Genomic DNA, 72089 nt, shown 5'->3' with positions numbered 1-72089 from the left:
TCCAGAGGGGATTGTGACAAGTTTGGGAGTTTCAAGGGTTTTGTTCCACTTATGGGTCAGTCTGGACTCTCTTATTCCAAGGGCTCAGGTGCTTCAAAAAATGAGTCTGTGGTTATAAGAGTCACTTGACTAGGAGACAGACAAGAACATGCCTTTCCTCAGCTCCGTGAGCTTGAGAAGAGAAGCTGCGTCTTATTCACCTTGAATACCCAGGGCCTCGCGAGAACACAATAATAATTAGTGAGATAAACACATGACACATCTTTAATTCACAGTAAAAATCAAATGAATTCCAGATGGGCAATAAAAGATATAAATGTAAAAACGAAACAGAAAAATGCTAGAAGAAAATACAGGTGAAGATTTGTATGAATTTGAAGTAACACCGTAGGCAGAAACTACAAACAAAGCTTGATAGTTGTGATCAGGTAAAACAATCAGTTTTTGTAAGAACACAATACAAAATTTAAAAGGAAACTGTAAATTGGGAATGAGATTTGGAACTTTCACAGTATAGGGTAATACTGGTTATGCATAAAGAACACTTAAAAATCAGTAAAAGATGATGAATATTCCAACGGGAAAAGATGGGAGAAGGACGCAAATAAGCACTTCACTAAATAAGAAATGTAAGTGCTCAATAAATATGAAAACATATTAAATCTTAGTAGTGAACAAATTGCATGTCTGAGAACAAAGAGGTAGTATTTGTAGCTATGAATTGGACATAGGTTCTGAGAATATCATAATGTCCAACGTTGACAGGGTGTCACTCTCATGTATTACAGGTGGGGGTGTGCGTGGGTAAACTATTGTGCATTATGTACTCAGTATCTTAAAGTCATATCTGCCTTTTGATCCAGCAATTAAAAGCATAATTTATAACATTAAAAAATTAGAGGGGGCTTCCCTGGTGGCGCAGTGGCTGAGAGTCCGCCTGCCGATGCAGGGGACACGGGTCCCAAAAAAAAAAAAAAAAAAAAAAAAAAAAAAATTAGATACATGCTAAATGCCCAAAACAGGGGATTTGTTTAAAAATTATTATATAGTAGAATGTATTGGAATCTTCAAATTGTGATATATTAGAATGATATAATGCAACCTTATGCCACTAATACAAATGATAATATAGATGTGTAATTATTGATATGGAAATATGATCTATTACCACATGAAATAAAAACTTCCTATATATTTATATGATGATATATGAGTTGAAAAAGTCACAAAGATAATACTTCAAATACACGTGTATATTGAAGCTAGCTGTCTCTGGATAATAGAGTGACAAGTAGTTCTTTAATTATTAAAGAAAATGAATATGCATACACTCTAACTTTTTCTAGACTGAATATATATAACGTCCTTAGAAAAGAAATAGTAAGGGTTAAAAACCCAAGATAATAACACAAAGTTAGTTCATGGATATTATTAAAACCACATTGGATCTCTTTCAGAATTATCCTTACTTTTAAAAGGCCAAATGTTAGACTCAGAATGTAGGAAGCTGCAGTTTGGTTTCCCAGAAACTGACTCTGAGTCAAGGATCAAGTGCAAATTTTTGATTTGGGCAACATTAGTAGGGCAGTGGGGAAATGAGAGAAGGAGGAAAAGAAAGCTAATAATGTTTCCTTTGGCAAGGAAGTTACTATTGCAACTAGAGTTTAAGCTTACAAGGAACTCAAGGGAACTGTGAGGAACCTGTACTTGAGAATTACATCGTGTAAGAGGAAAGGCAGCTGGGATATTTATCCACCAACTACTATCAGTCACCTGCTGAGAGCTGTTCCAGGGGTATGTAAATTCACAGAATTTCTGGCCGTCTTTACTGGCAGGCAAAGAGATGCAGGTCCTAGCGGTTGGGAATGATCCGACATGTAGAAACAGTCAGCGCTGAGATCACATGGTGTGGCAGCAAGAGTTGGAGTTGGAAATTCGTCTGTTAAACGGTGAAGACATGTTGGGTCATGAAAAGAAAGACATTTATTTGCATCAAGTCATGTAATTAATGGCTGAGCCGGCCTCAAACATCAAGTCTTCTGACTTCCATCCAGGACTTTTTTGGTGCATGATGACCAGGTCCATCTTTGTCATGGTCACTTCTAAGCATGACTGGTACCGAAGCTCTCTCCATTAAAGATAGGATGCAAGATTCTTGTGCTCTTATTCCAACTGCCAACTACCACCCCCACTAAGAGTCCCCAGGTTCGTGGTTTGTAAATGGATTTAAGCCATGCAACCCTTATTTCTAATGAGAGTTTGTGAGGATGATGAAGACACAAAATGAGTGAATATTTTGCTGCTCAGATGGAAGCAGGTGAAGGGATCCTCATTATATTAGAACCCTAAGGAGGGATTACAAGAAGCACCATTCGAAAATGCTCATTTCCCCTGTATTCTGGCTAGAGAAAAAGGGAATCATTATTCCAAGGAGTCTCAGGTCAACAGTGGTTTTACAGAAGAAACTCATGCAGGAGAAGAAATAACTGTTAAATGCATGTGATACCAATTGTAAAGTAACAGATTTTCTTGGGAAAAAACACCACTTCTTTACTTTTTCTGCTAATTGCTCTTCTGTCAGATGTTTAAGTAGAATGGCTGGACCTAGATGTCCCCCAAGAACTCATTTTGTTTTAGAAAATTAAAGGGGGGTAACTGTTTTGAAAATGACCATCCTAATCTCAGATGAATTGATATTTCAAAAGTTAATACAATAACCCAGCACAGTGCAATTGTTTGCAAATAACCTTAATGTATTTTTAAGAAAACATTCTTTTTCTCTCTAGGTAATTTGTTTATATGTTAGAATAATGAGTATGTAAGAGTGAGAAATAGGCTATGAAGTTCTTTGAACTGGGCAACTTAAGGAAAAGTTGTTCTCACTTGATAACTCACTAAAATTCCTCCTCTCCCCTATCTATACTTAAGGTGGGTGATTAGGCAGTACATTTAAATACATGAGCTATCTTTAAAACCTTGTTAAAACTGAGCTATTTTCATAATTTAGACCATTCACTTGAAATATGCAGATAGTTATGGATAAAACTAGTATCTACTTCAATCTCAAGTACTAAGATTGATTTAACTGACTATTTATACCAACAGTTTGATTCATATATATTGCTGTTAAAAGCATGACCATAGGGGCATAGTGTTTAAGTACATAGGTACATGGCTTTGGAGCCAGACAAATGTGGGTGCAAATCTCATCACCATGAATCAGTAGCTGCGTGATGCTGGGCAAGTGTTATACCTATTTTGAGACTAATGCTCACTGTGATTGAAAGTCAGATAGACTGTGCTGGGTATTGTGGCTGGCACATAGTAAGTGCTTAAAAAGTAGTAGCTAGTGTTCTTTGCTTGACATATACAGGATTAGGTCTGGTAAAAGAAAATAATTTCCAGCTGTGAAATGTGATGGGCTATTAAACATCAAAGTTTCATAGGCAAATTTGTTTCAAGCACATGTCAAACATAACACTAGCAAGAAAACTAATATGTTGCTAAAAAAAGTCTGCCTGATCAGAAGGGGTATAAAAACTGATGTGTAATATAGCTTGTGTGTGTGTATGTGTGTGTTTAAAAAGATTGCGGTTTCATTTCACAAGGTCATTAAAACATCATATCCCTATGATTTGTTACAAGGAAATGTGCAGCAGGTGGTCCAGGTGCACAAACTACCAGTCAGAGACAAAAACATCCCATCCAAGAAACAAATGAGACTGCATCTGAGTCTGAATTTAGAATAACAAAGTTTCTCCCCAAGAGTGGTGCTTATTAGATCAAATTAACATGGAAAAATGAAACAGTGTCAACAGGGACAGAAACCAGAGTGACAGCAACATTTAAAAAAATTTTTGTGACCATGATTTGATGTATTACTTGAAACTTATGTATAAAATTTTGAATATAAGGAATCCTATTATATATATGTTTTTATTGAAAATTACTTTTAACAGACGTTTTTTCTTTTTTAGAGTTATAAATTACATTTTAAATTAATTTAAGTATGCACACAGTAAAATATATACATTTTGAGCATGACAGTTTGGTGAATTTTGACAAATGTCTACATCTATATCACCACCAGACTGATGAAGAGGTAGGAGATCTCCGCCACTCCCAAAACTTTCCTCAGGCTGCTTTGCAGTCAGTTCTCCTCATTGACTGCCCCAGGCAATCAGTGATCTGATTTCTACCACTGAAATGTTAGTGATTATTATTAGTGAATCATACCAAATATGAGTGAATATTAGTTTTGCCTGGTGTAGGACATCATATAAAGCAAATCGTACACTATGTACTCTTTGTGTCTGGCTTTTTTTCACTGAGTGCATACCTTTGAGATTCAGCCACGTTGTTGCACTATGGTGGCCATAAAAATGTGCTGCTTAGAGCTCTTGCTTCAGGGGACAAAACTGACCAAGGGCCCCGGCTGTTGTGCGCTGAGCCCACCACTGTGGTCATGGCTGAGTCCCTACTTCCCTCAGCCTGTTCCCAGCTAAGACTGCACATGGCAGGGATGCTAGGGCAGGCCCTATCCTGTGAGAAGCAGGACTTTCTGACTAGCAGCTTTGGCTCAAGGACGACCTATTGGCCTGGCCAAAATCTTCTTAGAACTTTGGTGCCGTCTGAGATGATTCTTACCCAAAGCTTTTTCTTTTCTTCTCTCCTTCACAGGAGCCATCTGCTGACGCTGGCTTCCTCCTCTTACCCCTCCCATTTTTCTCTGAAGGTGTTTTCCCCTATGTCTCTCATCATGTTTCCTTCCATCTTGTTGTTTGCTTCTTGGAGAATCTGAACTAAGTCATTTGCTCTTCAGTAGTTCATTCCTTTCTTTGCTGATTATTATTCCATTTTAAGAATTTGTCATAACTGTTTATCCTTTCTTCTCTTAATTGAATACCTGGAACGTTTCCTATTTTTGAGTACTATAAATAAAATTGCTATGAATATTTATATAGAAGTTTATGTGTTTTCACTTATCTTGGATAAATACCTAGGAGTATGTTGCTGGGTCAAATGGTAAGTGTATGTTTCACTTTAAAAGACATTGTCAAGGGCTTCCCTGGTGGCACAGTGGTTGAGAGTCCGCCTGCCGATGCAGGGGACACGGGTTCGTGCCACGGTCCGCGAAGATCCCACATGCCGCGGAGCGGCTGGGCCCGTGAGCAATGGCCGCTGAGCTTGCGCGTCCGGAGCCTGTGCTCCACAACGGGAGAGGCCACAACAGTGAGAGGCCCGTGTACAGCAAAAAAAAAAATGAAAAAAGAAAAGACATTGTCAAAAGGCTTTCCAAAGTTTATACCCTCCTGCATTCACACAAGCAGTGTATAAGAGGTCTTTTTGCTTCACATCCTCACCAATACTTGGTGTCAGTCCTTTTAATTTTAGCTGCTTTAGTGAGTGCATATTGATATTTCATTGTCATTTTAATTTGCATTTCCCTGATGACTAAGGATTCTGAGAATCTTTTCAACTGTCTTTGGCCATACATATATTTATTTTTTGGAAAAATATGTGTTCAACTCTTTGACTATTTTTATTGGACAGTTTATTATCTTATTGTAGAGTTGTAAGAGTGCTTTGTATGTTCTGAATACAAATCCTTTGTCAGTATATGTATTGGAATGTTTTCTCCCAGTTCTTGGCTTACATTTTCACTTTCTTACTGATGTCTTATGAGAAACAGCTGTTTTATTTTTGATAAACTACAATGCATCAGCTTCTATTTTTTTTTTTAACAGTTAGTGGCTTTTTTTTTTTTTTGGTCTTCTCTAAAAAAATCCTTGCCTACTACAAGGTTCACACCTTTTATGGAAGTTATATATATCAGTTTTTATGTTTAGTCCTATGACTCATTTTTGTTATTTTTTTCCTCTGTAGTGGGTGGTTGAGGGTTGAGGTTAATATTTTTTCATATGGATATACAGTTGTGCCATCACTACTTGTTAAAATGATAATCCTTTCTCCATTAATTTATCTTGATATGATTGTCAAGACTCAGTTGACTCTATATATATGGGTCTATTTCTGGACTTCTTATTCTATTCCATTGATCTATAGGTCTATCTTTATTCTAATACCATGGGTTTTATTACTATAGCTTTAAAGTAAGTCTAAAATAAGATAGTAACATTCTTCATCTTTGTTCTGCTTTTTTCCAAAGTTATCTCGTATTTTCTCAGTTCTTTCATTTTCATATGAATTTTAGAATCATCTCGTCTATTTACACAGAGAAGACTGCTGGGATTTTGATCGGGATTGTGTTGATCAATTAAGGGAGAATGGACATCTTAATAATATTGAGTTTCTGGATCATGTACTGCCTGTTTTCCAATGTCTATAAGGACATGTTTCATGTATTTCGGAAGGGCTAGTGTGGGACCAGTCATTCCATCATGGCTGAAGGCGAATTCTAATTGTATACAGAATTCCATAGGCTATCACTAGTGATTTTTCTCTACCTGCAAACAAAGTTTTCCCAGCCTCAGTTTTGTTTTGTTCTGTTTTTTAAATTGAAGTATAGTTGATTTAAAATGTTGTGTTAGATTTAGGTGTACAAAAAGGTGATTCAGTTTATATATATGTGTGTGTGTGTGTATATACACACACACACACATGTATATCTGTTGTCAGATTCTTTTCTATTGCAGGTTATTACAAGATATTGAATATAGTTCCCTGTGCTGTACAGTAGGTCCTTGTTGTTTATCTATTTTATGTATAGTAGTGTGTATCTATTAATCCCAAATTTGTAATTTATCCCTCCCCTCCTTTCCTGTTTGGTAATCATAAGTTTTTTTTCTATGTCTGTGGGTCTATTTCTGTTTTAATGTAAATTGATACAGCCACTACAGATAACAGTATGGAGGTTCCCTAAAAAACTAAAAATAGAGTTACAGTATGATCCAGCAATCCCATTCCTGGACATATATCGAGAAAAGACAAAAACTCTAATTTGAATAGATACTTTTGTCCCCCTTCCCTTTGATGTAGGGAGTAGGGGGAAAAAAAACACTACAAAAATCTAATCAACATAGGCAGCCGAAGTTCATCAGTAAAGAGGCAAGCAAGGCAAATGAGAGAGAAAAATTTTTTAAGACCAAAGTTTGAGTACTGGCTTCACTTCAACTGGTATTGTCTTGGACAAGCTACTTAATTTCTTCCAATTTTAAGTTTCTTATTAGAAAAATGGGTCTAATCCTACCTTGCTTTTTCGACAGGGATATTTTAAGTCCCTTGTAAAATAATACATGAATATGAAAACACTCTCTAAACTCTAAGGCACCAAACACAACTAAGAATTATTTTTATTACTCTTTAGTAAAATAAAATTCTGTCCTGTCAGACCACTCTAGTTTTTCTCCCCACCTCTCCAATTACTTGGATATTTGTCTCAGAATTCTTTTATGCCTCCTCTTTTCTGTTATTTTGTAGTTTGCAGGAAGAGAGGGAGGTCTCTGAGCACTCATCTGGAAAGAAACAGTCTCCAAAGCATTTACCTGTGGGAAAATGTCCTCCTCTCTCTGGGATTATGCCTGAGAAATAATACATTTTGGGTTTTCAGCCAATCAAGATAGCAACAGCAAAAAAACCTATTTACCTTCACTTAGAGAGGAAAATGATGATTTCAACTTTATAAGATTTCCTTATTTAAAAATATTTTTGCACATTTTAACAAAGTTTAAAATGAAACTTTTAAAAGATTATTGCTTATAGGAAAGTGTCATGACTGAATCCATTGATGGCAGAAATTGCTGTGGCTTTGGTATCCTGTCATCTCCTGGAGACTCGAGCCCCTCGACTTTTCTGAAATGCTCACACATGAGATACAGCGCTAACCTTGTCTCAGTATATCACAGGAAATAGAACCTATGTATGCTCGCTTTTCTTGATTAGTTCTGTATATTCTAAAGCTTGGAAGCCAGAGTCCTTTCCTTCTAGCCCTATCTCCTCCTCTTATTTAGCTATGTGACTTCGGTTTTTGTTCTGTTTTTTAAATTGAAGTATAGTTGATTTAAAATGTTGTGTTAGATTTAGGTGTACAAAAAAGTGATTCAGTTTATATATATGTGTGTGTGTGTGTATATACACACACACACACATGTATATCTGTTGTCAGATTCTTTTCTATTGCAGGTTATTACAAGATATTGAATATAGTTCCCTGTGCTGTACAGTAGGTCCTTGTTGTTTATCTATTTTATGTATAGTAGTGTGTATCTATTAATCCCAAATTTGTAATTTATCCCTCCCCTCCTTTCCTGTTTGGTAATCATAAGTTTTTTTTCTATGTCTGTGGGTCTATTTCTGTTTTAATGTAAATTGATACAGCCACTACAGATAACAGTATGGAGGTTCCTTAAAAAACTAAAAAAAGAGTTATAGTATGATCCAGCAATCCCATTCCTGGACATATATCGAGAAAAGACAAAAACTCTAATTTGAATAGATACTTTTGTCCCCCTTCCCTTTGATGTAGGGAGTAGGGGGAAAAAAAAAAACACTACAAAAATCTAATCAACATAGGCAGCCAAAGTTCATCAGTAAAGAGGCAAACAAGGCAAATGAGAGAGAAAAAATTTTTAAGACCAAAGTTTGAGTACTGGCTTCACTTCAACTGGTATTGTCTTGGACAAGCTACTTAATTTCTTCCAATTTTAAGTTTCTTATTAGAAAAATGGGTCTAATCCTACCTTGCTTTTTCGACAGGGATATTTTAAGTCCCTTGTAAAATAATACATGAATATGAAAACACTCTCTAAACTCTAAGGCACCAAACACAACTAAGAATTATTTTTATTACTCTTTAGTAAAATAAAATTCTGTCCTGTCAGACCACTCTAGTTTTTCTCCCCACCTCTCCAATTACTTGGATATTTGTCTCAGAATTCTTTTATGCCTCCTCTTTTCTGTTATTTTGTAGTTTGCAGGAAGAGAGGGAGGTCTCTGAGCACTCATCTGGAAAGAAACAGTCTCCAAAGCATTTACCTGTGGGAAAATGTCCTCCTCTCTCTGGGATTATGCCTGAGAAATAATACATTTTGGGTTTTCAGCCAATCAAGATAGCAACAGCAAAAAAGCCTATTTACCTTCACTTAGAGAGGAAAATGATGATTTCAACTTTATAAGATTTCCTTATTTAAAAATATTTTTGCACATTTTAACAAAGTTTAAAATGAAACTTTTAAAAGATTATTGCTTATAGGAAAGTGTCATGACTGAATCCATTGATGGCAGAAATTGCTGTGGCTTTGGTATCCTGTCATCTCCTGGAGACTCGAGCCCCTCGACTTTTCTGAAATGCTCACACATGAGATACAGCGCTAACCTTGTCTCAGTATATCACAGGAAATAGAACCTATGTATGCTCGCTTTTCTTGATTAGTTCTGTATATTCTAAAGCTTGGAAGCCAGAGTCCTTTCCTTCTAGCCCTATCTCCTCCTCTTATTTAGCTATGTGACTTTGAGAAGTTATTCAAACTCTCTAGGCCTCAGTTTCCTCATCTGTGAAATGGGTTAACATGAGTACCAATACACAGAACTGATGTAGGATTGAGTGAACTAACAATATAAAGCACTTAGTATAGTGCCTTGTGTGTGGTAAGCATACAAGGATTCAATAAGTGTTCAAAAAGCATTATCATCAAAAAATGCTCCCTTGGTCTTGTGCTATTCTTTTAGTATACGTGATATAAAATTTACTGTGGGACTAAATATATTGGCAGGAACTATTCTAGTTTTTGAGGATATAAATTGAGTGGGCAGGAATCTTGACATTTCCAAGTCAGTTATGTTCCATAGCAGGGAACTCTTGGAACTCTCCATCAACAAACTTGCACAAATCAGTTGTTTGGGGGAATATCTAAGCTTATGCAATTTACGACTTGTAACCTAGATTTTAGAGTTGAAAGTCCCTCCTTTGTTTTTAGGCAATCCAAGTGCTTCATAGGTGGAAGAGGCGAACACCTGTGCCTTTTTGGACCTGTCTTTTTCATCATGGCCTTTGATGGCGGTTTGTGAAACGAAAGGGGTAGGATCCTTCCCTCTCAACAGTGCCATCTGGAGCATCCACAGAGATATCCTAGCACCTTATAAATACCTCCAGTGAGTGATATTTCCCTCTTTTCTTATAATTGCTTGTTAATTACTAAATCTGGCTACCCTGTTAATTTGAATTCTTTGTAGAAAGGGTCATTTGAGCCCTTAGCACCTAGCACAGTTCCTGGCATATAATAGGTATTTAGTAAATGTTAAAATAACTTTAAATCAATTCCTGGTTTTACATTTCAGTCTTCTTCTTTGTCCCTTTATGTTGGCTGGCCATTTAAATAAGTGGTTAAAAGAGAAAAAAAAATAGAAGGTAGTAATCAATCCCATTCTTTGTTGAAAACCACAGTCCTTCAGTGTTTTGTGCATGTCTACACTGTTTGCCCCAAGGAGAGAGTTGGGATTCATGCAGACCTAAGGAGAAGGAACTTAATGTCATTATCTCAACAATGCATATCTAGCTATGACTCTGACTTTCATGAAAACTTCTGCTCTTGACCCTTTCTAAATATATTCTCCATGTAGCAGCCAGAGAATTGTTTTGAAAATGCAAGTCTGATTATATTATACATCTTCTCTGCTTAAAACTCTTTAATTGCTTCCCATTGGACTTGGAGTCAAGTCCACAACACCATAGCCTCCCAGACTCTTCTGCTTTAGCCCTTACTGACCTTGCAGTTGACCTTGGAGCCATTCTCCCTCTGATTCTCTGTGCTCCGGTTGCTCCTAACTTTCTTACAGGTCCTCAAGCAAGCTCTCCAGATTTGAATGCTTAGTACATACTTTTTCCTCTGCTGGTCCTCTCTTCCCCACTGGTTTTCACATGCTTGTTCTTTCTTCTTTTGGGTCCTCCCTGAGAACTATTCTAAAGGAGAAGCTCTGCTTTAATTGACATCTCAGCACAGTGTTTATATGCTTCTTAGCATTCACCCCTATTTGTTTGTTTGGTTGGTTTTTTTGCCTTTTTCTTGTCTTTAAAATTTTTATTAATTTCCTCCATCAAGGATTTTTAACATCTATTGTCAATTTTTCTTAGGAATTTTATATATTTTTCTTGTCCTTGAATGTGGTAACTTTTAAGTTTTCATTATGCAACAATATCAATCATGCTAATCTTATTTGATTTATCCTCTCCTCTTTCTTTCTGGATTATTTGAAAGTCTGCGCCACCAGGGAAGCCCCCCAGTCATTTTTTTATTTCACCTAAAAGTACTTCAGTATTCCTGTCTAGATAATACGGATTTTTTTTTCTTTTATTTATTTATTTTACACAGCATGTTCTTATTAGTTGTCTATTTTATACATATTAGTGTATATATGTCAATCCCAATCTCCCAGTTCATCCCAACCCCCACCCCTGTTATCCCCCGCTTGGTGTCAATACGTTTGTTCCCTACATCTATGTCTCTATTTCTGCCTTGCAAACCGGTTCATCTGTACCATTGCTCTAGATTCCACATATATGCGTTAATCTATGATACTTGTTTTTCTCTTTCTGACTTACTTCACTCTGTATGACAGTCTCTAGGTCCATCCACGTCTCTACAAATGACCCAATTTCGTTTCTTTTTATAGTTGACTGATATTCCATTGTATATATGTACCACATCTTCTTTATCCATTCGTCTCTCGATGGGCATTTAGGTTGCTTCAATGACCTGGCTATTGTAAATAGTGCTGCAGTGAACATTGGGGTGCATGTGTCTTTTTGAATAATGGTTTTCTCTGGGTATATGCCCAGGAGTGGGATTGCTGGGTCATATGGTAATTCTATTTTTAATTTTTTAAGGAACCTCCATACTGTTCTCCATAGTGGTTATATCAATTTACATTCCCACCTGCAGTGCAAGAGGGTTCCCTTTTCCCCACACACTCTCCAGCATTTGTTGTTTATAGATTTTCTGATGATGCCCATTCTAACTGGTGTGAGGTGATACCTCATTGTGGTTTTGATTTGCGTTTCTCTAATAATTAGTGATGTTGAGCAGCTTTTCATGTGCCTCTTGGCCATCTGTATGTCTTCTTTGGAGAAATGTCTATAGAGGGCTTCTGCCCATTTCGTGTTTGGCTTGTTGTTTTTTTTTTTTTAATATTGAGCTGCATTAGCTGTTTATATATTTTGCAGATTAATCCTTTGTCTGTTGATTTGTTTGCAAATATTTTCTTCCATTCTGAGGGTTGTCTTGTTTATAGTTTCCTTTGCTGTGCAAAAGCTTTTAAGTTTCATTAGGTCCCATAGGTTTATTTTTGTTTTTACTTCCATTACTCTAGGTGGTGGGTCAAAAAAGATATTGCTGTGATTTATGTCAAAGAGTGTTGTTCCTATGGTTTCCTCTAAGAGTTTTATAGTGTCCCGTCTTATATTTAGGTCTTTAATCCATTTTGAGTTTATTTTTGTGTATGGTGTTAGGGAGTATTCTAATTTCATTCTTTTACATGTAGCTGTCCAGTTTTCCCAGCACCAATTATCAAAGAGACTGTCTTTTCTCCATTGTAAATCCTTGCCTCTTTTGTCGTAAATTAGTTGACCAAAGGTACGTGGGTTTATCTCTGGGCTTTCTATCCTGTTCCATTGATCTATATTTCTGTTTTTGTGCCAGTACAATATTGTGTTCATTCCTGTAGCTTTGTAGTATAATCTGAAGTCAGGGAATCTGATTCCTCCAGCTCCGTTTTTTTCCTTCAAGATTGCTTTGGCTATTTGGGGTCTTTTGTGTCTTCATACAAACTTTAAGACTTTTTGTTCTAGTTCTGTAAAAAATGCCACTGATAGTTTGATAGGGATTGCATTGAATCTGTAGATTCCTTTGGGTAGTATAGTCATTTTCACAATATTGATTCTTCCAATCCAAGAACATGGTATATCTCTCCATCTGTTTGTGTCATCTTTGATTTCTTTGATCAGTGTCTTATTGTTTTCTAAGTACAGGTCTTTTACCTCCTTAGGTAGGTTTATTCCTAGGTATTTTATTCTTTTTGCTGCAATGGTGAATGGGATTGTTTCATTAATTTTTCTTTCTGATCTTTTGTTGTTAGTGTATAGGAACGCAAGAGATTTCTGTGCAGTAATTTTGTATCCTGCAACTTTACCAAATGCATTGATTAGCTCTAGTAGTTTTCTGGTGGCATCTTTAGGATTACCCGTGTATAGCATCATGTCATCTGCAAACAATGACAGTTGTACTTCTTCTTTTCCGATTTGTATTCCTTTTATTTTTCTTCTCAGATGCCATGGCTCGGACTTCCAAAACTATTTTGAATAACAGTGGCAAGAGTGGGCATCCTTGTCTTGTTCCTGATCTTAGAGGAAATGCTTTCAGTTTTTCACCATTGAGAATGATGTTTGCTGTGGGTTTGTCATATATGGTCTTTATTATGTTGAGGTAGGTTCCCTCTGGCCACTTTCCGGAGAATTTTTATCATAAATTGGTGTTGAATTTTGTCAAAAGCTTTTTCTTCATCTATTGAAATGATTATATAGTTTTTATTCTTCAGTTTGTTAATATGGTGTATCACATTGATTGATTTGAGTATGTTGAAGAATCCGTGCATCCCTGGGATAAATCCCATTTGATCATGGTGTATGATCCTTTTAATGTGTTGCTGCATTCTGTTTGCTAGTATTTTGTTGAGGATTTTTGCATCTATATTCATCAGTGATATTGGTCTGTAATTTTCTTTTTTTGTAGTGTCTTTGTCTGGTTTTGGTATTAGGGTGATGGTGGCCTCATAGAATGAGTTTGGGTGTGTTCCTTCCTCTGCAATTTTTTGGAAGAGTTTGAGAAGGATGGCTGTTAACTCTTCTCTAAATGTTTGATAGAATTAGCCTGTGAAGCCATCTGGTCCTGGACTTTTGTATGTTGGAAGATTTTTAATCACAGTCTCAATTTCAGTGCTTGTGATTGGTCTGTTCATATTTTCTATTTGTTCCTCAGTCTTGGAAGGTCATACCTTTCTAAGAATTTGTCCATTTCTTCCAGGTTGTCCATTTTATTGGCACAGCGTTGCTTGTAGTAGTCTCTCATGATGTTTTGTCTTTCTGCGGTGTCTGTTGTAACTTCTTCTTTTAATTTCTAATTGTATTGATTTGAGTCCTCTCCTTCTTTTTCTTGATGAATCTGGCTAAAGATTTATCAATTTTGTTTATCTTCTCAAAGAACCAGCTTTTATGCTATGACCAGTGTCATGAAGTTGGCTCTCCCACCTCAGAGGCACAGCACTTACTCCTGGCTGCAGCACCAAGAGCCTTTCATCCACAGGGCTCAGAATAAAAGGGAGAACAAGTAGAAAGAAAGAAAGAAAGAGGATAAAAGAAAATAAAACAAAGTAAGGTAAAATAAAGTTATTAAAATAAAAAAATAATTATTAAGAAAACAATTTTTTTAAAAAGTAAAAAAAAAAAAAAACCCCAAAAAAACTGACGGATAGAACCCTAGGACAAATGGTGACAGCAAAGTTATACAGACAAAATCTCACACAGAAGCATACACATACACACTCACAAAAAGAGGAAAAGGTGGAAAAATAATAAATCTTGCTCTCAAAGTCCACCACCTCAATTTGGGATGCTTCATTGTCTATTCAGGTATTCCACAGATGCAGGGTACATCAAGTTGATTGTGGAGATTTAATCCGCTGCTCCTGAGGCTGCTGGGAGAGATTTCCCTTTCTCTGCTTTGTTCGCACAGCTCCCTGGGTTCAGCTTTGGATTTGGCCCCACCTCTGCATGTAGGTCGCCTGAGGGCGTCTGTTCTTCGCTCAGGCAGGGCGGGGTTAAAGTAGCCGCTGAGCTGATTCGGGGGCTCCAGCTCACTCAGGCCGTGGGGGAGGGAGGGGCGTGGAGTGCCGGGCTAGCCTGCAGCGGCAGAGGCCAGAATGATGTTGCACCAGCCTGAGGCCCGCCGTGCGTTCTCCCGGGGAAGTTGTCCCTGGATCCCGCGACCCTGGCAGTGGCGGGCTGCACCGGCTCCCCGGAAGGGAGGTGTGGAGAGTGACCTGTGCTTGCATACAGGCTTCTTGGTGGTGGCAGCAGCAGCTTTAGCGTCTCATGCCCGTCTCTGGGGTCGAGACACTGCATCTTAAATCCAAGCCAGGATGTAACCAGAGTAAGTGGAACAGAAGAATAAAATGTATTTTATTCATAATGAACTGAGACTGCACATAAAAGAATCTTTTAAATATCTGAATGGTTAAAAATGGATTATATTTCCCTTTGGGAAAAGGAGCAGTCAAAGGGATAGGGCTGGTGAACTGAGCTTATTAAATTGGTTTTTGGCTGTGATGAAAATGGTATTGACAAAAAGGCAGTGGTGTATATTTCACACAGATTTGCAGGGGTAATGAACATAAAGTACTGCTCTTGTGAAAGTTGAGATGGTTTATATTCTGACACCTGGACTCTGGTGGCATGCTTATCATCCAGAGTGGAGCTCAGCTTTGAGAAACCAAAGTAATTTCATGAATAAACACCTTTAATCATTGGTGGGGCTGGTTTCCAACATGAGACGATTCTACATTACTGGAGAAAAGATTCAGAAAGAGCACGGGTGGATACCAGTTGCTTCAGTTGACATTATTAGAGAAACTCCAGTCTTTTTAGTCCAATACCATGGAATCCTTGAGCACTGTGATGGAATTCATGGCATATGAAGGTGTGCCATTAACCTTGTTCTCAGAAACCTTCCTTTTCAAGAGCTTGCTGTAGAATACATGCAAGACTAGATGGTGAGTCATGTTATCATTCTTTTTGTAAAAAAATTTTATTTATTTATTTATTATTTTTGGCTGTGTTGGGTCCTCGTTTCTGTGAGAGGGCCCTCTCTAGCTGCAGCGAGTGGGAGCCACTCTACATCGCAGTGCGCAGGCCTCTCACTGTTGTGGCCTCTCTTGTTGCAGAGCACAGGCTCCAGACGGGCAGGCTCAGCAGTTGTGGCTTACGGGTCCAGTTGCTCCGCGGCGTGTGGGATCCTCACAGACCAGGGCTCGAACCCGTGTCCCCTGCATTGGCAGGCAGATTCCCAACCACTGTGCCACCAGGGAAGCCCCCACCTTATCATTCTTTATGTATCCCATTTGATTTAGACAAATTAGATTGCATGGAATTTCTGCCTTCATTAGCAAAATAAAATAGACACTGAAAATTTTAGCAAAGAAAGGCAATTTTGTGTGTGGAAAGTGGTGGCTGGGATGGACAGTTAAGGCTCAGTTTCTGAAATTTGCATGCCTTTGCTGTATCATCCTTAAAATGGGTGGCATCACCGTGTTGGCCTTTTGGAAAGGTGGATACTCCTATAATACTTTAGCATAACATCAAAAAATAATCCTTCCCCCCCCCAGAAAAAATAATAATCCTTCCCTTCCTTCCCAGGAGCCCAGTCGAGACTTGACTGTAACTCTAAATAATATTTACTAAACATTTGGGGATAGTATGAATACACACTGCCTCAGTTTCTTCATCTGTAAGGTGGAATAACAAAAATTCCTACCCCAAATGGTTGCTGAGAGTCCCCAGTTTTTAAAACAGTATCTGGCATCTAATAGGCTTTTGGCAAATGTTAGTTGCTATTATTATTATTACAATGAGATCTATGGAACTAGAATTTTGATAATCTGTGTGTCCGTCAGGATCTAAGTAGGAACACAGAAATCACTTGTACTATTTATAAGAGAAAGCAGGCACTGCATACCCAGGTGAGGTGTTTACTGAGCATCAAACATGTCACAGTGAGGTACCCTAGAGATGAGTACCAGTGGGAAACTAGCACCATTCCTAGGCTAGTGGAACACAGGGAGTAGGTGGTGTTACTGGAGCCCCGGGGACGAGATCACCTGATAGAAGTGAACCTCGAAAGGTTTTTATGGAGTGACCTAATGTCACAGAAGAGATTTAGCCTGCTGGGGCTATTCAATGACCACAGAAAAAAGAATACCCTGGCCTCTATCTTCTCTCCACCCTCTAGTCTCTCACTAACCCCTCTATTGTTCAACTCAGTCAGAAGTCAAATAACTTGGTATCCTGGCAAACAAAACTTTCAGAGGTCAACTGTCCCCCACCCTGCATTACAGAAAGGATTAGGCTAAGGGTAAGAAGAGGGTTTAAGGACAAACAGGCCTGGGAAAAGCACAAGCTGACTTAAAAGGTAAGTTTGTTTTTGGAGTTCACAGGCTACCCTGAATCACCAGCTTCCTAGCTGCTGGACTTCTTCCATCATAGGACCGTTTTAAAACCTACCACTCAGGGACACCCTTTTCTGCATCTTGGTAATGTCTTATCTAACTTTTATGCTCAGTGTGTTCTGGAAAAAATATTGCTAAAATGCACTGATACCCTTAAAGACCGTTGTCAGGACCCAATGGGATGATGTATAGGAAAGCAAGCTTTAAACTGGACAAACACAGGGAATTGCCCTGAGTCCACAGTGGACCCCCAGTTATCTACTAATGAACTCTGACATTGTGTCTGTTATACCCTTACTTTTAAACCACTGGTCTTCCAACTAGAAACCATTTCCTTCTACCACTGTGAGCCATAAAATGGATTCCAAAAGGGCAAGAAATATCTTGGTGGAATTTGATTTCTTCTTAGATAAAATGATCTTTTAGAAATGTGATGATTAGTGAGATCAAGACTATATTCTTCAAAGTTAAATGGAATTGTGGTAAATGAGGGGGAAAGGACTAAATGAGACATCATTTACATGCATACACATTTTCAATGAGGGAGCAAACTGTTGGTAATTTTGATAGAAGCTCTTCTTTTATATGAAATGGCCTTAGGAACTGACATAAATGGGGTTCATCCAAACAAGCTGGGAAACATGATGTTTTTAAGCTCTATTTCCCTAGTTGAAATACATCTTGCTCCAATGAGTAGCCCTAACTCTCAGATCTAGGTCTAAGCTCCAGTAAATACAGAATGTTTTGTGAAAACTGCAGGCAGTGATATGATTATAAGAATTGTTCTTGTATTTTTATTTTCACCCTGTTTCTAATCTGTCTAATAAACCTTTTAAATTATGGACATGTGGACCCAGTGGGAGAAGGGAAGAGTGGGACGAATTGGGAGATTAGGTTTGACATAAATACACTACCATGTGTAAAATGGATAGCTAGTGGGAACCTGCTGTATAACACAGGGAGCTCAGCTCATTGCTCTGTGATGACCTAGATGGGTGGGATGTGGGGATGGGAGGGAGGTCCAGGAGGGAGGAGATATATGTATACATATAGCTGATCCACTTCATTGTACAGCAGAAACTAACACAACATTGTAAAGCAATTTTTCTCCAATTAAAAAAAGAGAGAGAGAAAATAAATAGATAAATTCTGCATCAGGTTTCTATTCCTTGCACATTGAGAGTGGAGGGAAGAGATAGAGATTTTAGTGATATGATGTATGTTTGGGGGGATTGACACAGTGGTGTGCTGGTACATGTTTAACAATTGGGTCTCCAAGAATAGTTCCAACATGAATGTTGGTTGATGTTTTTCTTTATGTTAATGAGTAAGATCAAAGACAGGGACTTCCCTGGTGGCACAGTGGTTAAGATTCCACCTGCCATGGGCTTCCCTGGTGGCGCAGTGGTTGAGAGTCCACCTGCTGATGCAGGGGACACGGGTTCGTGCCCCGGTCCGGGAAGATCCCACATGCCGCGGAGCGGCTGGGCCCGCGCGCTGGCGGCTGAGCCTGCGCGTCCGGAGCCTGTGCTTCACAACAGGAGAGGCCACAACAGTGAGAGGCCCGTGTACTGCAAAAAAAAAAATCCACCTGCCAATGCGGGGGACACAAGTTCGAGCCCTGGTCCACAACTACAGAGCCTGTGCTCTAGAGCCCATGAGCTGCAACTACTGAGCCCCCGCGTGCCTCAACTACTAAAGCCTGCGCACCTACAGCCCATGCTCCATAACGAGAGAAGTCAGCACAAGAGAAGCCACCGCAATGAGAAACCTGCACACCACAAAGAAGAGTAGTCCCCGCTTGTTGCAACTAGAGAAAGCCCACACACAGCAACAAAGACCCAGTGCAGCTGAAAATAAATTAATTTTTAAAAAAAGATAACAAAGACATACATCAGAATGTCACTAGTTTGTCAACAACATGAGCAACTTCTTTGATAGTTTAGATAATAATTTTGAATACTGGAAGGATATTTCCTTTTTGTGCTATTGATAATGTCATAGTTACAGCAAAATTTTAAATGTAATCCACATTACTAACATTTTCTCCACTTGGTTAGTCTGGACAGTGAAAAACAAAACAAAGAAAACAATAACCAGGCCCTGATTTGTAGTGTTTTCTGGTTCCTATGGTGCCAATACTTTTACCATGTCCAATTTCAAGCTACACATATGACATCACTGAATGTGGAGCTGGGAGAAGAAATATAATAGCACAACATTATATAGCGCTTCCACCAGATACACACAAGAGAGGTAAATTACCTCAAGAGCACGGATAATAGTAAATATAGTAAAATAATTAGGAAATTATGAGTTTTGAGTATTATGTTTTAACAGTTTTTTGAGGTATAATTGACATATAAACGTATATATTTAAGACGTATGACTTGATGTTTTGATATACATATACATTATGAAATGATCACCACAATCAAGCTAATTAACATATCCATGATTGCCATTTTCAGTGTCCTCCATGCCTTGTGTAGATTCAGTCTAGCATTCCATGTAAAATGTGCCACCTTAACATTTTTCATAGACATGTAGGTTATTTCCAGAATTTCCATCTTGTCCATTATATTTGAAACTTCCACTTGGTGCCTATGTGTGAGGATATGCCATTTCCACAAAGAATGTCTAACTGGTGTGATAGCTGCACAAAAAACAAAATAAAAAAGAACAAGCAGACTTCAGGACTTTCAGGTCAATTAGTCATGGAGAGAAAAAAGCTGAAGAAAGTGAAACTAAAATGTTCCTAATTCTTCACTTTATATAAAAAGGAGTTGGAGTTTATTCTTCCTCTTTGGATACATCCATATGCATAAATAGAGATTTAAGAATGATTGTAGAGTATATTAATAAAAGGGAGGATTTAAAGCACAGTTATAACCTTCTAAATTTATTTATCTTTCAAGATTAGAGAAAACATTATAAGTCATACAATAAAAATTACAATTAAAAAAACAATAGCAAAGTATAAAATTCAGAGTCAGATAAGATACAGGTAGTAAAGGATTACTGGAAAAGCAATAGGAGTAAATTACATAAATTTCCGTTATTAAAAATTAGAATCTCAGATACAAATAAAGAGCAAATTCACAATGTTAACTTTTTAAGTGTCATAATAATATTATGTAGGAAACTTGTCCTTAGTTTTGATTGACTAGAAATGATATAGCAACTTACTTTGAAATGGTGCAGAAAAGAAATTAAAACTATATGGCAAAATCTTAATCACTGTTGAATCTATTTGGTAAATGTAAGTATAATGTATTATTCTTTATACTCTTCTGTATTTTTGAAAATTTTTAAAATACAAAGTTAGAAAAATAAAAAATAAATGTCCCTTCAAAACCCCTCTAACTCTTTCAGTTACTTTCTTGAAAATTTGCCACAGTCTTACTAATTTTGAAATTTGTAACACTGTATTCCTAAAGTGAATAAATAACTCTAAGTTGTCTCTAGTAGATGAAAAACAGATTTTGTTCTTTCCATAAAGTCTATCAGTGGAGGAGAATAGGCCAGTCCATTAACAATAGAAAGTAGATTAGTGGTTTGTGTTCGAGAGGTGAGGGTGTGGAGGAAAGTGGTTTAGGGAGGAATGGGGAGTGAATGCTAATGGGTAGGGAGTTTCCTTTCTGGGGTGATGAAATATTCTACAGTCGATTGCGGTGGTGGCTGTACAACTGTGAATATACTAAAAACCATTGAACTGTACACTTTAAAGGGGTGAATTGTAGGGTATGTAAATTGTATTTCAGTAAAACTTATTTTAAAATAGTGGTTCCTTTAGGTTTAGCAAGCAACTAAACTAAACAAATTTTATAAGACTACTTACATGAAAATGAAAGATTGAGTAAGGCAAAGAATGCATGGCTAGGCAGAGATACACAACATGTGTTTCAATCCTATGAAAAGCAGAGGGGATTCAGTCCCAGCAGTGCTGCTTAGTAGAGCTGTGTTCTCAGCTGAGTAACTATTTTGGCATCTCCCTTTCCTTATCCATGACAAGGTCTCATGGTCCTTGCATATTTCAAATATCCCCTAACTATAAAATAATATAATTTAAAATGCTTTGGTCAACTGTACAGTGCTACGTAGTGTACTCTAATTACTTATGGATGGCCAGGGTAGTCAACCTGTCAGTTGGAAAATAGACACTTTGAAATGGCCACCAGAAGAGCTCTAGGGTACTATGAGTTCTTAATGGTCACCAGTTCCCCTACTTACTAAAAAATGGGGGCTAGCTCAGAGAATTTTTTCAGATTTATTTCTTGATGATATTACACTATACCCTGGTACTTCAACAAACCATTTAACCTTTCTCAGTTTTTAAACCATGAGACTAGCCAAGTAATGTGATGCTGTGACTTTTCGGGGGGTGAGAAGTGGGAGAGAAACAAGAAGAATATTCCTCTGCATACCCAGTCACAGAGTCATGCCACCTACTATGGAAATGAAAATACATCCTCTCTGCTGCCATTCCAAATGAGCCCACCTTCCAGCCTCTTTCCTGCCAATACCGCCTCATGGTAGCCTGCAATAGTCATTGTAATTTCGCTGAACAGAACAAAGGGGCTATTGTCTGAGAACAGATGCCGGAGAAGTTTTGCCAAATTGTGCATTCTCAGGTGAACAGGTTTTCACAAATGGAGCGTTAATCACAATTCTCTGACAGTATCAATTATGGAAGCAGACCAAGAATAAACCTGCAAATAAGAAGAGCCCTTTCCTCCTCTCTCATTAAGAATGCAAGCATACTGGAAATGCAAGGGAATACAAAATTGCTGCAGGATAGACATCTCCAGCAGAAAAAAACCTTCATTTTCTCTAATTTTCTTTATAATCAAAAAAATTTTTAACCTTTCTTTTTTAACCAGATGAGTAATTAGCAGTCATGCCTTTAAATATATATATTGTATTAACTTCCTGTTACATTATATATTTTTGTTTCATAGCGTTACCTAGTACCTTGCTACCTACAGTGAGGTTTTATAGGCTGGTAACCTCAGAATTACTTGGAAACTTGTAAAAGTGTAAAATCGCTATCCCTTTTCAGAGCTATCAAGTCCAAAACTCCATTTTACCTAGGAGATTTGTATGCACATTAAAGTGTGAAAAGCACCACTCTAGAATATAAGCTTCCAGAGAGTGGGCATGCCATATATTTCTGTGTTCTTCCAACTCATAAAACACCTGGGTTAATGGGAACCATTCAACCTGCTGGACTGCATGAAATATGATCAGAGTGTTCCTTTATCAGTCTGTTTAGCTCTAAGCATAGTGGAATTTGTGTTATTGCGTAGGGACATTCATGTGGCAGGCAAAATACTATGTGTTAACCAGTAAATACGGTATTAAAAGCTACATGTCCCAGCTACCCTTGCAAAAATCAAGGCCCTGGACTGAGTACTGGCCACTGGGGTAGGTCAATGGATAGAAGATGTGCCCAAGTACTTACGGAACCCTCAGGATTGATTGTATAGTCTGTGGGGCCCCAGTGAAAAATGAAAATGTGAGGCCTTTTACTCAAAAATGAAAGTTTCAAGATAGCTATAGCAGAGCATTAAACCAAATATAGGCCCTTCTAAGTGGGGAATGGATGGGTGGATGGGGGCTGTGCTACTACCCAGGATGCATGCCATGGAGCCCCTCTCGCTCTAGTCTGGCCCTGGAAACTCCTAAACTCCTGTGTGGGATTGTAGCATTATAAGATGCTAGAGTCTCTGTGAGCTTGTGTCCCTGAGTGACCATGGGGATCAGAGCCCTTGCCAACACTTTTTGGACATATAGTGAATGAGAAATAAACCTTGGTTTTTGCACACCACCAAGATTTCAGAGTTAATTTGTTTCTGCCTCAGTAGTGGTTTTTAAGTGTTAAAAAAAAAAAAAAACCCAGAAACCAAACACTAAAAAGAAGAAAAAACAACAACAACAAAATAATTTAGCCCATTTTGACTTATACATCTGGGTTGTTGCCCATCACAGATGAATCAAATTGAGAGGAAGAGGTTACAACTTCGAGACTGATGGGTTAAGGTAGGAAAGGTTGGCATGGAGAACAGAATTGGAATACCCAGGCTAGTAATAAAAGGAAAATATTCAAGGGAGGATTGGAACGTTTATTTTGAGAGAGTTTGAGGAAGAGAGAAAGGGAGAGGAAGGGAGCCTTCCTCTGACACCTTTTTTCTTGTTGCTATTGAAGAAAAGTTATCTGGTAATCATGGAGAGTGAGAGAATTTATAAAGATGCATTTTGAAATAACTACTGCTGGAAACTTCCTAGGAAACCAATAGGAGATGAATAAGAGGATGTGTGTCAGAAAAGATCATGATGAATGTAACCTTTGGTGGGGTCGAGAAATCCAATAGATGGAGCTAGAGATGACAGAAGGAAGAGGTGACCCAGCATCATGAATCAGAAAAGGTAGTTTGAGTTAAATTTTACAGAATATCTATCATCTCTATAGTTAAGAATTGATTGCTCCATTAATATAAATCACAACCATTTTGACAGTTTCAAATAGGTCCACAGGCTCTCACATGGTCATTGTCACTTGGATAAGGGCATCTGGACACTCAGAAATTCTTCCAAAAGTGGCATTTTCTTTGGTTAAAATTACCATAGTGTGGATAATGACAAACAATCTTTAAAGTTGATATTGTAAGGAAAAATACAAATATCAAACAGACTAGGCTAGAGTCATCATATTCTCTTCTACCCAAACTATTACATAGGAAGTCAATTGAAAACTGGATTACTAACTGATTAAATTTCCCCCAAATGAATAACGACAATTATAAACACTTACTAAGTGCTCATTCTGTGCCAGGTACTCTTCTAAATGTGTTACATGTATTCCTTTAATTCTCGCCACAAGCCTAGAAGCAAGATGCCATTATAATCGGCATTTTTTCCAGATGAGTAAGGTGAGGCAAAGAAAGACTGAGTAATATATCTAAAGCCACATGAATAATAAGTGGTTAAGCCGTGATTTAAAGTGTTTGTCCATGCTCTGATTTGGGGGTTAAGAGAAGCAGTCTGGTATCATGTCATTTGGTAAAAACACATGACTGCAGGCTGACCGGGGCAGCCAGCCTTTTCCTTAGGTAAGCTACAGGGAAGCTGTTTTCTTACAAGGCTTCTGAGAGAGGCAGGATGGCTTCATGGTTTCAGAGCATAGGTGTTGGAGTCACACTTTTGGGGTCATATCTTTGCTCTACCCTCTTGATCTCATATAATTTGTGCAAATTGCTAAACCTTTTGTTTGTTCCCTGAGCTATAAAATGTGGAGCTCATAGGGTTGTTGTAAAGATTAAGTGAGCTAGGAAGACGGAGCCCAGTACATGGCATGTTAAGAACTCAGTCGACATTAGCTACTATTACTAGTGAGCATGGAACTGGATCAGAAGCAATTACAGATTATTTCATTAGGTCCATCTCATACCATTGTCAGCAAACCCTCTTTAAACACTCAATGCAACTGGTTCCCTAAGTTACAGGGCCTCCTGTTTGCCAGCAGGGCAAAGTTCTGTTTAGCCTATTAAATCCTTCTGCAGTTCTGCACCAATTTTTTTTTTTCTGCCCTTAGTTTTTGCTCTTCTCCAGCATCAACACTTCAATACAGTCCCTCAAAGAAGCCCCCGTGTCTTTACCCATGTCATTTTTCTTTTTATCTTTCAGATCTAGCTTGGATGTCCCCTCTTCATGAACTCTGCTCAGAACACCCTGTTCTACAGTAATGCCCTTTCTCTTCAGAGATTCAAGAACATCAATCTCTGGTAATGTTCCTTGTGTTGATTAATTCTTACAGCTTTTTTTCTCTTCTTTATGTTTTCTTACAAATGCAGAGGAGAGATAAAGCCCCAGGCATCAAATACTACATTTTAATGCAACTGATTAAGCTCTATTATTTGACATGACCACTTTGAGGTAGAGATATTTTCATGTGTCAAAGTGTAAGAACAACTTCTAATGATCCAGTTTTAGATACAAAACAGATCTCAGACCTTTACTTCATCCCTACTGCCTAAGACATTCCTGAGCCCTATTCCATTCTCTGAGTGGGGTCACGGATTGATTGGGGCCTAGGGAATGTCTGTTTTGCCTCTTAATTTAGATAAAGGAAAAAAAAATAATGGCATCAAAATGTCTCTGTGATCAACATGGCTTTGTGAAGACAGCTTTGTAAAAACAACAGTGCCTTTCAGAAAGTGTTCACATCCTGTTTGAATCCTTAGTTGCCACCACCCATTTTTGAGTTCTTTCTAGAAGCTATATTTCAGTGCCCACAATATGTTAAGGCTCAGCTTGAAGTGCTGAAATTAATAAATGCTAAATAAATGTTTGCTGAAATAAGAGTACATTATCTTAGACAAAGGAATACCTTCCAACTCCTTAATTTAAAATATGTGTTTCTCATAACTCAAAAAGAGTCATGTACCACAATGTTCATTGCAGCACTATTTACAATAGCCAGGACATGGAAGCAACATAACTGTCCATCGACAGATGAATGGATAAAGAAGATGTGGCACATATATACAATGGAATATTACTCAGCCATGAAAAGAAACGACATTTAGTTATTTGTAGTGAGGTGGATGGACCTAGAGTCTGTCATACAGAGTGAAGTAAGTCAGAAAGAGAAAAACAAATACCGTATGCTAACACATACATATGGAATCTAAAAACAAAAAAATGGTTCTGAAGAACCTAGGGGCAGGACGGGAATAAAGACGCAGACTAGAGAATGGACTTAGGACATGGGGAGGGTGAAGGGTAAACTGGGACGAAGTGAGAGAGTGGCATGGGCATATATACCCTACCAATTGTAAATAGATAGCTAGTGGGAAGCAGCCACATAGCACAGGGAGATCAGCTCGGGGCTTTGTGACCACCTAGTGGTGTGGGATAGGGAGGGTGAGAGGGAGATGCAAGAGGGAGAAGATATGGGGATATATGTATATGTGTAGCTGATTCACTTTGTTATACAGCAGAGACTAACACAACACTGTAAAGCAATTATACACCAATAAAGATGTTTAAAAAATCTACATTATCTACCTATTTATCTACCTACTTATGCACCTACCTATCCACCTATCTGTTATCTGTCCATTTATCTAGATAGATATGTAGATAAGTAAGTCTATACGATGACAGAGTAATCAGCATTAATTTGTAAGAACATTCTTGAATCAGTGTGCCTACAGTACCCTGCAATACAGTTAGAAGAAATTCAACTTGGAATTATAATGTGCGAAAACTGAAAAGTAAGGACAGGCCATAAAAAATGTTTTAAAAGATATCACATTACAAAAAAGGAAGGCAAAGTGACCATTACAGCAGAGGAGATTGATGATTCTTTCTGTAGCTTAAGTCTTTGTCGACTCACACATCTATTTTGCTCCTAGAGGTATGTTTGTTAGCACTAAATCACAGAGCCATCCATACAGACAGGATATATATATGTACATATCCTAGAACTGCTGGGCATTCAGGTTCTACGCTTGTCTCTAAGAATAATGGCTAAGATAGGTAAGGGGCCATCAGTCATCTTGAGACACCTGGTGCCCTCTCTCAGTCTGATAATGGCTCATGCCTGCTGGGTAGCACAGTTAGTGGTGGCATTTATGAGAGTTTATTACTGCCTTCTCCCTTCAAAAGACACCTCATTCACTGCTGCACTTCTCACTTTAACTGGACTGAACACACACAGAGCTCTAGAGCAAGGAACGGTTAGGGGAAATCATATGTTAAACAGACAGACTCGAGAATGTAGGGTTCAGACTACCTCTGCCAGGAGGCCTGGTAAATGATCACACATAAATGTTCAGGTCAAGGCTGTTTTTCAGAGTTTTGGGAAAAGCACCAAAAGCAAATGGGATCTGAGCTAATATCCCCCTTTTTCCTGCCCTGATGGTCCTGCTGGTTCTCATGGTCCAGTTCCTATGACTCACATTCCCTGCTGAGGATACATGGGCTACTGTTGGGTACAGTTATCAGAGCATCTCTCTGGTTCCTACCAGGGCCCTCCACACTGAACTGAAATGATCTGGGGACTCAATCTCAGATGGTTGTATTCCAACTGGAGCTAATGAACACTTTTGCTGGGTGTAGGTGGAGTCAGTTGAGTAGGTGTGTCACACACAGAGGACTGGGAGACTCTGGAGTAGGTGGGGGTGGGTCAGATTTGACATATTGGGGGTGAGATGTAGTCTCCTTTTTGCAGAGTTACAGAACATCTTTAGCAAGTATATCAGACTCTGTTTAAATGTCTTCCTAGATTCACTTGGCCCTATCCACCCACAAAATTTAGCTGCTTGTGTCATGGAGAGATAGGCCACCAGCTCTCTGAGCTCCCTTCAGGGTGAGGACTGAGCTCTGGCCTGGGCTCCATTGTACCTGCTGCAGAGGGAGGTCTGCAGCCTCCGGCACCCAGGACTGCCCCAACCAGACCCAGGAAGCGGTGGCTCCTCACATTGCATCAACATGAGATGAAGCATCATGCCTAAGGCCATGGGGTCTGGCTTTCCCTGCAGTTGCCTGGAAGGACTAAACAACGGAAGATAAATAACAGAAATAAAGGAAAGTTTACACTGTGTGTGGCAATTTCTAACCAGGTAGCTGTTAACAATTGCAAAGCCTGGTAAAACAACTAAGATCATGTGCAAATATGTAAAAGTTATAGACAAAATTAACCAATGCTAAAACTAAAATAAGTCATATAGCTCTTACTCCACTCACAAAAATTAACTCAAAAAGACTTAAATGTAAGACCTGAAACCATGAAACTCCTAGAAGAAAGCATAGGAAAAAATTTCCTTGACATGGCAATGAATTTTTGATTGCAGAACTTAAGGCACAAGCAACAATATCAAAAAATAAACAAGTAGGACTGCATCAAGGTAAAAAGCTTCTGCACAACAAGAAAACAGTCAAAGTGAAAAGACAACCTATGGAATGGGAAAAAAATATTTGCAAATCATATATCTGTTAAGGGGTTAATGTCCGAAATATGTAAAGAACTCATACAACTCAGTAGCAAAATAAAACCAAATAATCCAATTAAAAAATGGGCAAAGACCTAAACTTTTCCAAAAACAGATGTAAAATGGCCAACAGGTACATGAAAAGATGCTCAACATCTTTAATCATCAGGGAAATGCCAACCAAAACCACTATGAGATATCACCTCACACCTGTTAGAATGACCGTCACCAAAAAGACAAGAGGTAAGAAATGCTGGCAAGGATGTGAAGAAAACTTGTGCACTATTGGTGGGGTTGTTAACTGGTACAGTCACTGTGGAAAACATTATGGAGGATCCTCAAAAAATTAAAAATAGAACTCCCATATGATCGGCAATCCCACTTCTAGGAACATATCCAAAGAAAAGAAAAGCACTAACTCCAAAAGATATCTATACCACCATGTTCACAGCAGCATTATTTACAATAGCCAAGACATGAAAACAACCTAAATGTCCATTGATGGATGAATGGATAAAGAAGTTGTGGTATATATACCCAATGGAATATTATTCAGCCATGAAAAATGAAGAAATCCTGCTGTTTGTGACAGCATGGGTGGATCTTGAGGGCGTTATGCTAAGTGAAATAAGTCAGACAGAGAAAGATTAATACCATATGATCACAATTATGTGTGGAACCTAAAAAAACAAGTCAAACTCAGATGAAATTTGTGGTTATTAGAGGCAGGGAGTATGGGGAGGGGGCAGTGGAGGAAGGTGGTCAAAAGGTATAAACTTCTGTACCTTGTAAGATAAGTAAGTACTAGGAATGTAATGTACCACATGATGAATATAGTTAACATTGCTGTATGATATATAGGAAAATTGTTAACAGAGTAAACCCTGAGAGTTCTCATCACCAATTCTTTTTTGCAAGAGATGAGACGATGTATGCTAACTAAACTTATTTTGGTAATCATTTCACAATACAGTATAAGTCAAACCATTACGTTGTACACCTTAAACTTATACAGTGATACATATCAACTATATCTCAGTGAAACTGAAACTTATATCTCCTACCTTGAAAGCATTACTTTTATAATAACAATATTAAAAATATGAATCAAGTTGTATTACTTATATGAATTAACATTGGTAAAATATCAAAGTTGCTAAATTTAATAACTGTGACACGTATCTAGGTAATCTATTGATGGACAGGTGATATTTTGATAAGTATTAAAAACACAGGTGTATATGTAATTTATAAGTTAGTATAATATTTATTTTTGCTGTATACTTAGATTTGCTGAAATCAGAAAAACCTAATTATTATAATCAAGATTTTTATATGTTGGGTTGAACTCATAATAGTACTCTAAAAGATTAAAAAATAAAATAAGGTATACTCAAGTGTACACAACTTGAGTGTATTTTATCAAAGAGTAGATTAAAATAAATGTAAAATAAAACTATTTTCACTTATGTTTTCAAAAAATTGTTTTCTTTGAAATAACTAATATAAAATTAGTTATTTATTTTTCTATTAAAGTTAAAAGGAAAACACAAATCAAGTATTAAGTTTTGCTTAGTTAAATCTTAAAATATTTATTTCATTTAAAAATTTTGATTAAATCATTAAATATTTTTATTAAACAAAAGTACTTTCAGTGGGAGTGTTCAAATTTCATCTAGTTGCGAGTGTAAACAATCAGTAATATTCACATATTTTATATTCAGATCTACATGTAATTTATACAAATTTAAGCAGAATATTCATTGTTTACTATTGCAAAACATCTTTAAACCACCATATGTCACTGTTGTAAACACTACAAAATTGTATAACACTCTGCATGGTATTCACTTATGCATCAGCAGTGGCCCACCACAGGCTCTGAATAAAGATGATTCATAGGATAAGAGATGCAGAAAAGTATTTCCCTGGGGCCTGTGTGGTATCAGCTATGAGACTGACTCTTTAGGGTTAAGGGTTGCTCTGTGCCAGAGCTGAGTGCCCATGTGTTTTGTAATAAATTCCTATTTTGGTGAGTGGTTATGCTTGGCCGGACCTTTAATAAAATAAGTTCAAGGCAGAGGCCTCTCTTGGCTTGACCGATGAAAGACAGGAGAAGAGAGTAAGCCCACTTCCCCTCCTCCCACTAATTTTTTATTATTTTATTAATATTGTGATGATTAGTGGTTACACGTGATTTGCCTGGAAGTGACCAGTTGTATGTTCACTGTGGTACGTTACCCTCAGCTGTGCTGCATACCCCTACTGTAAAGACACCCTGTGTTTTCCTTCCAGAGAACTGACTCTTTCCTTGGAGTAGAAAGGACAGTCATCTGAAAATAGAGTTGCATCTTTGAACCAGTCATTCTTTCTATAGCAGCATCTTTTGCTTGCAGAGGTACCTGCTGCCACTGATTTCTGAATCTTTGATTGGTTCTACAGTGCAGATTGGTTTGCTTTTCCATTTTTCCCACTGCCAGCTTATTTCACATTTGCATATCTATTAACTCAATTGCTACTCATCCTTTTGCTTTCCAACTTCCAAAAGTTTGTTCCTGTCATCTCTTGGCATATTCTTTTTATCTCTGGGTCTATATTTATGCTGTTAAAAATCCCTTTACTGTCATTTTCAGTGAAGTTTCCAAAGTTAGTGGAAATAGTTGTATGTATTCAATCTGCCATCATTCATGACAGTGTAGTTTATCATAGTTATAAATTAGGAAACTTCTACATGTCCTCAATAGAAGATGGATTAATTATTAGTACTCCCAAAGTCACTTATTCATTCAACAAATATTTTCTGAGTCTCTACTGTCAGGTGCTGTTTTATATTATCTAAGTAAAATGCACTGATGGTTTTATTTACAAAACTTCTTAAGTAATATAGAGAGATATTACTTCTTAAGTAATATAGAGTAATAGTAATATATACTAACATAAAGTTAGTATAATATGTTTTTAAAAAGAAGAATAAGGCCTATGTATACCCTATGACTTTCATTGTAAAAAATTATATAACATGTATAACTTTACTAAAAATTAAGGAAAGATTCCTAAGGCTCTAAAAACCTCCTGCTAAATTATCTTCTAAAATGGGTTTTCCAGCTAAACCTCTTGCAGTGGTGAGTGAGAGTACCAAAGGTGATTTCTTCCAATGCAAATGAAATGAATTATACTAAATAAACTACTTGTTAACAAAATTCCACAATTTCATCCCAATAATGAAATTTAAGGAGATTAAAGTAGCACTCTCCTATGTTTCATGTCTTTTCTATACTATATAGAGAGAAATGTGTCCCATGAGGGCAGACCTACTTTGATCCCACAGAATGTGAATCTTTAAATGTGAGAATGACCCAGTGAACATAGTCTTGGTGTCTGGAAGTCGAAGGCTTAAATCTCAGCACTTATATAACTTTAACATTGAGAAAATGGGGCAGTGATGCATATTGGAAAGACTATATGCTTTGGAGTCAGAGGTACATGGGTTAAAATCTGGGCTCTGACACTTACTACTTATATGCCCCTGAGCAGATTAATCAAACTGCATCTTAGTTTTGTCATCTCCATAACAGGAACGATTAAATTCATTCCAAAATTTTGCTATAAAATTGGACAGAAATAAAATATTTATCTTCTCTAGCATAGTCATGATACAAACAAGATATATGCATGGGGGGAAACTATTAAAATATTGAGTGCTTGTCTCTGAAAGGTGGAGTTACGCATGTGCTGAGAGTGGACAACCTTGTCTTGTTCCTGATCTTAGTGGAAAACGCATACATTTTTGTGTGACTTTGGACAAGTTACTTCACCTCTCAAAGGCTTAATTTCCTTTACTATGTAAAGTGAATAATTATAGTAGTAATGCTTTCAGAGGATTGTTAATGAGAATTTGATTCATAAATTTTTTTAAATAAATTTATTTATTTTTGGCTGCATTGGGTCTGTTGCTGCGCATGGGCTTTCTCTAGCTGTGGTGAGCGGGGGCTACTCTTTGTTGCGGTGTGCGTGCTTCTCATTGCAGTGGCTTCTCTTGTTGCAGAGCACGGGCTCTAGGTGCACGGGCTTCAGTAGTTGTGGCTTGTGGGCTCTAGAGAACAGGCTCAGTAGTTGTGGCTCACAGGCTTAGTTGCTCCGCGGCATGTGGGATCTTCCTGGACCAGGGCTCGAACCCGTGTCCCCTGCATTGGCAGGCGGACTCTTAACCACTGCACCACCAGGGAAGCCTGCTTCATAAAATTTTGCAAATAAAGTATTGGGATACCACAGGGCATGTATTAGGTGCTCAATATATGTTAGCCATTATGTGTTATCTTTATTTGTTTTGCTCTATTTTGCCAATTTTCGATAAGTAGCCTGCTTTATTTTCTTAATCAGAAACAACTTCACTGTTTTTAGAAGAAAATGTCCTTTTACCTCCATATTTCCAAATGGAAGTCAAATTAGGAAGGTAAAAATAAAGTAGCGTATCAGTTCCATCACACTCTGATGATAGTCACTGAATATAATTATACAGCTCCAGCAGATGTATCCTGACTGCTAGAGAATGAATACAAAGACACACAGCACTGATGATCATTTCCAGTAAACTCACTTGTCCCTGAATACATCCTTGGGGTTTTACAGGACAAACATCATCATCATGAAATGAAGTCCTTTTAATTGTAACAATAAAGTAGTCCCTTCAAGTTGGTGCTGTTACACTTTTTGTAATCAGTGGAAATTCAATTAATCCAGTTAATTAAACGTTGGTGAATCCAGAGTGAATTCTATTAATGAATGTTTCTGTATAAAGATATAGCAGACCACACAGTGCTTTCCATCAAGCTCGCAGATGGCTGCCCAATTGTAGCTGCCACATTTCTCATGTCACTCAGAAAGAAAGAAAGAAAGATACAGTAAACTGTGATTCCCAGCCCAGGGTTTACAGATGTGATATTAGGAGACCATTAAATCACTATAAGAATTTAAAGCAAGCTTAATTTCTATTAGATTATAGTGTAAAAGCAATATAAGACTCTGAGTGTTCTGGATGATGACCTAAATGAAGCACTGCCACACAATTTTAGTGTCCACTATTCTCACGTGCTTGTAATCATATCAGGGTTATGTGATTAACTTAAGGGAGTGGTGCTGACATCACCATTTCTGTTAGGTGAGCATCAGAAACAACCTTTAAGCACCACCTCTATACTTAGATGTAGCTTATACTGTATTTTTCTCCTTTTCTATGGGGGTGCTTTACAAATGTTTTTCAATTCTGACAACATTATAAAGATGTCAATACTGACAACGTTATAAAGATTATTGTTGTCAAGTCCTGAAGCTTAGAGAAGTAAAATAATTCTCCTAGTTCATACAACTAGTTAGTGATAGAGCTAAGGCTTGAATCTATAACTGCTTGACTCCAAGACTGAGCTATTCCCAATGTTAACTGTGGTCCTAGAGCTTAAAAAATCAGATGGATGGAGTGGGGGATTTGTATTGTGTTGACAAAATGCCATGGTCCTAACAGCATCGAAGCCCAAGTTCCCATCAATGGTTTTATGCTAGGCTCAAACAAATAAACAGCAACAAACCAGTGATCAGCTTGAAGAAATAACTAATTGATTAGCTGACCCAAGCAACATCTAGACCTTTGGGACCACTACTATGAAAGAATGGATTTGGGAACACAGAGTTATTTGTACATTCATATAGTTCTTAAATATATTCAGAAAAAATACTTTGTACTTTGTAGATTCTTGACAATTGAAACTTGAATCCAGTTCAATTGTGCTTAATTCTCTTTCAATATTTTTTTACTCATTCAAAAGAATACTGGCTTTGGATAAGTCAAAAGAATACTGATTTGGATAAGTCTTATGATAGATATTTTAATGACATGACTAATAGTCCTTGCAACAGTTCTATGAGATAGGCATTACTAATCCTCATGACAGATGAGGAAACTAAGGCTCATGGAACTGAGTTAATTTGCTCACAGTCATATAGAGCTAGTAAGTGGCAGAGTCATGATTTAGAGTTGTTACTGTGCCATTTTCATACCGTTTACTATGTGCCAGGGATGTATATAACATGACCATATATATATAACATGTATATAATATGTATACCATGTATATAACATTTATAACCATGTATATGTATACATATATAACATGACCTCAAGTCCAAAGGTTAATCCAGACTATAGTCTGGTGGTAAGCATTAAATATATCTTTATTCCTAGAGCTAAACCTCAGTGATGAAATGGCTGCATGTTGACATTTTAAATAGAATATAATTATCAAAAACTGGAGGGGAATGGGACAGTACATGAGAAGTCTGATAATTGTGATAGCTTTATGTTCTTAACTAGTTTTTTAAGTTGTTATCTATTTAAATCAGATCCTATAGGAGAGGTATGGGAGTTAAGTTCAATATTACTCATAGTAGAGGACAGTACACAAAAGCACCCCCCACAAAGGGCACTAATGGTATTATATAAAGGTATCAGTATCAAGGATATTATTTGAACATATAATCATGTCTTACATATGAAATAGATCAAGTGAAATGGAACATATTTTCAAAAGCTAATTCTATTGAAGGCTTGTATGCATTGATACAATACATTAAAATGACAGAATTGAGACTAAACATATTTAATATATTAAATGTAAATGAGCATAGCTCACCTATTTTAAAAAGTCATGTTGGTTAACAATACAAATTCCAAACCTATCTGTGTATTGAAAGACACTTGAAGAGATTCAGAAAGGTTAAAAATAAAAGGCTATGAAACTATATAGCAGACAAATTCAAATAAAAGGAAAGCAGGGTCAAAATCTTGATATCTAGAAAAGTGAAATTTAAATAAAAAACTATTAAAAGAAGACCTATGTGAATAAATAAATGTACTATGTTTGAAGACTGGAAAATCCAAATTTTTTTAAGATGCAAACTTTCTTCAAGTTGACCTATTGAATCAATGCAATCTCAATAAAAATCTCTATTTTTTTTGGTGGAAATTGATAAACTGATTATAAAATTATTTGAAAATGCAAATAACCTAGATTAACTTTTTTTAAAAAAAGACCTAAAAAGAAGAACAAATTTGAACAATTTACATTGCCTGTTTTCAAGACGTATTACAAAACTACAATAACCAAGACAGTATGGTTTTGGTATAGGGATATACATATTGATAGACAAGAACAGAAAGTCTAAAAAGAGCTATTAAAATTTATAGCAATTAATTTTGACAAAGATGCCAATGAAATTTAGTGGGGAAAAGAAAATTCTTTTCTACAAATAATGATCAATCTTGACTTCTACCTCACACTGTATACAAAATTAACTTGAGATGGGTCATACATATAAACATAACAGCTAAAAGTATGAAGCTTCTAGAATGAAACATAGGAGAATATCTTTCTGATCTTGGAGTAGGCAAGGACCTTTTAGAGAGGACCTGAAAACATGAACCATAAAAGAAACACTGATATATTTAGTTTAATCACAATTTAAATTTCAACTCTTCAAAAGCCACCACTAAGAAAATGAATAGGCAAGTGTAGACTGACAGAAAATTATTCACATTATGTGTCTGATTCAAGAATAATTAAAAGGTAACTACAAATATAGCAAAAAGTAAGATTTAAGTAGGGTACATGAGTTTTATAGTGTTTTTATATTGTTACATAGAACATTTTTAAGCTTACAGTATTTCAAAACAAAACGGTTAAAATACTGTATTGTGTATATTATAATGTAAATGTATGAAAGGAGTACAATATACAACCTATTAAATATATAATATCGTAAAATATATAACATGAAAATACATACTGTACTATACATGCATTTAAAAAGAGTGTTCTTTGCTGTCACTGAGATTCTGGCCTCATGGCATTCATCCATCAGTCTCATTTCTATATGTTCTCTGTTTCTGGAAATCTCCTTAGGAGCCTTACACTAAGACTTTCTCTTATCAAATATCTGTTCTAGTTAAGCAATTACTAATACCTAATTAATTTTTTTCAGATTCTCATCAGTAATTTCTCTGATTCTCCTTTTCTTAACAAAATACGGTTTTAAACAGCATTATTTACACATTCGCTTATTAGTTCATTCATTTAACAAATGAATATGGTTGGTTCTCCTATCAATTTGCTATGTGAACAAAGACAATCTCAGTTGTCACATGTGATAAATGAAATGCTTGGGTCTTATGATCTCTAAAGAATTCTTCCAGCTTTAAAATTCTACAGCACAATGATTCAATCATTTGTTTCTATCTGGCATGCATTACTTTTATTCACACCCTGGGGGTACTTCTGTTCTACACTCTGTCAACACTTGGACCATCAAGAAATCAATAGTTAACTTCTCTTAGTTCACTTTTGTTTGCAGCAAAACAGACTGCGCTTCCATCACCATTTTGCAATGGCTCATTGAAAAAGGGTTCCACCTTCAAATATGTTTCGGAAACACTATGAAGTGGGCATTGACTTTTAACTACTCACCTAATTAGTGAGAGTAAATTAGGTTACTGTGCTTCTATTTTAACCTAATTACTGTTTTAGACTTGAGTTTTCATAATAAAATAATTTTAAAATAAGTTTGTCATCAGAGGAATTTAGAAATCAAAATTTTTGGAGGACTGTACATATAGAAATTTCAACTTAAATATTCACCTTTTCACTTGTATAGTCTAAGTTTGCTGCCCTGTATTCCAGTGTATCACAGATGTTTCCACTTCTGTATGGCACATCGGGCAAAATGAATGAGGCTGCTCATAGCCAAAAGCAACCAGCCTAGGATAGGCAACCAGCCCAGAAGTTGAGGAAATCAGTATCTAGGCTTCCCAGTTACTCAAACACAGCAAAAGGATTGGGAAGCTCTGATGTGTTTTCTGCACTCATGGAATGAAAAACATGTTTGTTATTTGGACAGCAGACTTTTCAATATATCTGTCAAAAGAAAGTTCATCCACCCAGTAACTCTCATTTTTTAGGCCAGTATAGTTGAATGGTATCCTCAAGCAGAAATTTCACTCATAAGTTACCAGAGCTTCAGCAAAATACAGCATTAGATGTGGAACTAGAGTATCACTGCAGAGATTCATAGCTCTATTATTTAAACTACATGAATCAGGATAAGTAACAAGTAAACAAGTTACATGAGGTATGAATATATGACTAGTCAGAAAATGACTTCAGTATCCCCTATGGTATCTATAAATAATGACAAGCACTAGAAGCTACCCAATAAAAGTTGAGTTAATAATCTTGACATGGAAAACAAAGGTCTTAATGCTGTGAAATCATCAAAGTGACATAATATTGCCCATACAAAGTTATCAGTAGAATTGTAGAACTGTTTATGTAACTGTGTACAGTGTAGATAAAGAATTTCTGGTTTAAAAAAATTTAAGAACTCCAAATCATATGGTCTTATCCCTTATCCTCAATATTGTAACCCATTCTGGGTTGATGAGTACTGGTTCAGTGGCCTAGATTATTTCAACGAGTCATATTTGGCAACTTTCCGGAAACGAATAATTCATTTGGATCTTATAACTTCTTCTGTTCTACCATTGTTAGTCATTATTGATGTAAATAATTAAAAAGGTGTTTATGGAGGCACGTTGTCTCATCTGTCCTGCATGATGGTGTTTCTACGTGGAAGGAAACTGTTAGAGAAAGCATATTCACTTCCACAGAAAGCATATTCAGATTTGAAGTCTAGTGTGCTAGTCTGAAGTCTAGGAATTTTTAAGAAAGAAGTGCCCTTAGGATCAAACCTTTAAAAGAGGAGAAGGATGCATAATTGAACAGGGGGAGAAGTTGAATTGATGCTGACCCAAAGTTGACCTTCAGTTGACCCAACATGAAGTTCTGGACCTAGAGTGATACTCCAGCATTGTCAGGTGTTGGGCACAGGTGACCCAGCCTTTATATTGACAAATCAAGTGGTCACTAGATGTGGGCCTTTGGATGCCCAGGAAGGTGTGATGTTGGGCCAGGCAGCTCTCTGCAGCTGAGATCATTCCTGATGGGGCTGACACCTGATGTCTGCTGACAGCACTCCAGAAGCTGGGACAAAACATCCTTCATGAAAGAGGGATCTGAGCATCACATCACAGTGTCTGCTACAGAAACCATAAAGGAGGCTGAGTAGGTTGAATCAACATGGTTACTGCAAGCCTTTCCCAGTTGATCTTTTGCCTTGATATTTTCTCCCCACCATCTTCTGATCTTTTGCCACATGGAAGCCAGAGCATTTCTCTTCAGATGTGTATTTCTTAAAAACTTCAGTGATTCCCCATAGCCTTGAGAATAAATTCCAAACACTTGAATATAGTTCACAAGGTCCTTCTTGAGCTGTTCCTTTCTTAATTCTTTATGCCTAAATTCAGGGCTTTCTGAATTGCTCAAAATTCCACAAACAAATCATGAGCTCTCTCACTTCTAGGTCCTTGCACGTGCTGTTTTCTCTAGCTGGAGCACTCTCTCTTCTCTGTGCCATTATTCCCGACTTACTCATATTGCTCAACAAAGCTTGGTATTGCTTCACTTCCCATGGTCCCTCTTCCGTCCTTAAATTTCATTTGTCCAAGAAGTCTTCTTTGATCTTATAAGCCCTGCTCCTATTTTTTGCTCAGATAACTTTTCCTTAATCTGCTGTACTGTCATTGACTGTTTACTTGAATCCACCCCACTTACCCAAACTCTCACAATGAGCAATTGGAAAGAGGGCCAGAATTATGTCTTATTCATTACAGTATATTCAGCACCTAGCACAGTGCCTTGGACATGGTATATGTTCAGTAACTCTTTGATGAAATTTATAACTGAAAGCTAACTGCCTCTTATGTGACACATGGCAGGATACCTTGCAGAAAATTATTTGCATGTTTAGGAAAATAAAAAAGTATGAAGTTACAAGGCTTTAGGTTTTTTGGCATTGTTCTGTTGTTATTAAGCCGCTTGTGGTCAGCCCTGGGGCCAGTAATTTGGAATTTGGAATCAACCCAGAATTTGCATCCCTCAAAGGTCAGTAATGCCTGGAATTTCCTTGCTTCCCATGATCCCTGTTTCTTTTCTTCACCACCCATTTCATCTGAGAAAAATGCCCATTATTATGTATCACTCTTAGTCATCTGGAGACCTTGTTCTTTTCATTCTCTAACTGTAAAATATACTTCTCTGTGACATATATTTAAGAACAACAGTGACCACAAATTGAGCATTGACTTTGTATCAAGAACTGTATACAAGCTTTAACTACATTTTCTTGAATATTCATGGCAAGCAGTAAGGTTACTATTTACTCTCAACATTGTACATGTAAGTAAAGCAAGGGGTTAAAGGACATGCCAAGGTTGCAGAGCTAGTATGTAGTAAAGTCGTTTTGAATCTGTCTAGACTTTTCATTACACTCACACCAGAACACTAAGAGTGAATGTGGAATTTATAAAGAGGCTTTTTGATTCAATAACAAGAGGGGTTTAAACGGGCAAAAATTTCAAGAGAATCTTCAGAAAAGAAAATATACTGATGGCAAATAAGCACATGAAGAAAACACTCAACATCACTAGAGATTTGTGAAATTTAAATTAAAATCACTATAGCTAGTACTAAGCACACTCTATAATTGTTACCATTCGGAAGACAATACCAAATCTTGGAAAGTACATGGAATAACTGGAAATCTCATGAACTGTGACTTGGAATGTAAAGTAGTACACCCACTTTGGCATACAATTTGTCAGTTTCTTTCAAAGTTAAATTACCTTCTGATTCATTTATTAATTAATGAAAACAGTAGAAATCAAAACATTGTTAACAAAAGACTTGTGTTTGAATCTTCATGACAGCTTTATTCATTATAGCCAAAATTTATTTTAAAAGCCAGTATCTGCCAAATTTGTGAATGGGTGAATAAACTGTGGTTATGTCCATAGGAAATAATGCTATTCAGAAAAAAAGAAACGAACTACTACTAACATTCAACAACCTGGAAGAATTTCAAAAATATGTGAAAATGAAAGGGTCATCCATAAAAGATTGCATATTATATGATTTCATGTGTATTAGATTGTGTACAGTACAAAATTAGGGGATAAAGAGCAGATAAATGCTTGCTTAGGGCCAAGTGGGATGGTAGGAATTAACTGCAAAGGCGTAGCATGGAAATTTGGGGGTAACTAAAATGTTCTATACCATGTGTTGGTGGTTACATGGCTGGATATGTTGTCAAAACTCATCAAATTATAAAATTTAAATTGATTAAATTAAAATAAAATGAATGTGAATGACCACAAGTCACCAGGAATGAATTCATCCTGCTCTCAAGGGGCTGACAAGGTAGTTCAAATCATAGTGAGATGGTTATGAGTTCAGATTTGAGATTCTCTCCCTCTTCTGCCTTATACTTGGTATGCCTTTGAGCAAGACGATTAGCTCTCAGCTATAAAAAGGAACAACTGTAGCTACTACCTAGGACTTTTGTCAAGAATAAAGCATATATTTCATGCCAAGTAGTTAGCATAAAGTATACAGCATGGCCTGGCATAGCTCTAATTTTCAACAAATGAAATTTTCTTACTATGAAAACTATTATGAGAGAATTTGTTTGTTCTCCCAATCTCCTAGAAATCTCTGTAAATAGTGAGACACTCAAGTCTATGTAAAAAGGGTTGAAAACTCAATTATGTTTATGAGAATCCAGCAGATAAGGTAAATTATTAAATCTGGCCATGTGTTTGACAAGTAGGAGAGGTGAGATTTGTGGCAAACTGTAGACCACTTGCCCTCTCCAAATGGAGGACAAATGTTCAGTACAGTTTCAATGGGAATAAAGGCTCAGTGTTGCTGAATATTTTGAATTTTGTGAAGCTAAGACTGAAATCCGGATTTTTATAAGAATCATTCCCAGTTAAAATGTTGGAAACTAATTCTCTTTTTTTAAAAAATACTATTTTTTTTAACTTTTTAAGTGTTAGACACGTGAAACACACCTGTGACCCAGATTCAGCCCTTGGTCCATCAATATTGGGTGGACAAATTGGTCCACCCAATTTATTTTAGCTTATTCAAGCTAATAACTTCATCTTTTGTGTGACTTTGTGCTTAGAGTAAGGAATACAACAGTCACCAAAAAAGATGAAGTCCTTATCCTTCTGAACCTTGCTTTATAACATTTGTGTGGCTCACAGTGGTTTGTGTGTCAGGGGATGGAAGGGGAAGAGGAGTGTTCTGTTACTACTGCATTTTCATGAGGTCATAAGATGATTCATCCTATAGAGCAGGACCTCATATTTCATAATAAATTCTTCTCTTTTCTCATTTCTCCCTATTGCAAAATTCCTCCACAGCTGATATAGAAAGCACACATCCCAATATTTAAAATTTCATAGTATGTATTTTTCTAAATCTCTAACTCCAAAGGAGAGTTTATCTTCTTCAATGCCTGAAGGTACAAATGAGGAAATGATTATGAATCATTTTCAGATGATGCAAGAAATTTATACCACCATTTTTGTGTAGTGCCTAGAGAAATTGAAGTTCTTCTTTTTGATGAATGATCTAGAGGAAAGGAAGAGCAATAAAATCTTCTGTTGCAAACATAAAAAAATTATGAAAGAATTTAATGGATTATATCATGTATGGAAAATAAGCAAGTATTAAAAAGTGTAGTTTACCCCAAGCAAATATAGTTTAGAGAGTTTTGACGAAGGTACAAAGGCAATTCAATTGAGAAAGGATAGTCATTTCAACAAATAGTGTTGGAAAAATTGTATGTCCACATACAAAATATTGAACCTAGACACACACCTTGCACCTTTCATAAAATTAACTCAAAATAGATCATGTAGGGCTTCCCTGGTGGCGCAGTGGTTGGGAGTCCGCCTGCCGATGCCAGGGATGCAGGTTCGTGCCCCGGTCAAGGAGGATCCCACATGCTGTGGAGCGGCCGGGCCCGTGAGCCATGGCTGCTGAGCCTGCGCGTCCGGAGCCTGTGCTCCACAACGGGAGAGGCCCGCATAATGCAAATACATAGAAAATCTAGGTTACATTGGATTTGGTGATGAGTTTTTAGATACAGCACCAAAAGCATGATCCTTGGAGGAAACAAAAATGAAAAGTTGGACTGTATTAGTTTACCAGGGCTACCATAACAAAGTAATACAAACCAAGAGTCTTAAAATAACAGCAATTTATTTTCTCACATTGGAGGCTAGAAGTCGAAAATTAAGGTGTTGGCAGATGCATGCTCCTTCTGAAGGCTCTAGGGAGGCATCCTTGCTTCAGCCCTAGCTTCTGGTAGCTACTGGCACCCCTTGTTGTCTTAGCTTGTAGATGCTTTACTCTGATCTCTGCCTCCATCATCAAAAGGCTTTCTTCATTGTGTATGTGTTCAAATTTCGCTCTCTTTTTTCTCATAAAGATACCAGTCGTATTTAGAGCCCACCCTAATCCAGTATGACCTCATCTCAACTTGACTATGTATGAAGGAAACCTATTTCTAAATAGGGTCATATTCATAGATGGTGGGGGTTAGAACTTGGGCATATATTTTGAGGGAAGACAATTCAACCCATAATATATATCACATTAAAAATTTTTTTAATTCTCTTCTGTGAAAGACATCGTTAACAGGATGAAAAGGCAAGCCCCAGACTTGGAAATTTTTTTTTCAAAACATATCTGGTGGACTTCCCTGGTGGCTCAGTGGTTGAGGGTCCACCTGCTGATGCAGGGGATACAGGTTCGTGCCCCGGTCCGGGAGGATCCCATGTGCCGCGGAGCAGCTGGGCCTGTGGGCCGTGACCGCTAGGCCTGCACATCTGGAACCTGTGCTCCGCATGGGAGAGGCCACAGCAGTGAAAGACCCACGTACCACAAAAAAAATAAGAAAAAAAAAATCTGGTAAAGGATTTGTATTCCTAATATACAAAGAACTCTCAAAACTCAACAATAAGAAAACAAACAACCCAATTAAAAATGGGCAAAAAAAAATCTGAATAAGCACTTCACCAAAGGAGATATACAGAAGACAAATAACATATGAAAAAATGATCAATATTATTTTTCATTGCGTAAATAAAAATTAAAACAATGATGAGATACCACTACACATCTACTAGAATGGCTAAGGTTAAGAGAAAACTTGATAATACTAATTTGCCGGTGAAGATATGGAGCAACAGAAATTCTCATGCATTGCTGATGAGAATGCAAAATGACACTGCCACTTTGGAAGACATTTTGGCAGTTTCCTACAAAGCTAAACATTGTCTTCCCATACAACCTAGAAATAGTACTCCTAGATATTTACACAACTGATTTGAAAACTAATGTCCACACAAAAACCTGCATGCAAATATTTATTTGTGCTGTGTTAACAATCACCCCCAAAAAACTGGAAGCAACAAGGAAGTCCTTAAATGAGTGAGTAGATAAACCGTGGCATATTCATACAATGGAATATTATTCAGTAATGAAAATGAATGTGTTAACAAGCTATGAAAAGACATGGATATTGCTAAGTGACATAAGCCAGTCTGAAAAAGTGCATAATTATATGATTCCATCTATATGACATTCTAGAAAAGGTAAAACTATAGAAACAGTAGAAATCCTGCTAGTAATTTGGGAAAGAGTATTGAATAGGTGAAACACAGGGGAATGTTTAGGACAGAGAAACTATTTTGTATGATCCTGTAATAATGGATTCATGATACTATACAACTGTTATAACCTGTAGAACTTTACAACAAGCAAGAAGACTAAGCCTTGATGTATGTAAACTACAAAATGATTTACTTAGCTGGGTATAAGGATAAAATGCACACTGTGATAAAGGAAGTATAACAATATTAGATGTATGAAACAACTTAAAAGAGGGAGAAAGTGGGAAAAGATCAGAAAGAGAAATTAAGGAAACCATCCCATTTATAAATGCATCAAAAAGAATAAAATACCTAGGAGTAAATTTAACCAAGGAGGTGAAAGAACCGTAATCTGACAACTATAAGACACTAATGAAAGAAATTGAAGACAACACAAATAAATGGAAAGATATACCATGCTCATGGATTGGGAGAATACTAACCAAAGCAATCTACAGATTCAATGTAATTCCTATCAAAATACCAATGGCATATTCCACAGAACTGGAACAAATAACCCTAAAATTTATGGAATCACAGAACTTGAATAGCCAAAGCAGTCTGAGAAAGAAGAACAAAGCTGGAGGTGTCATGCTCCCTGATTTCAAACTATACTATAAAGTTATAATAATCAAAACTGTATGGTCCTGGCACAAAAACTGGCACATAGATCAATGGAACAGAATAGAGAACTCAGAAATAAACCCATGTACATATGGTCAATTAATTTATGACAGGGGAGCCAAGGATATACAGTGGGGAAAAGACACTGTCCAATAAATGGTGTTGGGAAAACTGGATAGCTACAAGCAAAAGAATTGAGCTGGACTACTTTGTTATAGCATATACAAAAAACCCTCAAAATTGATTATAGACTAAACTGTAAGACCTGAAACCATAAAACTCCTAGAAGAAAACATAAGCAGTACACTCTTTGACACTGGTGCTAGCGATATTTTTTTGGATCTGTCTCCTCAGGCAAGGGCACCAAAAGTAAAAATAAATAAAAATTTAAAAATAAACTAAAAATCTCCTGCACAGCAAAGGAAACCATCAACAAAATTAAAATGAAATCTTTCCCTACTGAATGGAAAAGATATTTGCAAATACTATGTCCAATAAGGGGTTAATGTCCAAAATATATAAAGAACACACAAAACTTAATATAAAAAATCTAATTAAAAAATAAGAGGATCTGAGTAGACATTTTTCCAGAGAAGGCATACAGATGGCAACAGACACATGAAAAGATGCTCAACGTTACCAACCATCAAGGAAGTGCAAATCAAAACCACAGTGAGATATCATCTCATGCCTGTCAGAATGGCCATCATCAAATAGATAACAAATAACAAGTGTTGGGGAGGATATGGAGAAAAGGGAACTTTTGTGCACTATTGCTGGGATGGTATATTTGTGCAGCTATATGGAAAACAGTATGGAGGCTCCTCAAAAAATTAAAAATAGAACTACTGTATGACCTAACAATTCCAATTCTGGGTATTTACCTGAAGAAAACAAAACCACTAATTTGAAAAGATATATGCACCCTTAGGCTCATTGCAGTATTATCTACAGTAGCCAACATATGGAAGAAACCTAAATGCCCACTGATAGATGAAAGGATAAAGAAGATTTGTTATACATACACACATGCATGCACACATTCATATATATACATACACATATAGTGGAATATTACTCAGCCATAAAAAGAATGTAATCTTGCCATTTGAGACAATATGGCTGGACCTGGAGGGTATTATGCTAAGTAAAATAAGTCAGGCAGAGAAAGAAAAATACTACAGGATCTCACATGTGGAATTTAAGAAACAAAACAAATGAACAAACAAAACAAAACAGACACAGGCTCACAGATGCAGAGAACAAATTTCTGGTCACCAAAGGGGAGGGGAGGGGGAGTTGAGCAAAAAAGGTGAAGGGGACTAAGAAGTACAAACTTCCAATTATAAAACCAATAATACATGTGGATGTAATGTACAGCATAGGGAATTTAGTCAATAATATCACAATAACTTTGGTGACAGCTGGTTACTAGACTTGCCGTGATCAATTCATAATATATGTATAACTGCTGAATCCCTATGTTGTACACTTGAAACTAACATAATATTGTGTGTCAATTATATTTCCATAGTATACTGCTATAACTCTATACTGGGAGTAAACAAATAAATGGATGGTGCAGCCAGGTTTCTCGTTGTTAGAGAGAGGAACTGTAGACAAACAGGGGGAAGGCTATAATGACAGTGTGGTAACAAATTAGAGTTGAAGACCTCAGCATGAATACATGTTTAAATTAATATAATATAGATGGATATTATATATATATACACATACAAGTTAACACACATATGTCCTTGCTCTGTCAGCTAAGAAAGGCTAGAAGCAGTGACACCCAGTAGCAACAAGCACACCTAACACTCAGATATTGGTTTGTAATACCATTCTTCAATTTAAAAACTTTGGGAAAATAGTTGATTCTAGGGTTCTGGCAGGAAATATACAAGATGAGCCTGGAACATCTCATAGTTCCAGAATTTAATGAATTGCTCAAAACCAAACCCAAAACACAATGATGGGTAAGCGTCAAAAGGACACAGGAGCCAACTGAAAGAGCTTCCCATTGTCAAAGCTGGAACGATTTGAGCCACAAAATAAAGTAGTATTTGGTTATAACCAAGCATATTAAATAAATATTTTTGAGTCTATATTGATATAAATAAATAAATAAATAATTGGGGTGAATAGACAGACCTCCCATGCATAACTCCTCACTCCTTAAAGTGTATGCTGCTTATAGTAACTTTCTTCCAAAGAGCACAGTATAGAAAGGGGGGAAAGTAGCTTTACAGTGGAGAATACTAACACTACCTCGGCCATGGTTAACATCAATAGTTATGTCATGTTAATAGTATATACTTTTGATATGATGTGATGAGAATGGCACTTTACCAATGTGGTCTTCCTTCCCAAACCGGCAACCAAAGTCTAATCATGACATAAACTCAAACAAATCCCAGTTGAAAGACTCTCTCCAAAATGCCTGACTAATTATTCCTCACAGCTGTCAAGATCATCAAAAACAAGGAAAGTTTGAAAAATTGTCACAGCCAAGAGGAGCCTAAGGAAACACGTTGACTAAATGTAATGTGCTATCTTGGATGGGATCTTGGAACAGAAAAAAGACATTAAGTAAAATCCAAAGAAGTCTAGAGATCTGGATTTCAGTTAACAACATAGTTTCATTAAATTGTAACAAAAGTACCATACTGATGTAAGATGTTAATAATAGGGAGAAATGGGTGCAGGGTATGTGGGAACTCTCTTTGCAATTTTATGTAAATCTAAATCTATTCTAAAATAAAATGTGTTTAAAAAGTCTTTAAAATATGTAACTCAAATGTGGGAGAGTCAAGTTTAAGTGTAGGAATAGGAATCTCTGTTGGAAATCAAATCCCACATGTTTATTTTCAGTTAGAAATCATTGCTCAGTGGTTAAGAGAAGTTAAAAATTTACTGGTGAAAAAAAGCCCTCCTTGAGATGTATGATGAGAGAGGGTTAGACAGTTCTGCTGAGTGAAATGATCTGAGTTTGAGTTTTATTCTGATCAAAGACAACTGGGAAAATTGCATGTCATCTCTGAACCTTAGTCTTCTTATCTATAAAATGGGGCCAATAATTGCATATACCTCATTTAATTGTCATATTGATATAATGAAATAACATATGTACAGGCATACCTCAGAGATATTGTGGGTTAAGTTCCAGGACATCACAAAAAAGCAAACATGACAATAAAGCAAGTCTCATGATTTTTTTGGTTTCATGGTGCATATAAAAGTTATGACATGTATATGGAACCTAAAAAAAATGCTTCTGATGAACCTAGGGGCAGGACAGGAAAAAAGACGCAGATGTAGAGAATGGACTTGAGGAGACAGGTGTAGGGGGAGGGAAAGCTGGGATGAAGTGAGAGAGTAGCACTGACATATATATACTACCAAATGTAAAATAGATAGCTAGTGGGAAGCTGCTGCATAGCACAGGGAGGTCAGCTCGGTGCTTTGTGATGACCTAGAGGGGTGGGATACGGAGGGTCGAAGGGAGGCACAAGAGGGAGGGAATGTGGGGATATATGTATAAGTATAGCTGATTCACTTCGTTATACAGCAAAAACTAAAGCAATTATACTCCAATAAACACGTTTAAAAAACACGTTGTAAAGCAATTATACTCCAATAAACACGTTTAAAAAAAAGTTATGGGCTTCCCTGGTGGCGTAGTGGTTGAGGGTCCACCTGCCGATGCAGGGGACACAGGTTCGTGGCCTGGTCCGAGAGGATCCCACATGCCACGGAGCGGCTGGGCCCGTGAGCCATGGCCGCTGGGCCTGCGCGTCCGGAGCCTGTGCTCCGCGACGGGAGAGGCCACAACAGTGAGAGGCCCGCATACCGCAAAAAAAAAAAAAGTTATGTTTACACTCTACTGTAGTCTATTAAGCATGCAACAGCATTATATCTAAAAAAGCTATGTACATGTCTTAATTTAAAAGTGCTTTGTTGCTAAAATATGCTAACCATCATCTGAGCCTTCAGAGAGTCATAATGTTTTTGCTGGTGAAAGCTTTGAAGCATTGCAAGAATTACCAAAATGTGACACAGAGACACTAAGTGAGCAAATGTTGGAAAACTGGTGCCGATAAACTTGATGCAGGGTTGCCACAAACCTTCAATTTGTAAAAACTATGCAACATCTGTGAAGCACAACAAAGCAAAGCACAGTAAAACTACGTGTGCCTATAAAGTGCTCAGCCCAATTCTTATTGGCCCGTGGTAAGCCCTGAACAAATGGTGACTGCTATTAGTATGGCAAAGGGCATTATAACAAGCAGAATGATAAAGAGCACAGGCTCTACAGCCATCCTGGCTTTGTACCCCAGTTCCATCCTTTCCTAACATCACAATCCTTGGGCACATTTCTAATCTTTCTCTGCTTTAGTTTCCCACCTTAACGCTATTAGTGTTAATAATAGTTCCTTTCTCACTGGATTGTGGTGAGGATGAGTTAGCAGATGTAAATCACTTAGAAAAGAGTCTGGCATATTTATTAATTAATGTATTAATTATGACTGTTACACAGGTACCTCTATTAAAGGATCTCAAGCTAAATGACTAACTGGCTTTGCAGGGCTGAGAAGTCACATAGAATACGTTTTGAAATCTGGGTACTCAGAGCTGGAGACACCACAATCAATGAGAAAGATGAGGTCCTTATGCTCTTGCACTTTGGTCCTTGGATCAGTTTTCATATTTTTCTTAGCATATACTTAACATTGTCACAAACTATCTTTTTAGACCCTCTTGCCAGAGGTTGAGATTAAGATTGCAGTCATTTGAAGGGTATTATGACACTACTTCATTCTCCGCTGTAACCTTGAGCCTGACAAGATCTTCAGTTCAGAGGAGAAACCTGAGTGCTGGACGTGGTCTCTGACTCCTTCTACAGTACAGGCATCCAGGGAGGAATGAATGCTGGACTTAAATTTTTTTTTTTTAGTCATGGGACTCTAGGTACATATTCTTTTCATTTAACATGCTTTTGTTTTTACTAAATAATTATATCATGTTTGAAAACGCTTCACTTACAAAAAGTGATTTTTTAAAATGTTTTAAAATTTTTAAAAACTCATAAAAATTACTCATTTTATGTAAAATTTCTAGAATTTATCACTTTCCCAGCTTTGACCCAATGCACAAGTCAAGTTTATTTCTGCTGTTTGAGGAGATTCAAGGGAAACTGTGATGGAGAACTCTATAGATGAGTGGTTCTATTGTTGGTGCTACCTTTACAGTGCCAGTATCAATGAGCATCTGCCCCAGCTCCATCCCTGAACTCCCAACTCCCAAATTATAGTCCAAGTTTAGACTTAGAACAATATAGAACAATTTCCAAGATGAGGGAATCTTTTATTTATGTGATACAACAGTGTTATGTAACCAGGCAAGTTCATCTTCATTCTTTATAATGAGTATATGGGGTGATATATCTCTTAATGATTGGCCCTTTGTAGTCAGTTTCCATGGTTATGGCACCTTCTAATTCTGCCTCAGACCTATGGTGTGAAAGATGGGAAATGCTATCTCTGTTCAGTCATCTGGTTCCTTGAGACAGGGAAGAATGTCAGAAATGGACACATAAGCATAATAAGTAAGGCCACAAGTTTTGATTGTACATACCCAGGGGTGAGTCTTGTTTCTCATCCTCGTCAATTGCATGACTCATAGAAAGCATTCTAACCTCCAGTTTTCTTAATATCTACTCCACAGAGGAGTTGTTGTGAGGATGAAATTGGACCAATACAAATGAAGTACTTCACATAGTGCCAGGCACATGGTAGGTTTCGATCAAAATCAGTTTTATTTATTAATAAGACTTATTGCATGCATTCTTTACATCTTGAAATAAATTCTTCCAAGGACTGGTTCACGAAACCCTTTTGGAATTTTGAAAAGTTTAGTTCAAAAATCTCTATTCTTAGTGCAGAAAACTCCCTGATATAGAAAATAAAAACAGCAGAATCCAAATCACCTTTCAGGATAAGCTCTACCATTGCTTCATTGCATCATTTTGGGCAAGTTTGTATTTGTTTCCTAATCTGGTAAAATGCAGTTCCTCCTCTCACCCCTAGGGTTTCATTAGACTTCACCAGAGAGAGCCTCCTTCTTTAAATAAAATAAGAACAAACAAAACACTTTCCTGAATCGGCCATTATCTCGTCTCATCCATATTATTCAGTGTTTGTTGTCCAGTCATGACTGCCGCATTTAAACGTACAGAACATTTATGGCAAACATTCCTTCCCAATTTCCTCTTGTTTTATTAGCTTGATATTTCTCAGTACGGATCATGTCCCTAAGTATATGAAATCATTTAGCTAACATTCCCTACTGTACCTAAGTAGATCGTTAAACCAAACGAAATAAAGTGAAACTACTTTCCATTCATGTTGCCGAACTTAACTTTGTATTCATTAGGATGTAGCAATAATTTTTTTAGTGTTAACATTTATTGAATACATGCTGTGTATCAGACAACGTGCTAAGCATCTTATGTGCATTAATCCTCATAATGAACATGTGAAGAAGATACCATTATCATCCTCGTTTTATAGCTGAACTATATGCTTAGAGAGATTTCTAACTTTCCAAATTCAAACACTTCAAAAAATGGTAAGCTAGGTTTTAAACCAAGGTGTCTTTGACTGTAGCACTCTTACTTTAACTATTTGGTTTCTGGAGTCTCTGGAAATTAGAAATAACAGAAAAAGACACTACCTTTCACCTGAAAATTTAAGGAAAAAAATGTAAAAACCAGAAGGAGGTCTTTATATTAACAGCTTACTGAATGTAGTGATGGTTTTTAGCTGAATATACATAATTAATTTCCTCTCAAATCAATTTGACATCTAAATAATGCAGCACCAGCAAATGGGCTCTCAGCTGGCCAAACATTAAGAGATATATTGCCCCATATACTCATCATAAAGAATGAAGGTGAAAAACTTGCCTGGTTACATAACATTGTTTTACAATATAAATAAAAGATTCTCTCATTTTGGCAATTGTTCTGTACTGTTCTAAGTTTTGCTAAATCAGACTTCCTTCTAATCTAACAGATGCCAGCAGTTTAAAAGCAGTTCGAGAATCCTTATTTATATCTCGTGTTCATCTTTGAATAAAATGGGTCAGCAAATGCAGAGGGAGAGGGGAAAAAGGCATAACTTAAAAATGGAATTTATTTCCAGCCTTCTAAACACAGATTTCCAATAAACATCCACTTAGAGAACCATTTCATTAAGCTAACTGCAGCCGAAAACAAGTTCCCTGATGTTTCTTTGAGCATTTTATTTTATAAAATGAATCATTACTTTCTATGTTTTGGCTTGACAATCTTTCCCCCCAAATTGTGTAATTTTTGCATTTGTCACTCAAATTGCTTGTATTTATGGAGAATTGTTCCAAGACATTTATGCTTTGGAATGAGACTCAATATGGTGGCATGAGTTTAGAGAAGCAAACCAGTAAGGTGCATTGCTTTGTCCTTTAAAAAACTGGAGAGGGTCTAACTTCCTCCTTTCAATTAAAGTTTAGCAACCGCTTAAGGGCAATTCTGAGGTGGCTGAAATGAACTGGTAATAAACAAGATGGATAGCTGTGGCACTATGAGAATGCAGGGGAAATGGAAACCAGGGCTTTCAAAGCTCTCCTTCATCTGTAGTTTGGTAAATAATCCAGATATTTGCAAACCCATTCTTTTTTTTTTTTTTTTTAACATCTTTACTGGAGTATAATTGCTTTACAATGGCTCTTAGTTTCCCCTTTATAACAAAGTGAATCAGCTATATGTATACAAATAGCCCCATATCTCCTCCCTCTTGCCTTTCCCTCCCACCCTCCCTATCCCAGCCCTCTAGGTGGTCACAAAGCACAGAGCTGATCTCCCTGTGCTATGTGGCTGCTTCCCACTAGCTATCTATTTTATATTTGGTAGTGTATATATGTCCATGCCACTCTCTCACTTCGTCCCAGCATACCCTTCCCCCTCCCCATGTCCTCAAGTCCATTCTCTACGTCTGCATCTCTATTCCTGTCCTGAACCTTGGTTCTTCAGAAGCATTTTTTGATTTGATTTGATTTTTAGTTTGCATATATGTCTTAGGATATAGTATTTGTTTTTCTCTTTCTGACATACTTCACTCTGTATGACAGACTCTAGCTCCATCCACCTCACTACAAATAACTCAGTTTTGTTTCTTTTTAGGGCTAACATCCCATTGTATATATGTGCCATATGTTCTTTATCAATTCATCTGTCGATGGACACTGGGTCAGAAAGGATCTTGCTGTGATTTATGTCATAGAGTGTTCTGCCTATGTTTTCCTCTAAGAGTTTGATAGTGTTTGACGTTACATTTAGGTCTTTAATCCATTTTGAGTTTATTTTTGTGTATGGTGTTAGGGAGTGTTCTAATTTCATTCTTTTACATGTAGCTGTTCAGTTTGCTGAGCACCACTTATTGAAGAGGCTGTCTTTTCTCCTTTATCAAAACTAAGGTGACCGTATGTGCGTGACTATATCTCTCGGCTTTCTATCCTGTTCCATTGGTCTACATTTCTGTTTTTGTACCAGTCTGATACTGTCTTGATTACTGTAGGCTTGTAGTATAGTCTGAAGTCCAGCAGCCAGATTCCTCCAGCTCTGTTTTTCTTTCTCAAGATTGCTTTCGCTATTTGAGGTCTTTTGTGTTTCCATACAAATTGTGAAATTTCTTGTTCTAGTTCTGTGAAAAATGCCATGGGTAGTTTGATAGGGATTGCATTGAATCTGTAGATTGCTTTGCTTAGTATGGTCATTTTCACAATGTTGATTCTTCCCATCCAAGAACATGGTATATCTCTCCATCTATTTGTGTCATCTTTAATTTCTTTCATCAGTGTCTTATAATTTTCTGCATACAGGTCTTTTGTCTCCTTAGGTAGGTTTATTCCTAGATATTTTATTCTTTTTGTTGCAATGGTAAATGGGAGTGTTTTCTTGATTTCACTTTCAGATTTTTCATCATTAGTATATAGGAATGCCAGAGATTTCTGTGCATTAATTTTGTATCCTGCTACTTTACCAAATTCATTGATTAGCTCTAGTAGTTTTCTGGTAGCATCTTTAGGATTCTCTATGTATAGTATCATGTCATCTGCAAACAGTGACAGCTTTACTTCTTCTTTTCCAATTTGGGTTCCTTTTATTTCTTTTTCTCCTCTCATTGTTGTGGCTAAAACTTCCAAAGCTATGTTGAATACTAGTGATGAGAGTGGGCAACCTTGTCTTGTTCCTGATCTTAGTGGAAATCGTTTCAGTTTTTCACAATTGAGAATGATGCTGGCTGTGGGTTTGTCATATAGGGCCTTTTTTATGTTGAGGTGAGTTTCCTCTCTGCCTACTTTCTGGAAGGTTTTTATCATAAAATCGGTGTTGAATTTTGTCAAAAGCTTATTCTGCATCTATTGAGATGATCATATGGTTTTTCTTCTTCAATTAGTTAATATAGTTTATCACATTGATTGATTTGCGTATATTGAAGAATCCTTGCATTCCTGGAATAAACCCCACTTGATCATGGTGTATGATCCTTTTAATGTGCTGTTGGATTCTGTTTGCTAGTATTTTGTTGAGGATTTTTGCATCTATGTTCACCAGTGAAATTGTTCTATATTTTTCTTTCTTTGTGACCTCTTTGTCTGGTTTTGGTATCAGGGTGATGGTGGCCTTGTAGAATGAGTTTGGGAGTTTTCCTCTATCTGCTATATTTTGGAAGAGTTTGAGAAGGGTAGGTGTTAGCTCTTCTCTAAATGTTTGATAGAATTCACCTGTGAAGCCATCTGGTCCTGGGCTTTTGTTTTTTGGAAGAATTTAAATCACAGTTTCAATTTCAGTGCTTGTGATTGGTTTGTTTATATTTTTTATTTCTTCCTGGTTCAGTCTTGGAAGATTGTGCTTTTCTAAGAATTTTTCCATTTCGTCCAGGTTGTCCATTTTATTGGCATAGAGTTGCTTGTAGTAATCTTTCATGATCCTTTGTATTTCTGCAGTGTCAGTTGTTATTTCTCCTTTTTCATTTCTAATTCTATTGATTTGAGTCTTCTCCCTTTTTTTCTTTGATGAGTCTGGCTAATGGTTTATCAATTTTGTTTATCTTCTCAAAGAACCAGCTCTTAGTTTTTTGATCTTTTCTATTGTTTCCTTCATTTCTTTTTCATTTATTTCTGATCTGGTCTTTATGATTTCCTTCCTTCTGCTAACTTTGGGGGTTTTTTTTGTAATTTGTTTAATTGCTTTAGGTATAAGTTTAGGTTGTTTATTTGAGATGTTTCTTTTTTCTTGAGGTAACGTTGTATTGCTATAAACTTCCCTCTTAGAACTGCTTTTGCTGTATCCCATAGATTTTGGGTCATCGTGTTTTCATGGTCATTTTTTTCTAGCTATTTTTTGAGTTCTTCTTTGATATCTTCAGTGATCTCTTGGTTATTTATTAGTGTATTATTTAGCCTCCATGTGTTTGTTTTTTTGGTGGTACGCGGTCCTCTCACTGTTGTGGCCTCCCCTGTTGTGGAGCACCGGCTCCAGACGTGCAGGCTCAGCAGCCATGGCTCACGGGCCCAGCCACTCCGCAGCATGTGGGATCCTCCCGGACCAGGGCACGAACCCATGTCCCCTGCATCGGCAGGCAGACTCTCAACCACTGTGCCACCAGGGAAGCCCCATGTGTTTGTATTTTATACAGATTTTTTCCTGTAATTGATATCTAGTCTCATAGCATTGTGGTCGGGAAAAATACTTGATAGGATTTCAATATTCTTAAATTTCTGATGCTTTATTTGTGACCCAAGATATGGTCTATGCTGGAGAATGTTCCAGGAGCACTTGAGAAGAAAGAGTATTCTGTTGTTTTTCGGTGGAATGTCCTATAAATATAAATTAAGTCCATCTTGTTTAATGTATCATTTAAAGCTTGTGTTTCTTATTTTCATTTTGGATGATCTGTCCATTGGTGTAAGTGTGGTGTTAAAGCCCCACACTATGATGGTGTTACTGTCGATTTCCACTTTTATGGCTGTTAACATTTGCCTTATGTATTGAGGAGCTCGTATGTTGGGTGCATAAATATTTACAATTGTTATATCTTCTTCTTGGATTGATCCCTTGATCATCATGCAGTGTTCTTCTTTGTCTTTTGCAACAGTCTTTGTTTTAAAGTCTATTTTGTCTGATATGAGAATTGCTACTCTAGCTTTCTTTTGATTTCCATTTGCATGGAATATCATTTTCCATCCCCTCTCTTTCAGTTGGTATGTGTCCCTAGGTGCAAAGTGGGTCTCTTGTAGATAGCACATATATGTGTCTCATTTTTGTATCCATTCAGCCTGTCTATGTCTTTTGATTGGAGCATTTAATCCCTTTACTTTTTTTGTTTTGTTTTGTTTTGTTTTGTTTTTTGCTGTACGCGGGCCTCTCACTGTTGTGGCCCCTCCTGTTGCGGAGCACAGGCTCCGGACACGCAGGCCCAGTGGCCATGGCCCACGGGCCCAGCCGCTCCACAGCATATGGGATCCTCCCGGACCGGGGCACGAACCCGTGTCCCCTGCATCGGCAGGTGGACTCTTAGCCACTGCGCCACCAGGGAAGCCCTAATCCATTTACTTTTAAGGTTGTTATTTATATGTATGTTCCCATTACCATGTTCTTAATTGTTTTGGGTTTGGTATTGTAGGTCTTTTCCTTCTCTTGTGTTTCCTGCCTAGAGAAGTTCCTTTCCTGTTTGCTGTAAAGCTGGTTTGGTGGTGCTGAATTCTATTAGCTTTTGCTTTTCTGTAAAAGTTTCAATTTCTCCATCGAACCTGAATGAGATCCTTGCTGTGTAGAGTAATCTTGGTTGCAGGTTTTTCTCCTTCATCACTTTAAATATGTCCTGTCACTCCTTTCTGGCTTGCAGAGTTTCTGCTGAAAGTTCAGCTGTTAACCTTATGGGGAGTCCCTTGTGTGTTATTTGTTGTTTTTCCCTTGCTGCTTTTAATCTCTTTTCTTTGTATTTAATTTTTGATAGTTTGATTAATATTTGTGTTGGCATGTTTCTCCTTGGATTTATCCTGTATGGGACTCTCTGAGCTTCCTGGAATTGACTGACTATTTCCTTTCCCATATTAGGGAAGTTTTCAACTATAATCTCTTCAAATATTTTCTCAGTCTCTTTCTTTTTTTCTTCTTTTTCTGGGACCCCTATAATTCGAAAGTTAGTGTGTTTAATATTGTCCCAGAGGTCTCTGAGACTGTCAATTGTTTTCATTCTTTTTTCTTTATTCTGCTCTGCAGTAGTTATTTCTACTATTTTATCTTCCAGATCCCTTATCCATTCTTCTCCCTCTGGTATTCTGCTATTTATTCCTTCTAGAGAAGTTTTAATGTCATTTATTGTGTTCTTCATCGTTTGTTTTCTCTTTAGTTCTTCTAGGTCCTTGTTAAACATTTCTTGTATTTTCCCCATTCTATTTCCAAGATTTTGGATCATCTTTACTATCATTCTGAATTCTTTTTCAGGTAGACTGCCTAGTTCCTCTTCATTTGTTAGGTCTGGTGAGTTTTTATCTTGCTCCTTCATCTGCTGTGTGTTTCTCTGTTTTCTCATTTTGCTTAACTTACTGTGTTAGTGGTCTCCTTTCCATAGCCTGCAGGTTTGTAGTTTTCGTTGTTTTTGGTGTCTTCCCCCAGTGGGTAAGGTTGGTTCCGTGGGTTTTGTAGGCTTCCTGGTGGCGGGGACTGGTGCCTATGTTCTTGTGGATGAGGCTGGTCTTGTCTTTCTTGTTGGCAGGACTGTGTCCGGTGGTGTGTTTTGGGGTGTCTGTGATCTTATTATGATTTTAAACAGCCTCTCTGCTAATCGGTGGCATTGTGTTCCTGTCTTGCTAGTTGTTTGGTATAGGGTGTCCAGCACTGTAGTTTGCCAGTCATTGAGTGGAGCTGGGTGTTAGCGTTGAGATGGAGATCTCTGGGAGAGCTTTCACCATTTGAATTTACGTGGAGCCGGGCAGTCTCTGGTGGACCAATGTCCTGAACTCGGCTCTCCCACCTCAGAGACACAGGCCTGACACCCGGCTGGAGCACCAAGACCCTGTCAACCACACAGCTCAGAAGAAAAGAGACAAAATAAGAAAGGAAAAACTAAAATAAAATAAAGGTATTAAAATTTTTTAAATATATTTTAAGTTTAAAAAATTATTAAAATTAAAAAAATTGAAGATTAATAAAAAGAAAGAGAGAAAGAATAGAGCAGCCAAACCAAAAAACAAATCCACCAATGATAGATAGCAAGAGCTAAAAGCTATACTAAAAAAAAAAAAAGAAGAAATGGACAGACAGAACTCTAGTACAAATGGTAAAAGCAAGCTATACAGTTAAAATCATACAAAGAAGCATACACATATACACTCACAAAAAGAGAAAAAAGAAAAAAAATATATCTATATATCTAAAGAAAAAAAGGAAGAGAGCAACCAAATCAATAAACAAATCTACCAATAATAATAAACACTAACTACTAAACTAAGAAACATAAAACCAGGAACAAATTAGATGCAGAAAAGAAACCCCAAGTCTACTGTTGCTCCCAAAGTCCACTGCCTCAATTTTTGGATGATTCATTGTCTGTTCAGGTATTCCACAGATGCAGGGTACATTAAGTTAATTGTCGAGATTTAATCTGCTGCTCTTCAGGCTGCTGGGAGAAATTTCCCTTTCTATTCTTTGTTTCCACAGTTCCTGGGGTTCAGCTTTGGATATGACCCCGCCTCTGCGTGTAGGTAGCCTGAGGGCATCTGTTTTTTTGCTCAGACAGGAGGAGGTTAAAGTATCAGCTGATTCGGGGGCTCTGGCTCACTCAGGCTGGGGGAAGGGAGGGGTACGGAATGCGGGGCGAGCCTGCGGTGGCAGAGGCCAGCATGAGATAACAGGCAGATAACAGCCTGAGGCGTGCCGTGTGTTCTCCCAGGGAAGTTGTCCCTGGATGACAGGACCCCGGCAGCGGCGGGCTGTACAACAGGACCCCGGCAGTGGCGGGCTGTACAGGCTCCCAGGAGGGGAGGTGTGGAGAGTGACCTGTGCTTGCACACAGGCTTCTTGGTGGCTGCAGCAGCAACCTTAGCGTCTCATGCCTGTCTCTCGTGTCTGCACTGATAGCGGTGGCTCACACCCGTCTCTGGAGCTCATTTAGGCAGTGCTCTGAATCCCCTCTCCTCACACACCCCGAAACAATGGTCTCTTGCCTCTTAGGCAGTTCCAAACTTTTCCCCGGACTCCCTCCCGGCTAGCTGTAATGCACTAGCCCCCTTCAGACTTTGTTCATGCAACCAACCCTAGTCCTCTCCCTGGGATCTGACCTCGGAAGCCGGAGCCTCAGCTCCCAGCCCCCGCCCACCCCGGCGGGTGAGCAGACGAGCCTCTTGGGCTGGTGAGTGCTGGTCGGCACCGATCCTCTGTGCGGGAATCTCTCCGCTTTGCCCTCCGCACCCTTATTGCTGTGCTCTCCTCCGTGGCTCGAAGCTTACCCCCTGCCCCCCACCATCTCCGCCAGTGAAGGGGCTTCCTAGTGTGTGGAAACTTTTCCTCCTTCACAGCTCCCTCCCAGAGGTGCAGGTCCTGTCTCTATTCTTTTGTCTCTTTTTTTTCTTTTGCCCTACCTAGTTACGTGGGGAGTTTCTTGCCTTTTGGGAAATCTGAGGTCTGCCAGCGTTCAGTAGGTGCTCTGTAGGAGTTGTTCCACATATAGATATATTTATGATGTATTTGTGGGGAAGAAAGTGATCTCCCCGTCTTACTCCTCTGCCATCTTGAAGGTCTCCTTTGCAAACCCATTCTTAACCACTTCACCCCCAAGTGATGAAGCTTTACCGATGGAGAATTAATGGAATGTGAAGAAAAATTGAAACAAGTTGTCAGAAGGAAAAATTTCAGTATACAAACTTTGCATAGGCAAGTGACACTTAAGAAAAACTCAGGAGTTAATTAATCTCAATAGAATTTGGCTTTGGTGTCGTTGGTTAAATAGTCAAACTGAGAGAAAAGATTCTATTCAATTTTTTCTAAGATGGTTGTACTTCATACCTGGTAATAAGCCTAGGAGATGCACAGTTAAGAAGGGAGTATTTTAGCTTGTGGAGAAACTCTCAGCCTAGTAGCTACATATTCATTCTGTTGCCAAAACTTGGCCTCTGTTCACCGTGTCAAATAGAAACATGGAGACAGTTTTGGGTGAAGTAGAAAAGCATAGCTCTACTGCTTTGCCAGGCAAAGGGGGCCACAGCAGGCTAATGCCCTCAAAACTCTGTGTCCCACTCTGGAGTGGGTAGTGAGGAGTCTTATGGTGTTCCAGGAGCAGGGTGCGGTCAGCTTGTGGACTTTCTTCTGATTGGTTGGTGGTGAGGTGATCAGGAGTCAGTATCATCAACCTTCTGGTTCCAACTGGTCTGGGGTCTACGTGCTTGTGGGCAGCATACAATTAACTTCTCCCACTAGGTTGGGGTTTCAGTATCTGCAAAACAGCTCAAAGGACATGGCTCAGAATATTCTCTATAGTCTTTGAGGAGGAACTAAAGGTCCTTGACTTTGTTTAATGGCTAAAGTATTATTATTTTGTCTTGCTTGACCGTTTTTCTTTCTTTCTTCATATTCTCACTTCTCTGATTAAATTTATTCTTTATTTATTTATTCTCTGAAGTTTTTCTACAGGCAAAAGTCAGGCGGAGGGCGTGGGTGGGGGTCTATTCTGGGAAGGCCTCATAGGGTCCTGCTCGGTTACAAATCTACCTTTCAAAAGATCAGATACAATAATGATAATTAAAATAAGCAAACCCTAGGGCCATTTATTGAACATTTACTGCATGCTGGTAGGGTGCCAAGATAATAAAAGTAGATTCAATCATGTCCACTTCATGATGGCCATGAAAATGCGTATGATTATTATTAACAGCAACAGCTATCATTGTGAACTGTTTATCACATACAGTATAGTAAATACATTACATGGTGGTTGCACTAGATCTTCACAAGTAGGTACTGTAATTATCCCCAATTTTCAGATGAGAAAACTGAGAGGTGGAGTGATTTACCCAGATTTCATGGCTAGCTAAGATCCTAATTCAGGCAGTCTAAAACTCCAAAGTGTATGCTTTTGAGCACTGTGCTATATTCTCTCCTGTGTTCTTACTGTTTGCAGATAAGTTAACAGGCCTACAGAGGTTATGTCTCTTTACCAAGATCCTACAGTTGATAAATGGCAGACTTGAGAATCAAACACAGGTTTCTCTGGTTTGTCATCCAGGGTATCTAATGGATCAGGCATGGAACTAGTGAAAGCCCACTATAAAAATGGCATGAAATAATACGTTGCAGAAGACAAGATTGGAGGCCAACAAAAACTGTCTTTAGCTGCCTCACTTCTATGCATATGAGCTGTAAACTGTAAAGAAACCTGGAAATGTATATTTCATTCCTTGCACTCCATCTCTGCTATACCTATAATGATGCCCAAAGTTATGGCATTTTACTCTTGTTTTATAAGGGTAAAATACGTACCAGTTCTCTTGAAATTCTTTTTGAGCATATGTGTCTTTCCTAATTATATCTGTCTTTTCTAAAAACTGAACGTTGTGCTACATTTGCTGACTCTTTACTGTGTGTGTGTGTTTCAATTCCCTGATCTTCTTTTCTTACACGCCCTTCTCTTTTCCACTGTTGGTTTTCCAAAGTATCAATTCTTTTCTCAGTAGCTTTGTATATCAGTATTAAAAGACTGTTCTTATTACTGAGGATAACAGCTATTATTTATTTCATGCCTATAAGACTCTTGCACTTAATTCTGCAGTGTCTGATGCTCATTACAAATCTCCAAGGTAAATATCATTATCCCTATTTTAGAGATGAGAAAACTTAGGTTTAGAGAGGTTAAACAGCTTGTCTAACATGACACAGCCAATTAATTTAAAAAATAATAGCTATTATTTATTGAGGACATGAAATAAAGATTTAACCCAAGGCTGTGTCCTAAGTTGGATTCTCATTCTATTCTATTGATGCTGCCTTTTCTCCTTGGAGTTAACAAGCTATAATTATTAGGTTAGTGGTTTGTCACTGAAGGAACACATAAAACTCTTTAATCATGAGCACAAGTATGCTTTTATATGCTCTTTTTATATGAGCACACTGTGGAACATTCATGGGTCCTCACATCGTTTCCTTTGAAGGTATTGTCATTACTATCTTATTTCATGGTAGGTACAGCAGGATAAGCTACCAGGATTGACCCAGACAGGTACCATGCCTTATGTTAGTGCTACAGGATCAATTATCAAAAGGATAGAAGTTCTAGTATGTACTATAGGTGATTAGAGTTTAAATTGGACAGAAACAAAGAGAATAATCTTGGAAGGAGAGGGGACATCTATTTCCAATTGCCCACTGTAACTTAGCAGAACCTCTCTCTTACTCTAAGAGAGAGAAACCTCCCCAGTTTATAGACCACATGAGTTTTGGTAGTGGAGGCTCACTTCACTTCCAGGTCCAGAAGGTAAACAAATTTTTCCGTTCTAACGAATATGACCATCACATTTCTGTGGCTAGGGATTTATTCTGGTTTGGACCTTTGGACCAAGTTGGAGCTCTCTAGTCATTGAATTATTGAGAAAAATGCATGCTTTTCCAGATAAAGTTTTTAGGCTATTAGGATATAATCCTGATTTGCTGGTTACAACATTTACCATTTCTTGGAGAGAACCTGAGATTTGAGCCAACAAAGAAGAACGCAGAATGGAGAGGTGCAGTGAGAATTCTGATTTCATCTTTCGAGCATATGGGTCCCACTGCTCCTAAGGGCAAGTACCCCGTGGATTTTTCCAGTGTGTGAACTAATACATTTTATTTCCACCCCAAAGCCAATTTTATCTGGGTTGATGTCATTTGCAACTAAATTATCCTACGTAATCCAGCAAATAAGAAAAAATATATATATATATGAAAATTCCAATCTATTAATATTTTTTTCATGAATCAAGCTGTACCTCATTATTAAGAGGATCTGCGAGCAAGCCAATGTCTAGAAAAACACGTCTCTGTTCTTCCTTTTCCCATCCAGACAGAAATAGTAGATTAAAATACAAACGTTTTCTGACTGCCAGCACACATATGCATATATATATATATATAAACCTTCATACAGAGCTGCATGATGGTTCAGTTAATACATGCCATACATCAACACTATGTTTAAATCTACAATCAGGAGTGTATTTCTTTTTAAAAACATGAGCAAAGAAATTATTTCCAGTTGCATTTTTACAAATTGCTCTCAGTTGTGACATTTATCTTCCATCCCAATCAAGTGTAATTTACCAGAAAGACTGCATAATATTTCTGTCTTTAAAATATGTGAGGTTTTTGTAATACCCTCTCATCCCCTCCTACGGATGTTTTTGTAACATTCCCCCATCCCAAATTTCCCTACTAGGTAGGAGTGTGATGGATGTGGTTTAAACAAACTCATCCATATGTAATGGCTCCCCCGAACCCTATATACCACAAAAATATGATGACAAGTTAGTAAGAAGTTTCATTGTTTTAGTTCACAGTGGATAAATTAAAATAGCTTGAAAGTTTGAGGCCCAGTTTGATGTCAGTTATCCTAATGAAAAACGTGTGTTGGGGTAGGATGAGCTGATCGTTCACATAGTGATTGAGATATAAGAGGGCAGTAACATAAGGTCTGTTACTCTGGTCTGATGGAACCTTGGGACTCTAATCCAGCAGTTGCCAAACCCTGGGCTATGGATCTGTGGAAATCCATGATGAGGTTTTCACCATGCTCTGGCAAAATAAGAAACATCAGTATTGGAGAGTGAGGTTATTTTTTTCCCAAAGCTAAATTTATTCAGTTTAAAAAGACTGTTCCTTAATTCAAGATGATGTTCTTCCAATTCTTTGGTTTGAAATATTTTTTCTTGGGTAAAAGAATGGTGATAGTAAATGAGTTTTGAAAATAAATAGGAAAAATTAAAAATTTGCAGTCCCATTTTTCTTGAATTTTTACTGGTTTGTCAACCAAGCACTGTTCTTGGCAATAATGATAATGTTAAGCACTAGCATTTGTGAAATGATATCATACACTGAGCACTATGCTAAATGGTTTGTGTATTTAATTCTCACCTCAACACTACTGCATAGGTGCTATTATTTCTCCATGTTACAGGTAAGGAAACTGAAGCCTATGGGGCTTAAGGAACTTGCCTAAGATCACAAAGCACAGTCAGAAAGTGAACTTTATGACCTTGTTCTTCAGAACTTCAGCATATCTGTCATTCAGAATGTGAAACGGCCAGATCAGGGATAATGATGGTGACATCTTTTTGACCCAGCTTGGCAAGAGAAACCTGAGAACGATAGCTAGTAGATATTTAAATGAGAATGGAGGAGTGCATTGATAAGTCTCCTGTTCTGGAAAGTTTTCAGTTATGACAGTGCATAGACTGACAAAATCAGAAAGGGCTGCAGAAACTGGGAACTCCTTTTTCATATTATTGGTTAAAAAAAAAAAAGAAAATGTTGCCTGGTGACTATCGTGGTTAATTTGAATAGCAGAGTCCTATGCACTTCCTACTATGTTACACTGCTGCAGTGTTTTTGTTCTGGATAAGAAGGGAACTGGGCCATCTCTGCTCGCATTTCCCCCCATGGTTCAGAAAAATTACTCTTGGATAAATTTCCTCAACTCTAGGGGATTTCTAGATCTCTTCTTTTCCTTTCCACTCGAGGCCAAATATCTCAGAAAGGCAAAAGCCTAAAGCATCACAGAAGGCATTTTTTTTCTACTATTGATGAATAAGAAAGTGTCACTCTAGATGTGACTAAAATAAGCAAAATATAATCCAAAGGTAGTGGACTGATTCTAAGGTTGCCCCTATGACTCCACCTACTGGTGGTCATACCCTTGTATGGGCTCCTCCCCTTGAGTGAGTTTCTGGCCAACTAAATATGGCAAGGATGATGGGATGTCACTTCTGTGGTTATGTTACATAGGATTGTAACACTTGTCTCGCTAGAACTCTCTTGCCCCTGCTGGCTTTTAAGAAGCAAACTGCCAAGCAAAGAGGGAGGAGATATGGGGATATATGTATATGTATAGCTGTATATATATAGCTGATATATGTATAGCTGGTTCACTTTGTTATAGAGCAGAAACTAACACACCATTGTAAAGCAATTATACTCCAATAAAGATGTTAAAAAAAAAAAAAAGAAGCAAACTGCCATATTATGAACTGCCTAATGGAGAGGATCACGTGGTGAGGAACTGAGGGTGACCTCAGGGCAACAGCTAGCAGGAAACGAGGGCCCTCTTCCCACAGCCTGCAGAGAACTCAATTCTTCCAATGACAAAATGAGCTTGGACTTGGATCCTTCCACTCTGAAGGGATTCCATCCCTGACTAACACCTTGATTACAGCTTTGCAGAGGACCCCGCTGTGCCCGGTCTCCTGACCTCCAGAAACTATAAAACAATAAGTGTGCATTGTTTTAAGCTGTTAATTGGTAGTAATGTTGCAATAGATAGCTAATATGTCAAGTTTGTGGCTTGAGAGGCTTAGATGATACTGGTGAGATCCCCTGAGAAGGAAAATCCAAGGAGGATCAGAGTCTGGGTGTGTGGAAAACAAGATGAGCTCGGTTTGGGAATGTAGAGTTTGAGGTGACTAAGGAGATCAAGGTGAAAGATGTTTAATAGGTAGAGAGATATATGGTTCCGAGGCTTGGTCACAGAAGACTCAAATGGAAATAGAGGCTTGAGAGTCATTAGATCTTACAGGCTGGGTTCTGCAGAAGCATATTCTCAGATGGAAATTCAGGTGCAAGAAGTTTATTAGGAGTGTTCTGAGATCAATACCTGTGTGAAACGAGGAGGCCATGGGAAGGGGTAGTGGGAGAACATGTGTGTGATGCCGACTCAGCTTCAGGTTCCGCTGACCCCATGGTGAGCTCTGAAGCTAGAGTGGCCCAGTGAGGGGAGCAGGTCTTTACATCCCTCCATTGCTGGTTGTTCATTGCGTGTAGACCCTGAGAAGGCAGGACCTTGAGTGAAGTAGTTCTCTTCAGCTGAGGGAAATTCCTGGAGGGGGCTGAGGGCTAGCAGTACTCCCAGCAGCTGGAGGAATAAATCCTTCAGTAGTACAGGGATTCTGGACATTCATGACAGTGTCCACTCTATTGGGAGCTGGAGCTATACATGTGGCTGTGAGTCCCCTCAGGAAGCTGGAAGACTGGGAGGTGGAAAGGGACAAGGACAGGGATGGAACCCTGGGGAACCCCAAGGACACCCTGAAGGGAAGAATGGGATCCGGGGCATGAACCCGTGTCCCCTGCATCGGCAGGCGGACTCTCAACCACTGCGCCACCAGGGGAGCCCGAGCGCGGACTTTTGAGTTTTGTGTAAGGTGAGCAGCACTCCAAGGTTTGGGAGGTTGAATGATAAGGCATCAAGTACAAGGTGCATATTGTGTGGCACAAACATATTTATATTGGATCTGACACACTAGATATTCAGACTCTAAAAGATATCAAGAAAAGATTACTCTTTGGTTCCACATTACTCATTTATATATACATATTATATATATAATATATAAGCATATAATATCACATATATTCTATTCTATATATTACACAATATTATGTAGCGTATAATAATGTATTACATATAATGTTGTATAATATATGTAATCTAATTTTTAAAAATAACAATGAAGCCTTTATTGCTTCTCACCACTGAACAAAGTTTACCCAACACTTAGTAAGTGCCGGATACTATGCTGCTGCTGGAACACAAGAGTGACCTATGCAGTCTGGTGGGAGTCACATTCAGGAAAGACATCATCATTGTGCTCTGTGGCAAGTACCAGGGTTGGGGCAGCACAGAGAAGGTGCCCTTAGCCCAGAGTTGTCCAGGGCTCATTCTGCTCTGCTCACCATTCATGCAGGTGAGTCAGCCAGGCAGGGTGTGGCTTCTGAGTCAGGGGGATCTGAGCTTCATTCCCCCCTGGCTTTTACCATTGTGCAGCCTCAAATGAGTTATTTAACCTCTGTTAACCTCAATTCCTGCGATTGTAAAATGGAGAAATAACCATTATCCTTCAGAGTTGCTCTAAGGACTATTTCTGATTCATTGATTCAACAAATATTTATTAAATACCCACAGTACGCCAACCTTATATTATCTTGTTCATGAAAGTTTTATCACCGCATGTTGAAAACATGAAACACACCATACTGCCAAATATGAACATTTACTATTGCAGAAAGTATTTCATGACTGTGACACAGCCATTCATGAACCAACTAGATGAATCAGTAATTCTTTGTAAACAAGTGAAAGTAAGAAATTGAGCTGACATTTTTTAGGAGTTAGGAATTTGGTAACTTACCATTACCATCAGAGAGGACAGGAAATTAACATCAGGGATAGCATTTTACACAATGAATCTTGTTGGCCATTGTGACTTTAGAGAGTACCAATATTTGAATGATTCTCCTCTGGACCCTTTCAGTCATTCAGAGACACTTGCTCTCCATCATAGTCTTTCTCAAATCAAAGATGAATGCTTTTCTATGTCTGTGAGTCTGTTTCTGGTTTTGTATATAGATTCGTTTGTATTATTTTTAAATTCCTAATGTAGGTGGTATCATATAATATTTGTCTTTCTCTGCCTGACTTACTTCACTTAGTATGATAATCTCTAGGTCCATCCATGTTGCTGCAAATGGCAATATTTCACTCTTTTTTATGGCTGAGTAATATTCCAGTGTGTGTATATGTGTGTGTGTGTGTGTGTACACACACCACATCTTCTTCTTCATCTATTCATCCGTCAATGGACATTTAGATTGTTTCCATGTCTTGGCTATTGTAAATAGTGCTGCTATGAACATTGGGGTGTATGCATCTTTTTGAAGTACAGTTTTCATCTTTTCTGGATATATGCCCAGGAGTGGGATTGCTGGATCATATGATAGCTCTATTTTTAGTTTTTTAAGGAACCTCCATACTGTTTTCCATAGTGGCTGCACCAATTTACATTCCTACCAACAGTGTAGGAGGGTTCAGTTACCAAAGGGCAAAGGAAGGAGGGGAGAGATAAATTAGGAGTATGGAATTAACAGATACAAACTACTATACATAAAAATAGATAAGCAGCAAGGATTTACTGTATAACACAGGGAACTATATTCAATATCTTGTAATAATCTATAAGGGAAAATAATCTGAAAAATATATATAACTGAATTGCTCTGCTGTACACCTGAAATTAACAAAATATTGTAAATCAACTATATTTCAATTTAAAAAATATGAACACTTTGACCATGTGGAACATCTATAAAGACCACAAACCAGGCTGAAAAGAGAAATTTTAAACTGCTACAAAGAGAGAGAGGCAACTTAGGTGAAACATTTTAATGGAACGGTATGGGTGAAAGGTGTTAACCTCCAAGACCACAGCAGTACTTTTAACCAAAGCACATTTGCCACAGTGTGCTTCCATCAATTTCTTTAAAGTTTGTTTAAAGGAAAATTGTATCATGATCAAAAATGTTGTTGGAAAGTAAAAAAGGAACTAATCAATAAATGCTTGCTGAATTGATCATTGAGAAACAGTTCTGCTTTTTACCTTTATCCTGCATTCAAGTGACATCTTCGTGTGCTCAGTAGGTTTTTATCTCCTGTCGTTCTTCCTAATGATAAAAGTTGAATAATTACTGTGTGCCAGGAACTGCTAGAAGTACTTTATGTGTATTCATTCATTTAACTTGACTTACGAGGTATGTACCATGATTAGTCACAATGTGTAGCTGAGGAAACTTGGACGGAGTGTTAAAGTGACTTCCTGAAAGTCACAATGTTGGGACTTGGTAGAGCCAAGATTTAACCCACATAGTACTCTGGCCTGGAGCTCTAGTTCTTTACCATTGCACTAAACAGTCTCTAAGAATTGTGAGACGGTGTCTCCTCATTTATCTCTAACACACCAATATAACATGTGCCACTCTGCACACCATGTCACCATATCAATCACACTTTCGTTTTTCCCCAAACAGTCTATTGTCCACTTACAGCGCCAGACTCATTGCACACTGCTCTCTATTTTCCTATCTTAGTCCTACTGATTTCACTCAGTCCCTCTCACACATGGCAGTCTCTTCTGCCTGCCCTCAGGAAACATGTTGTTTCCTCATTCTTGGATCACGCAGGTCCCCTTCTTTTTCTGGCTCATATGTACATCCTCTTCTGGAATTGACGTAAAGCTCCTTTCCTCCGGCTACCCTTCCCTGACTCTCTTCTTTGCAGCATGTTGCACAGGTATGATTAATTACTAAATTATTTATTTACCTATTATCCCATATTAGATGCCTGTCTCCCCCGTTAGGCCCCGAAGTCCATGAGAACAAGGCCATGTCTTCCTGTATTCCAGTGACTTGAATAGCACCCTGCACAGAGCAAGTGATTGGTTAGTATTTGGGGGCTTATGAGCTAAATGGCGCCCCCCCCCCAAGTAGTGCGAATTCATATGTTGAAGTCTTATACCCCAGTAACTCAGAATTGACTGTTTTGGAAATAGTGCCTTTAAAGAGGTAACTAAGGTAGAATGAGGTCATATGGGTGTGATCCTATAGAATTGATGTCCTTGTGAGAAGAGGAGATTAGGACACACAAAAAAAACACAGATGGAGGGGCAAATATTTGAGCACACAGCAAGAAGGCAGTCATCTGTAAACCAAGGAGAGAGACCTCTGAAGAAAATAAATCTGTTGATATCTTGATTTTGGACTTCTAGCCTGCAGAACTATTGGAAAATAAATTTCTTTTGTTTAAGCCAACCAATCTGTGGTATTTTGTTTTGGAAGCCCCAGGAGCTAATACATTGGGTAATTGACACTCTCTGTGTCAAACTGGTCTTCAACTCTGATTTCCATTGATTTCCATGTGTCAAGCTAAGGCTTCCTCTTTATTACATCCTACCTACCAGACTCTGTCTTCTTCTCCTCTCTTCTTCACTCAAAGTAATTGATAGATTAGAATATATATGCAAATGCTTTTCATTGTCTTTACCAGTGTTATTTATTACTTCCCACAGCCTGATTAAAATGATGTAAGCTTTTGTGCCAAGGTACCCACTTTTTAACCTTTAAGTCTGTGCCTATCTCAAACAGTCATATAATCCTTTCGAATACTTGGCCTGAAAGCTGTTGATGAGCAAATGAGAGAACTTCTTCCAGCTGCCATGGGGTCTATAAATTCAAGTGAGCTCATTATTTTCTTTTCTGATGCATAATGTTACTCTAGAAAATTATCATTTAATCAGCAATAATGACTCTCATATTTCTGCAGCACTGCTTGTTAATCTCTCTACCTAGTATAAAGAGAGAGAGAGTCTTTAGCAATGCAAATACAATTTCAGCTTTGAACCAGAGCTATGGAGAAGAATGTGATCTTACCCCATTCTTCTATTTATACGTATAAACTTTGATGTCCACAGAAGCAAACAATGATCAAACTTTATCTGATGTACTAAGTAAGATTTTCCCTGAAGGGTGGTCGAAAATAGGGAGTGATTCATCTGAATTTGATAATCATAAAATACTCAAGTGCTTGCATTCCTTGGTCTATTTCAAGTGTTACACATTTATCAAAAGCCTGTGGCTTCACATATTGAAAGCCCTTACCCCTCGGTCCCCATTGTGTGCCATGACCTCTCTTGCTCACCATGCTCTATCACTCTTAGTCTTCTTCTAGCCCTTGAACATCAAGCCCCTTCCAACCTTAGTGCCTTTGTACATGCTGTTACTTCTGCATGTGACAGCTTTTCCATGGTCTTTTTCCTGATAATTTCAGCTTTTAGGGCTTGTTTTGCTGCCACCTTCTGGAGGAAGCCCTCCCTGAATTCTGCAGGACACAATGGGTTCCATGATAGTTCCCAAAACATGCATGGTATTTCTCTTGAGTATTGCTCACAATGACATTAAATACTAATGCTCACAACCAATAATCTATTAGCTCTTCCCTTAATATTTGGAAGGGCAAAAACATAGGCCATTTCTTTTAGACTATCAATCACATACATGTATCCAGGATGGCTTATTAGTCACACCCAGTCCTCCCGTCTGGAACCTTCACTCCATCTGTGTTCCCTGGAGTACCTTGGCTCCACATCCCAACACCACCATCCACAGGGTTCCTTTCGACCTGTGGTTTGGTTGCATCAGACTTTCTTCAGAATTTGGGGTAGGTGGTAGAGGGGGGAGGACTAGAGGATTGGGAAGGAATCCCCCAATCTCCCTAGAAGAGGGAGATGCAGAAAAGCGTTTGCTTCCAGCCCAGTCAGGAAGGAACATCAGAAGGAATGTCTGAAAGAAAAAGGAATCTTTTCTTAGTAATATTGGCCTCTTCTTATAGTGTAACTCCATAAAAAATAATTCGAGTGTCATTGCTAATGTTTCTTCAGTTCTCTCCTCACCAGAGTGACTTTGTAAAATACAGTTATGGGCCCAAACTTTAAAATGCTTCAGTGGCTCCCCTTGCCCTTGAGGATAATGTGGAGTCATGTCCACACGTTCAGCATGGAGGAAACAAGTTCCTCTGGGATGTGGTTTCAGTCCACCTCTCTGGCAGCCCCTACTGCTGCGCTCTTTTTGCCCACGCACTTTGTGCCCATGTAGTACTGACATTCTCAGAACTTTCCAGAAGGAGCTGATCCCCCCACCCCGATCCTATCTGTCTTATCCCCTCCTCTCCACCTGGCCAACTCTTTTTCACACTTCAGAACCGTATTTAGACACTTTTCCTCTGTGAGATCTTCACAGATCCTTATCTCATAAAGAGTAAGAAAATTTTATAGAAAATTAAAATATATGTACATATTGTTATAAAACTTTAACATTTTCTTAGAAGAATTATTTGTCTACCTACCTGCCTGCCTGCTTCCCTCCCTACCTATCTAAAAAATTATAGAGTACTTACAATTTCTTAGTTACTAGCTCAAACACGTTATATGTAATTTAATCCTCTCAACAACCCTTTTGACAGATGGGAAACTAAGGCCGCCAAACTTAAGCAACATATCTAAATTCCCACCATTTCACAGGGGCAAAATGGGAATTTAAACTGAAGTAATCTGTTTCCAGAGCCCATGCTATTTACCACCACCCAATTTATCAATGCAGTGCTGTATGTTGTATAAACAGCTATTAACTGTTTATGCATGTATCATACCACATAACAGTAATTTATTGTTTGTTTGATTGTGTTCCTTAAATGACCGCAAGACCAAAGAGTATTTCTGCTTAAATTTTTGTAGTGTTGGCACTGTCCTTACCATAGAGTAATATTTGCTGAACTTATCTTTGGTGCAGGTAGTACAAATCTGAGAGGCTGGCTTCCTTGCCTGATCAAGTCGCTTGACTTTTGTCTTATGTTCCAGCTAAGGATTGAAATGTTAATCTTCTCAGTATAATCAAATTTAATCATTGC

The sequence above is a fragment of the Neophocaena asiaeorientalis genome, unplaced genomic scaffold (genome assembly GCF_003031525.2).
Source record: "Neophocaena asiaeorientalis asiaeorientalis breed wild unplaced genomic scaffold, Neophocaena_asiaeorientalis_V1.1 scaffold204, whole genome shotgun sequence".
Taxonomy (NCBI): Eukaryota; Metazoa; Chordata; class Mammalia; order Artiodactyla; family Phocoenidae; genus Neophocaena; species Neophocaena asiaeorientalis.
The sequence above is the reverse complement of the archived record's forward strand: the minus strand, read 5'-3'. Positions refer to the sequence as shown.